This window comes from Pleurodeles waltl, chromosome 4_2 (genome assembly GCF_031143425.1).
Source record: "Pleurodeles waltl isolate 20211129_DDA chromosome 4_2, aPleWal1.hap1.20221129, whole genome shotgun sequence".
Taxonomy (NCBI): domain Eukaryota; kingdom Metazoa; phylum Chordata; class Amphibia; order Caudata; family Salamandridae; genus Pleurodeles; species Pleurodeles waltl.
This window is the reverse complement of record NC_090443.1, coordinates 632,273,155-632,345,243: the sequence shown is the minus strand read 5'-3', so window position 1 is coordinate 632,345,243 and position 72,089 is coordinate 632,273,155.

Genomic DNA, 72,089 nt, shown 5'->3' with positions numbered 1-72,089 from the left:
GGTGAGGTAAAAACAGCCAAATTCGTTTTTCCCTCATTGAAGTAAATGGCCTTCATAGGCTAGAATGGGCAGACTTTATTCTAAATTTTAAAGTCTCCTTAAATGTTACATGCCAAGAATTTGGTATCAAATTGATTGTTATAATAAATCCCACAACTTCCAGTTGTTGGATTTAATATAACTAGTGCAGGTAAAAAGTTTAGACTTTACCTAAAAAGTTGCCAATTTCAGCTCTGCATTGTTTTTGCTGCTGTGCTCTGATTGGCCAGCCTGCAGCAGCTTCTGCCAGGCTACTTTAATGAGGTGTGAAGTGGCCTGACTTCACACAAAGGAATGTGCTTGGGGGAGAGAATCTCCCCTCAGCAGATGGGGAAGCAGGAAGGGGGAGGGCTGCCAAACTGGTCTTCAAAGGCAGAGAAGGACATCTGGAGCACCCAGCAACACCCCCACATCCTGCAACCCCAGACAGCTAGGTGCCCCCTTGATTAGATTAGGAGAGGGCAGGAGAGGGGTGTGTTTATGATTTTTAGCCACACCAGTGGGTGGGTTCAGCCAGATCTCTCCTCCAAAAATCAGATTCATCCATTTTGGATTTTTAGAGACTATTGCCTTCTGGGATGGATTTTTGCCACACTTCCCAGGAAGTGGTCATCACAGGGGGACGACCCTGTCCCTGATGGAGGACCAGGGCCCCCCTGCTTTTCACCCAGGAGCAAGGATAAAACTGGCAGACCTGCACCCACGCCTCAGATCCCCTCCAGAATTCAACAAGAAAGGAACTAAAGAAGAAGAAGGACTGCCCTGCTGGACCCCTGGCCTGCACCTGGACCCTGCACTCAGAAAGACTGCACCAGCTGCACACTTGGGCTTCACCACAAGAAGGACTTTGCCTGGCTTCCACTGGTTCAAGGAGGGACTCCCTGTTTGCTACAGGTGAAAAATTGCTATCCAGAGTCCCCTGCACCAACTCCTGAAAAAGTGACCAGCTGACCACTGTCCAGTGGCCAAAAAGGAGTTTGCGCCAGGTGTATTCTGGGAGTTGAAGTCCGCACTTCCCAAGGACCATCACAGAACTTCTGGACCCTTGGGGTGAGCTGTGGACCCCAAAAGAACCTTAAAAGAACATCTGGGTGAAGCCCCAGAAGTTTGGAAAAGATTGGAGAAATTTTAGAAAAAAGCTCCATAAAGTGACCGACTCGACGCGGAAATTCTAGCCGGCTTGCCTCAACCGCGACCCGGCCTGACTTCGTGGTTCGTCCCGGTCAAGAAAAACATCAGAAAAAAAGACTAAGTCCGAACGTAAAAAGTTGACCGGGACCTTCCAGCCATCGTATCCGAGAAGGGCTCCACGGACGTCGGATCAAGATCCAGGTTTACCCCGGTCGAAGGATTTTCATCTCGAAAAAACGACTAAGTCCGAAGGTAGAAATCACCACCGAGGAAACCGACTTCGCGTATCCGGACAAGGGCTCCAGGAGGTCGGATCCAACTGGCAGGTTCGTCCCGGTGAAGAAAAACTTCAAAATAAAGACTAAGTCAGAAGGTAACTTTTTAACCGAGGCTTCCCGCGACCTGTATCCGAGCAGGGCTCCATCGCGGTCGGCCTGAAAGTTTGACTTTGTCCCGGTCCTGGTGCAACCAGATGACCCGATTGGCGCTTTTTGTTTCTATGCGCTAGAAAATAATAATACTTTAAAAATTCATATCTCCGGTTCCCCTGAACCGATTTTAATCGTTTTTGTGTCATTTTAAAGATAAAAATATAAGCTATTTTTATAAATTGGTTTTGGATTTTTAAACTGTTTCCTGTGTTTTATTTATTTACTGTTTTGTGATATTTGAATGCTTTACACTTTGTCTCCTAAGTTAAGCCTTGACGCTCGATGCTAAGCTACCAAGGGTAGAGCTGGGACTAATTTACTGAGACCTAACTGTACTTTTGTGGAGGTTTGTGGCTTGTTGCTAGGTGTAGGTACCTACCTGCCCTATCAATAACCCATTTTCCAACATAATTGGAAGCAGCGACGGGATCCTGTACTTGTGTTCAATATCACGTTACAGTTTTAGATAAAACAAATTAAAAATCCTTTAAATTGTCCTAGTGCAAAAATTGTTTTTAATTTTTAATTTTAATTTTTTTTTTGTAATTAATTTGGATTAATTTCAATTATTGAATTTTTGTAATTTTTCTAAATTCTTGTTTCCAATTTTTGCAAAAAGTTTTTGTTGACACAAAACTAGGGAACCATGGAGCTTGATCTGGCTAGCCTACCCACACTGACAGTAGTCCAGCTTAGGGGGTTGTGTATTGAGAGGGGGTTGCCTGCAACCACTAATCTCAGGAAGGAAATCCTGATTAAATCCCTGACAGCATGGGCTGAGGCCCAAGAGGTAGAGACAGAGGAAGCTCCAGAGGAGGAACCAAAAGAGGATGATGCTAACTCTAACCACTCAGGGGAGGAAAGGCATCAGACCCCAAGTGAGGAAGAGGAGGAACGGTCCTCACTGGACACAGTCACTAGGGGCAGACCCAAAGCTAGTGGTAGGAAGAGGGTCCTTTCAGGAGGAGAGAACCCATCCATCAGGGAAAGAGAGCTGGAAGCCCAGCTAGCCTACATAGCTTTGGAAGCAGAGAAGCTGGCCCTAGAGAAGAAAAAGTGGGCATACAAAGAAAAAGGAGATGGAAGCAGCGATAAAGAAGCTGAGGTGTCCATGGGTGGGGGAGTTTGCCCCAGATTACCCAAGGGGGTGGTTCCTGCTTATGTAGAGGGGGATGACATAGATAAGTGGCTAGGGGCCTTTGAGAGGGCACTCCAAATGAGAAGGGTTAAGCCTCAATACTGGGGTTCCCTTTTGTGGGAGTTGGTCCCCAAATCAGGGAGGGATAGGCTTCTGACCTTAAGGGGGGAGGAGGCAGATTCATACCCTAGTATGAAGAGGTGCTTAGTCAAGAAGTTTGGTCTGACCCCAGAGCAATATAGAATGAAGTTCAGGGACACCCAGAAGGTCAGTACCCAGTCTTGGGTTGACTTTGTGGACACCTCACTAAAGGCACTAGAGGGCTGGATTATTGGCAACAAAGTAAATACTTATGAGGGGTTATACAATCTGATCATGAGAGAGCACATCTTGACCAATTGTATCCAAGAAAGGTTACGCCAGCATCTAGTGGACTCTAAGCAGACCAACCCTAGAGAGCTAGGGGAGGCAGCTGATGAGTGGTTGAGAACCAGGGTGGTTGTCAAGTCCCAGGGGGGAGACTCCAAGAAGGGGGGGACAGGTCCCCAAAAACCTAAGGAGGGAGGTGGTAAGCCCACCACAGAGACTCCCTCTGTACCCCACAACCCTAAGAAGGAGGAGAGTAAATCCCACTCCCACTCTGACAAGCAGAGACAGGGAGACCCAGGGTTAAAAAAGCTCTTGGACAGTAGGGCTTGCTTTGACTGTCAGCAGACAGGTCACTTCAGAGGAGATGCAGCCTGTCCAAGGAAGGTGGTTAGCACTGGGCTGTCCAGTGTAGCCATAGAGGAGGATTCCTCAGATGATGAAGTCCTCCTAGCATTGTGCTGGGAGACAGGACCAGATGGTAAGCTGGTGATCCCTGAGGGTGGGAGTAGGCACTTCCACCACATTCAAGTGAATGGGATCCCTACCACTGGCCTGAGAGACACCTGTGCCAGTCACACTGTAGTGAGTGACCGGTTAGTGACCCCAGACATGTATGTCCCAGGAAAGACAAAGAAAGTCAGGATAGCCACAGGGGAGGTCACCTCCAAACCTGTAGCCATAGTGCCCCTAGAGAGGGAGGGTATCCTTGACTGGATTAGGGTGGTAGTCAGTGCTGACCTTCCCCTAGATTGTATCCTGGGCAATGACCTCCCAGAGGTGAGTCTGGTCACAGATGGGGTGGCCGCCCAGGGCGCCCCCCCTACCCAAAGTCCTGGGGAGTCAGTCCCTACAGTTAGGAGACAGGGGTCCCCAAGAAAAGGAAAGAAGAAAAGGAAGGGTAGGCCACTCTTAAAGAGAGTTCCAGGGAGCCAAGGGCCCTCTGCCCCAGTAAGGGGGGAGCCCAGAGTTGGCACTGGTGAGGCCTCACCTGACCCCAAGGAAGTCCTGAGTAGTGAGGCAGCTGTCCAGATGCAAGGTGTTGCCCCTGCACTGACAGAAGGGAGAGTGGAAGGAGGGTGTCTGCCACAGGAGGTGGTAGCCCCCCACTCTAGACAGCAAGAGGGGTGCCAGGACCCCAAAGATGCCCCTAAAGCAGCTCAGCCACCTGTCAGTGGAGAGCTTAGGGTGTGGTTCTGGGTACTGACAGCTGTCAGTAGCCTCTGCTGGGTGCTAGCCTTCCAGGCAGCACTGTACTTGGCCTGGGAGGCAGACCCCAAGGCCAATAGCAAAGTAGGCCCCCTGACCCTGTTGGTCATGGTGGGGTTGCTCAAGTGTTGGGTGACCTCTTTGGGTAAGCTAGGTCTTGCCCTAGCAAAGTTAGGAGTAGGGGAGGTGGGCACCTCACTACCCAAGTTGACAGAGAGAGAGGAGGAAGACCCCCCTAGAGGGAAGTTTCAGTTTGAGTTGGGTCCTTTTACTGTTGGGATGGCTTCACTACCCAGAGGGAGTGACCCTGACAGGAGGATATAAGGCAGAGTAGGCCCTGCAAAGGGACAGCCAGTTTTCTTCACTGTCTTCCTCGCCTAACAAGCCAGGAAGACTCTCCCAGGGTTGGGCTGAGTCTCCTGGGCATGTGGGCTGGGGGGGGGTTGTGTGAGAAACTGGGGCTGATTGCAGAGGCCCCATAACTTTTTGCCCCCATTTTCCACTTTATGCTGGTGTTTTCCTAACTCTGGTGGTGCCCTGGGTACTGCTAACCAGTCCCAGGGCCTGTGCTCTGTGTAAAATGGATATGCAAATTAGGCTAATTATAATTGGCTAAGTTAACCTACCTATAAGTCCCTAGTATATGGTAGAGCATGTAGGTTTAGGGACCACAGCATAGGTGGTGCACACCTAGGTGCATTGCTGAGGTGCCCAGTGTCATTTTAAAAGCAAGCCTGCCTTGCTGGCTGCTTTTAAATTAAAGTTATATGCAAATTCGACTTTGGAATTAAAGGTACTTCCAAAGTCTTAAACTACCTTATTTTTACATATAAGTCACCCCTAAGGTGTGCCCTATGTGCCCCTAGGGCTGGGTGCCATGTAACTATAAGCAGGGACTTTATAAAAATAGATTTATAAGCCCTGGTGAGGTAAAAACAGCCAAATTCGTTTTTCCCTCATTGAAGTAAATGGCCTTCATAGGCTAGAATGGGCAGACTTTATTCTAAATTTTAAAGTCTCCTTAAATGTTACATGCCAAGAATTTGGTATCAAATTGATTGTTATAATAAATCCCACAACTTCCAGTTGTTGGATTTAATATAACTAGTGCAGGTAAAAAGTTTAGACTTTACCTAAAAAGTTGCCAATTTCAGCTCTGCATTGTTTTTGCTGCTGTGCTCTGATTGGCCAGCCTGCAGCAGCTTCTGCCAGGCTACTTTAATGAGGTGTGAAGTGGCCTGACTTCACACAAAGGAATGTGCTTGGGGGAGAGAATCTCCCCTCAGCAGATGGGGAAGCAGGAAGGGGGAGGGCTGCCAAACTGGTCTTCAAAGGCAGAGAAGGACATCTGGAGCACCCAGCAACACCCCCACATCCTGCAACCCCAGACAGCTAGGTGCCCCCTTGATTAGATTAGGAGAGGGCAGGAGAGGGGTGTGTTTATGATTTTTAGCCACACCAGTGGGTGGGTTCAGCCAGATCTCTCCTCCAAAAATCAGATTCATCCATTTTGGATTTTTAGAGACTATTGCCTTCTGGGATGGATTTTTGCCACACTTCCCAGGAAGTGGTCATCACAGGGGGACGACCCTGTCCCTGATTGGAGGACCAGGGCCCCCCTGCTTTTCACCCAGGAGCAAGGATAAAACTGGCAGACCTGCACCCACGCCTCAGATCCCCTCCAGAATTCAACAAGAAAGGAACTAAAGAAGAAGAAGGACTGCCCTGCTGGACCCCTGGCCTGCACCTGGACCCTGCACTCAGAAAGACTGCACCAGCTGCACACTTGGGCTTCACCACAAGAAGGACTTTGCCTGGCTTCCACTGGTTCAAGGAGGGACTCCCTGTTTGCTACAGGTGAAAAATTGCTATCCAGAGTCCCCTGCACCAACTCCTGAAAAAGTGACCAGCTGACCACTGTCCAGTGGCCAAAAAGGAGTTTGCGCCAGGTGTATTCTGGGAGTTGAAGTCCGCACTTCCCAAGGACCATCACAGAACTTCTGGACCCTTGGGGTGAGCTGTGGACCCCAAAAGAACCTTAAAAGAACATCTGGGTGAAGCCCCAGAAGTTTGGAAAAGATTGGAGAAATTTTAGAAAAAAGCTCCATAAAGTGACCGACTCGACGCGGAAATTCTAGCCGGCTTGCCTCAACCGCGACCCGGCCTGACTTCGTGGTTCGTCCCGGTCAAGAAAAACATCAGAAAAAAAGACTAAGTCCGAACGTAAAAAGTTGACCGGGACCTTCCAGCCATCGTATCCGAGAAGGGCTCCACGGACGTCGGATCAAGATCCAGGTTTACCCCGGTCGAAGGATTTTCATCTCGAAAAAACGACTAAGTCCGAAGGTAGAAATCACCACCGAGGAAACCGACTTCGCGTATCCGGACAAGGGCTCCAGGAGGTCGGATCCAACTGGCAGGTTCGTCCCGGTGAAGAAAAACTTCAAAATAAAGACTAAGTCAGAAGGTAACTTTTTAACCGAGGCTTCCCGCGACCTGTATCCGAGCAGGGCTCCATCGCGGTCGGCCTGAAAGTTTGACTTTGTCCCGGTCCTGGTGCAACCAGATGACCCGATTGGCGCTTTTTGTTTCTATGCGCTAGAAAATAATAATACTTTAAAAATTCATATCTCCGGTTCCCCTGAACCGATTTTAATCGTTTTTGTGTCATTTTAAAGATAAAAATATAAGCTATTTTTATAAATTGGTTTTGGATTTTTAAACTGTTTCCTGTGTTTTATTTATTTACTGTTTTGTGATATTTGAATGCTTTACACTTTGTCTCCTAAGTTAAGCCTTGACGCTCGATGCTAAGCTACCAAGGGTAGAGCTGGGACTAATTTACTGAGACCTAACTGTACGTTTGTGGAGGTTTGTGGCTTGTTGCTAGGTGTAGGTACCTACCTGCCCTATCAATAACCCATTTTCCAACACATAGCACTTCCGTGAACACTTTCCTTACACACTCATCAGACACACATGAGACATATGTCTGGGCCACATTGATATCATCAATTGACGTGAAGGCAGCACTCATTTTCTGCATCATGTAGGGTTTCCAATGTCAGTCTAGCTATAGCGTCAACATATGTAGGTATGATGTTAGTACAGCCATACTTCACTGGCAATTGTGACCTGTGGAGTCCTGATTGCCTCATTAATGTTTCGCTTGTCTGACACAAAGGCGGCACTAAATTTCATTCAGCAACAAGCAACCTGTAAGTGTGCAAAACATGAGCTGCCTGACTGCTAGCATTTGTCATCCTTCACATAGCGCAACAATTACCCTGTAAGTTTCCTCAGCATTACACACAGTCAGATACTTATCTGGCAGATTGTGTACCAATCATCTCATGTCACTACACAGCTTTTAATTGTGCACATTTACATGATCTGTACTCACCAACATGGCCACCAATCATGATTCCCAGGTGGTCCAGCAGATCTTGCTCCGTGGAGATCAGGTCAGCCCAGCGGTGCTTCAGTTGATGCTCATTGCGTTGGCTCCCATACAAACGCACCAAGTGATGGCGCACCTTCCCCCACCTGACTTTTCGGGCCTCAGTGTGATACCCCTGTATCACCCTACCCCCAGCCTCCAGCATCAGTGGGAGTAAATGGCACACCAGCCATATGAACCCCCCCAATTCCTCCTCACCCATCCTGGAAAGACGAGGCTTACCCGACATTTATGCACAGAAAAGGTGAAAATGTAGTGGTAACAAAAGAAGGAAGGGGAAAACGGGGAAAGTTGGAGTAAGGAAATACAAAGTAAACTTAACAAGTAGAAGAGCCCAACTATCCCCTATATAACAGTACCCACAACAGACTCCCACAGACAATAAATACAACACTGGACTGGACAAATGTAAACAACACACACTCAGACAGTATTCTACAACAATATATTAATGACAAAACAACAAGTAAGATGACACTCTGGACACAAAAGCACAAAATCACAGGACAACACTCTGCACACAGCCACACAGTCTAGAATAATCATAGACTGCAAAGTGAAAGTGAGGGAAGCGCATCAGAGGTGCCGGGGAGGAGTGTCCAGGGCAGGAGCCCTTCAAATTGAAAACCGCGCTTCCGCCGCCACAGGAAGCGCATCAGAGGTGCCGGGGAGGAGAGTCCAGGGCAGGAGCCCTTTAAATTGTAAACCGCTCTCCCGCCGCCGTGGGAAGCGCATCAGAGGTGCCGGGGAGGAGTGTCCAGGGCAGGAGCCCTTTAAATTGAAAACCGTGCTCCTGCCGCCGCGGGAAGTGCATCAGAGGTGCCGGGGAGGAGTGTCCAGGGCAGGAGCCCTTTAAATTGTAAACCGCGCTCCCGCCGCCGCGGGAAGCGCATCAGAGGTGCCGGGGAGGAGTGTCCAGGGCAGGAGCCCTTTAAATTGTAAACCGCGCTCCCGCCGCGCAGGACGCGCGCGTGCGGCGCCCGGGTGAAGCCGGGGCCAAGGGCGGGCCCGTCCTTGCCCGTCATTGCCAGGAAGAGGCAGGGCAGGGCCACCCCCCTGACATCCATTTAAAGACGTCTAGATTAGGCAACTCATATGGATATGGCTGCCTGAAGGTACTGTGCCGGCGATTATTCGTAAAAAAAGGTTTCTTTTATAGACGATTCTAGCCACACTGACGGGGCGGAAGTCCCCCTTTACTAGTGTAGCGTTCTCAATAGTATCCACTAGATTCCGGAGAGGGTCGGGCTGGGCCCCCACCTCTTTATTTTTCAGCAAGAGGTTTGCTTGTATGTATGAGAGTAAAGCTTAAATCTTAACATCTGTTATATGAGAAGCTAATACTCGTTACATGGTCTTACCCTCACTAGACCTTCTTCTAAACTCTTTTATCACAAATTCTTATTGTGGAACTGGTTCCATCAGAGCCGAAGCATTATATAGGTGGCTCAAGATATGGGAAAACGCAAGGCATCAGAACCCCCAAGGGGGAAGGAGAAATCTACAAAAAAACTTAGGAACGCAGGCGAGAACTGTACTATAGCTGAAATTGATGATCTTATTGAGGAGATAGAGTCACTACTATGCAATAGGGCCACCTCCCGGGAAGGTCCTGATAAAAAGATTACCTCTTATTACACAAAGAAAGTCGAAATAGAGGAAGACAAACTGATAGAGAGTGCTAGCCAGCAAGGGGGGGAGGTACCGCCCGATATTAGGACAGGTAGCCCTAAAAATGCTACAACTCGAACCATACACCCACGCACCATAGATAGTATTAGGAAGAAGGGCTACACGCAGAAGAGTGAAGTTGTGTGCTCCAATAAGTACGCAGTCTTGGCAGGTCTCGTTAGTAATAAAGCACAGGATGCAAAAGAGGGGGAATCCGTGGATGAGCCAGTCCTAACCATCCCAATAGTACAGTCAGCTAGAGTGAGGACATCTTTACCCAATCAAGAACCAGTGAATTATTTAAAACATAAAACAAGAACTCTAGTAGATCTTTATGATCTACTCTTTGGATTAATCCAGGAAGTTAGCGAATTGAAACTTGAAGTAAGAACCTTATCAGATATTGTGGAAAAGGAGGGGGGTAGGGGAACCCATAGAGCTCAGAGCGAAAAGGAGACCCCCCTTTCACCACTTCATCCACAAGGTAGACCTACACATCCTCAAAGTTTGAATACCGACCCCAACCCTATCCCAGTTATAGCTAAGATTTTACATCAATCACTGGGATGTATGAGAGGGGTAAATGAGGGAAATATCGGACTACGTAACTATCCTAGAAGCAACGCTGGTGTTCTACACCAAGAAACAGGGAACCTTCGAAGAGAACCCTGCCTGGAAACAGGGCTACAAAAAGGAAATGTGGCACCTACTCTGAACCCCTATTCCCAAACACACAATGATCGTATCCTTCGCACTACATGGAGCCGTCATTTTGAGGGTGAAAAGTGTCCTACTAGGACCAATGTTGTTTATCTGTTAAATGCTCTGAAACGGGCCCAAAATAGCATAGAAGACGAGGATTCCTTAACGAATAAGCTTATACACTGGATTAGGACCAAAAGACACTGCCTATCTATAATTCGTTCAGATATTATGGGGGCAGAAAGAATGCCAGGAGAGACGGGGAAACAGGACGTTATTGTATTGATACTCAAGGATGGAAGATTAATTGAAGGCTTGCTTGATATGGAACAGAGAACCACCGCCCCCAAAATTAATGCCATGAGATTTAGCCCGGACCCATTCATTACCAAACCTTTAGTCCAGAGGGCCAAGTATAATAATGGGGGATTGCAAAAGAGAAATGGAGATTCTAATCTTGAAATAGTAGACTGACTAACCCAGATAGATCAGGCACAAGTGGGCCCAAATGGGGACTCAACAGTAGCTGAGCCCCATGAAGGGAATGATCTTCATGTTAGAGGGGTAGGGAGTACAGTGGAGTATATGCCCCGTAGGAAAGAACTGACAGCATACCTGAGTCCTGCTTCTAATGTCACGACCTTAAATGGAAGGGGAACAGTCACTATGATCTCCTGGAATGTAGCAGGCTTAAAAAGTAAGCTTATAGATCCTGAATGGCAGGACTACATCGATCATTATCATGTTTGTCTCTTCCAAGAGACTTTGCTTAAGGACCCACCGTATAAATTGGGATATAAAACCTTTTTTATTAGTGCAACTTCAGTAGCCAGAGGGAGGCCGTCCGGGGGGTTGGTTGCATGGGTGAAAATGTCATTAAATGCCAAGATACGTATGCAAGTCACAGAGTCAGAGGATATTTTGTGGTTGGTATTGGGGGAAAAAAATAAGGTGACATCCCACTTGTTCAATGTGTATATAAGGCCTAGAAGGACAAATTTGGAGTCGCCTGAAATAGATTTATTAGATGACTTGCTTAAAAAGATCCCAGTAGGAGAGACAATTATGATAGGGGGCGACTTTAACTGTAACTATGAACCTATAATTGGATTAGAACATCTAGCAGAAGATGAAGATCGAATTAGAGCAATCCCTCATCTAACAATAGAAAAAACTGTCCCTGGTACAGTGGCCGCCCTGCAACTCATGGGCCTCACTTTAAAGCACGGACTGAGGGCGTGTAATGGCAGAGTGGGTGAAGGAGGCCTTAATATGGATACCTTCCAGAGAGGCAACTCAACCTCGAAAATAGATTACATTATGCATAGCATAAGCACATGGGGAAGATTAGTGACTTTTTAAATAGATAAAAGGAGGGAAAGCGATCACTTCCCGTTAATAATTGAACCCAGGAGACACCTCCTGGATTTGGAACATATAGAACATGTTAAGGTGGAGTTACAACCCATCCTCAGCAATAATAGAAGGGTTGTAAAATGGCCAGCAATATTAGGCAACTTGGATACTATGACAAATATCTATAAAACATTTGCTGATCTTTTGGAGCCTTATGCTCATAAAAAATTTATTGATATCCCTATTACGGCCATTCATCAGTCAATGAGCACAGCACTAAGACCCTTCCTGACCAAACAGATACAGCATAAGCATAAAAAGGAGAAGGTGCAAACCACCCCAACCAGTCCATGGTACTCCATCAAATGCAGGGTGGGGAAAACAGTACTGATAGAGGCTCTAAAGCAAAAAAATCAACTAGCTGTACAACAGGCAAGGGCCAGCTACAAAAAAATACTGGCAACAGCCCAAAGTAATTGAGAGGATCAAAAATAGCAAGATCTGCTGGAAGCAGTCAAAAGTAATTACGCTATGACCTTCTGGAAAAAAGTTACTCACGGCAGTAAAGTGGGGATATTTAATACAGAACATCATATAGACCCCAAAGTATGGGTTAACCATTTTACATACCTTTACTCTGATCCCCCCAACCTTGACTTTTATCCCTCCAAGCATAAAATCCTAGCTACTTGGGGCATTTTACCTGAGATACAATTCAGTCTGGAGGAGACGGTGAATGCCATTAAAGCGATCAAACCAGGAAAAGCCCCCGGTTTGGATAAGATCCAGGGGGACATGTTTAAACATAGTATAGAAATTTGGGCACCCTATATAAATCTTTTAAGTAACGCTATAGCAAGGGAAGGTCCAGTGCCTGAGACATGGAAAGGGGAAGAAATAATCCCAGTCTACAAAACAGGATCTAGGGAAGATCCTGGGAATTACAGACCAATCAGCCTCATAGATGTTACTCAAAAAATCTATGCTAGGCAGTTGCTGAATAAAATTACCAGCTGTATAGAAGAAAATAGCATATTGACTATATATCAAGCAGGATTTAGACAGCAGACGAGTACAATCGATCAGGCCTTTAGGTTACTGGCAATAATGTGGATATATACTAAATTAATGAAGGGTCACCTCTATATCGCTTTTGTGGATTTGCGCGCGGCCTTTGATTTGGTGCCAAGAGACTCCTTATGGGCCGCATTAGAGAAACAGGGCATGCCGGGGAACTTTCTGTGCCACCTAGAGAGGTTACACGAAAATACATTTGCAAAGGTTCGGTGGGGTCCAAAGGGAGAGTTGACAGACCCAATACCCATCAAGAGGGGGGTGAGACAGGGTTGTGTGCTTGCCCCAACTCTTTTCTCATTATATATTAATGACCTGGTTGAATACTTAAAACAAAGTAACCATGACTCGCCAAGACTGAATGGTGACCCAGTCCCTGCCCTCCTTTTTGCAGATGACACTATCTTATTATCTCAAACTCCCATGGGCTTGCAAACCCTACTAGGGAAATTCAGCGAGTACTGCAGTTTGAAGGGACAAGAAATAAACACAATCAAGACCAAATATCTGACTGTTAACCCCCATAAAGCACTCAAGAGAAACATTCGATTAGAGGGCAGGAATTGGAACGAGTAAAAAACTTCAACTATCTAGGGATATTGCTTGATGCTAAGTTGTCATGGGCGCCGCACGTTAATAAAATTACTACCTCCTTAGTCCACAGTTCCATGGCGATTAGCAAAAATTACAAATGTTCAAGATTCAGGATAGTTTCACCAGTATTTGAGATCTATAGGTACAAAGCACAGGCTGCGGCCTTATATGGTGCAGAGCTCTGGGGAATTACAAATCTAACCCCGCTGGTAACCCAGGAAAACAATTTTATGAGGGGGGTATTGGGACTCCCTCCATCTACTCCACTGATTCCTTTAACCTATGATATTAATATGAAACAAATAGGTAAACTGGCAGCCCTGAGGCCCTTGCTTTACTGGTGCAGACTTTGGACAACTCCTGAACTGATCCAATATAGGCAAGCACTAATCGAGATCATGGACCTGGACAAGACCATCTCCCTTCCGTGGCTCCATTACATAAGGCATTGCTTCTACAATCTAGGGCTGAAATCCTATTGGGAAGAACCGCATACACTCACAACACAATCTAAGATTTGTCTAAAACAAGTATATTGGGACTTCTCTCTAATCAGCCCTCTCCACAGCAAGGACCTAGGTAGACTGACCTCAAGTTTCCTGAACATCAAACCAATACCGAGAGCTGAGGAATGGATAGATACTATCCAACCCAGGCGAGCAAAAGTTCTATTTATGAAGTTTCGATATGGGATTCTCCAGGTCAGGGCTTTTACTTCTAAATGGGGCCCCCAGAGTGGGAGAAGACACGAGGCGACATGTGGGTTGTGCAATATGGAGACCTCTGAAACGACGGATCATGTTCTTTTAACCTGCAAAGCTTATGATAATCCAAGGAGGAAATGGATTCGACCTATTTGCAGGAACGTAGGAATCAGAAACTATAATGAAGCAGCTAGATTCTTGAGATCTAGTACTATTCCATTTGTTGTTTTTGGTATAAGCCGGTTTCTATTAGCAATTTCATTGATCAGAGACAAGACGGGCCTGAGGCTCTAGGTGTTTTAACTCAGATAAAACCCCTACAGTTAATTTATGGTGCCCGAAATGACAAATGGGAGCCTTTTCCTGCAACTCAATGGACTCTGGATATACATTTTGCCAAGGATATATCATGAACTATAGAAATATTCTGCTTCTTAGTACAAGGACTGTAGTTATCGGAAGTATTTTAAGGTTTTTAGAAATACTATTTAATACTCATGAAACTATCTTTTTCTTCTTTTTTTAAAATTTTCTATAATAGTTGTATATTTATTTAATATTTTATGATGATGATTATTTAAATGTTTTATCCTTTTATGGCTGATAGCCGAATAAAGGTGTGTGTGAAAAAAATAAAAAAAATAAAAGAAAGTGAAAATACACCCACTGTACAGAATCTGTAAACAGGATATCCTATTACATCACATCCTGCATAACATGGCCGCCGTTTATTTCCATTATGCGTCATATTTTCACGCATACAGCTTGTGCGTCATATTTTTTGACGCACAGGAGTGCAAATAATTCTGAATCCAATTTTTTTAAATAATTGGTAAATAATATTTGGTTGCGGCATAATTTACACTTCCAGAGGTGAAAATTAAGCCGCATCCAAATATTATTTACCAATTATTAAAAATATTTTGATTCAGCATTATTTGCACTCCTGTGCATCAAAAAATATGACACACAAGCTGTATGCGTGAAAATATGACGCATAATGACAAATATGTATTTTATATGTCCAAATGAGACATGAAATTTTCCTTTACCAAGCGGTGCTAAATGATAAATACTGGGGTTAGCGAAAGCAAATGTGCCTTACAGGATGTATGGAAGGTATTCACAGTGCAATAGTAATGATTGGCCAAAATGGAGATTACTCATAATTGCGCACACATGTAGATAATTGCTGATTGCGACTTTCCAAATATGAAAGAGCTAACAGGATGTCTTTATTAGCTAATTTGTGAGCACATGTATCAAGCTATTCCAAATTGCAAAATGGCCATTCAGGTAATGCAATTGACGCCTAAACATATGTTTCACTATAGACATGTAGCGCACACATGCCCCTTAAGCATGTGTGTGCTACATGTGTCCGTAAAAAGTGTTTAATTGGGGTGCAGCAGAGGGGGACTTAGGCCCCTGGGATTTGCTGTTCCTGACTTTGCGAATTAATCAACGGTTTTCCTAATTTCAGTAATGCTAAACCATTGGCAGCCGGCCCATAGATGCAAATTGAGTATGATTCTCTTTTTGCACATCTGTAATACCATTTGCCCATTTGAAGTTTGCCCTATTACTTCTTTAGAGAATTCTGACATACCATTGAGCATGATTTAATAGCAAATTCTCAAAGTTCCTTATGTCATAATTGCAAACAGGTTTTTGATGTATGTGGCCCTTTATGCATTACCTGGTTTAGTGGCATGTTTCAATCTTCATGCTAGGTTACAATTGGGACACTACTGTGATAGGCTGCTTGCAACCACTTTGCAACCACTTTGGTGATTGGATGGTACATGTACATGTGTGTGGTCCAATGTTGATCCTGTATCAACTGTTAAGGTGCATGTTGTCACTGTTACGTCCAGGTCTCATCATGAGTTAGTGGCAGCTAATCGTGTATCTAATGAGTATCCTTTGAAGATAAATGTGAGTAAAGTAATTGAGGACATGGTAACCTACACGTGGATGGTCCCACCCTGTCATTGAAGACGTGTAATGAGACTTTCAACTGGGCAATCTTGGTGTGCTGAGTGAGAGAATGTCTCAGGTGTCAGGATCCGGCATGTGTCATTGCAATACTCAAGTTGGCCTCTGTGGATGGAAATGCATCTGGGAACATCATAGACTCTGTGCAGAATAATATGGCTGGTATTCACCACACACGAGCCATCTCTATTATTTGGACAATGTTACTCAGTGTGTGAACTGTCAGGGTCCTAAAATGTGTCGACTTTTCATGGACATTATCTGAGTTTGCTGGTTCTGCTGGAGGCCACGTACACCATCAAAGGCTATGGCCCAGGTACACTGTCACACTTTGTAGTTTAGGCATTAATGAGGCCCAGACAACGGATGGGCCATGATGTAGCTATTCAAGGGCACTGTAACAAATATGATACCAATAAAAGTCAGATGATGCAACACAATGTATTTGAGTATACATTGATAAGGCAAATGACAAATTAGCCTCTGAGGAAAGAGAGGTTTTGAACAGCAAGTGTGGTCCATATGTGGCCACCGGGTATCTTTAGGGTGACCCACGGACAGGTGCCAGTCAGGCTGACAGGATGCAGGGTCAATCAGGATCCAGCTCTTTCACAATTGACATGATCAGTGGTCTGACTAAGACTGGTCAGAGGGAGCAGTAGACAGTTGACATGGCAAACTGTGTATGTCCTGTGTTGTTCTGAAGGTGACACATGAACCCAGATACAGTGTTACTCGGCAACATTAGTAGCAATGCTTAGTGGTGTAATTGTCAAAATGACTACATCTATGCTGTAGGAGGCATCAGCAGGGACAGTGCATGTAAATTTGGGTGGTGTGCATGGAGGTGATCACTGGTGTGGCCTCCATCAGTGTCTCACAAGTCCTGTCGGATGAGAATTGCTTTCAAATGGCCTACAGTACCTTTCACATGGGAAGCAATCTACAGGTGATACCAGGCCTTAAAAACTATAAGCCAGTGTATTATTTGAGCTGACTTCCATACAGTCAGATAGTACTATGACAATGGTATACCATAGGAAAGGGTGTGGCACACTGGATGACTCTTGTTAGTGTGTGTGTGTACATGAGGGAATATCCGGGTACACATATTTGAATTCCAGGGACCTCTTCAGACAGGTGGGGTGTGACCAGGCGCTTGGGTGTGTCATGTTTTTAGAAAAGGGCTGACATGTAGATGTGATGTGAGGTGCTGGATGCTTGTCATATGTGTGGCACTTGTGCTGTGTATGTTCTGCTTATGTGTAACTCTAGTGACAGATAGTCTTTGCAAAGATTGTATGTAGTTGGAATTACTGCTGCCAAGAGTCTAGTCATACATTCCTGTTGCTGATACAAAAGCATGTCAACTGCCTGATGTATGAGGCCTGTTTTCCCCTAGTTGAGTGATGGTGTTTTAGTTGTGTGCCATATGCTGCGATGAACCATGTTTCCAACATGTATGTGTGTAATAGGTGTGGTCCTCAGCTATTGCCCTTCAAAGGTGAACTGTACAGGATGTCAGTCATTTACATTGTGTGTGTATGTGACCGTTGTATGATAGGCATCACATTTGTAGTGGTATTTTCTGTGTCCTGATTGTTCTATCATCAATGCTCCATGAGGCGACACTCTTCTTCTGATATTTAGAGCTCAAGGTGTGCTGAAATGATTAGGCAGACCATGATGTGGTGTTTCTTATCAGTGTTTATTTACAATAGTTCATTAAGTGGTGATGGTGATAATATTTAAAAGAAATTGTTCACAATGTGTTGGCGCCTACGCACTCCAGCAGCCGTGTTTGGTTGTTCCCCCTCAAGTTTGCAGGGCAGCATCCTCCTCTTCCTCGTCTTCAGGCATGTATGGGTCTGGTTCCAGGAGGGGAATGTTCCTTTTGATGCAAATGTTGTGCAGGATGGAACATGTTAGTATGATCTTACAGAACATCTCGGGGGAATATAGTAGGCTACCACCAGTGATGTCGAGGCAGCGGAACCTTGACTTGAGGATGCCAAAGGTCCGCTCGACAATGCTGCGTGTCCTCTTATGGGAGTCGTTGTATGCACGCTCTGCAGCTGTACTCAGGTTGCCAAATGGTGTCATTATCCATGGCTGGATGCCATACCCCTGATCAGCTGCAAAAGAAAATGAATGGGATCATGTTGATGTAGCTGCCACTATTGAAAAGACCTTTAATGGCAGTAGTTGTCTTGTGTTGTCTGTGACTCTTTTGTGTACTGATGTGACATCCTATACTTGTAGGCTATACAATCTGCATTGTGTTGTTTCCTTGGCTGAGCAAGTGTTTGTCTGCTAACCGTTTGTCATCAGTATGTTTTGGGATTTTCAGTACAGTGTGCCCTCCCTAGCATTGTGACTTGTAATACAGGTGTCCGTGTGTCTTCACTTGGGGTGAGATTATAGTTCCATGTACAGTTAAAATTGAAAGTGTTGCTAACACGTTCATATGAAAGTACCCTGGACATCCCATACCTTTAGACTTATGCAATGTATTAAGGTAAAGGTCATTGGGACACTTACAATTTTCAAGGTGACATTTCGGCAACCACCCTCATTAATGTCTTAACATTAGGCTGTACAGTAAATTCCAATGTGTGACAGGTTCAATGGTGACTTAAGAAACATGGCTAGTGATGTCAGGACCTCAGTGTGTTCCTGTTGACATGTTGCTGTTGTGGTCTATGTGTTGTGTGTCCTAGAGGGTTGCTGTGCAGTGTGTATATATGTAGGTTTTTGTACTTACCAACAAGTAGTCCATTACCATACCGTCCATCCTGGAAGTGTTGGTTGATGGTGCAGTGACGGAAGATGTATGAGTAATGTACACTCCCAGGATATTTAGCCACGATGTTGGTGAACATTCCTTGATGATCGACTATGGCCTGCACGTTGATGGAATGTGTGTGCTTCCTGTTGCGGTAGAGGTGTTCAGTTGCAGCAGGTGGCACAAGGCGTACATGTGTGCAGTCGATTGCACCAAGGACGTGTGGGAATCCACTGATTGCGTAGAACCCCTGTTTAGTTTCCTGCTGCTTCTGCAGTGTGTTAGGGAAGTAGATGTGGCGGGGTGTCAGTCCAATGATGGCATCCAGTACTTTGGGCAGAAATGCAGAGAATGATGGTTGTGATATTCCGCCTATCAGGGCACCAGTTGTTTGAAATGAGCCACGTGCCAGCATGTGAAGTACGGCAAGCAGCTTTGTTTCTGTTTGGTATGGTGTGGGATGTCACCAAAGTGGTGGCCAACTGCTGTTCGATATTTCGCAGCAGCTGCTGAATGGCCTGCCAGTTCAACCGGTACCTCTGTATGATGTCGTGTTCCCTGAGGCCCTGAAGGGTTGTTTTTGGGCGGAATATCCTCTCCTGCCTTCTGCGCTGCCTTTGGGGTCCCTGCTGGTGTTGTTGTAGCTGCTGTTGTTGCTGCTGGGCTCTGCGTCTTCGTGCACGCTGGAGTAGACTGACCTCCATGGCTCCCTGTTGCTGCTCTGCTGCTCTGCTGTTTGTTCTGTGTGTTCTGATTAAATACAGGTGTGTTTGCCCTATTTTAACGCCTGCCCTGACCCAGGCGTTATTTTTTTACGCAAATCGGGCTGTGCGTCATTTTCTGGCTCCGCCACCCGGACGTGCGTCATTTTTGCCCGAAAGCATAAATACGACGCACGGCCGTTTAAGCCATTTTTTGGACGGGAACGCCTACCTTGCATAAGATTAACGCAGGGCGGGTTGCTGCATCCAAAAAATGACGCACACGGCGGAATTCTGTCATCCGCGGGCTCGGGCGTCAAAGTTTAAATATGGGGCAACGTTTGCGCTGATTGTGCGTCAAACTTTTTGACGCACAATCGGCGCAAACAGAGTATAAATATGCCCCTAAGTGTCAGAAAGCCAGTCTCAGGTAAATATTATCTTACCTTGATGGATAGAGGTTGGAGTCAGCAGGGTTGCATCTCAATCACAGATCACAGTGGCTCCATAATCATCTGGTGTGAAGTGCTCCTCTCAAAGACTGTAGCATGGACGCTGTTTATATAATAAAACACTCTTCTTATCACACTGTGACAGAGGTGCAAAACTGCTACTGTGGTTCATCTAGCACAAACAGGTTGTCTCTTAACAAGCACAGAAAAAGAAAACAATGCATTGCATTCTAATTGTACATCTCAAGACTAAGGGGGTCATTATGAACATTGCGGTAAACACCGCCGTGCTCATGCTGGCGGTCTTTCTATAGACCACCAGCCCCCTTTACCCCCACTGGCCGCATAAAGACAATCCTGCTGGGCCGGAACATTGCCAACAGCAATGCCTCAATGCGGCTGGTGCAGCAGCACCCGTCCCGCAGATCACTGCCCGTAATTAAGGCAATGACCTGCGCGATGAGGCACTGCACGGGGGCCCCGGCACTGCCTATGGCTAGTGCATGGGCAGGGGCCCCCATAGGGGTCCAGAGCACCCCTTCCCTCAACCCTCCCCGCAAGGGAAAGGCTGGGGGAAACAGGGTACATTATCCAGAGGGCAGCACTGCTTGCAGCGCTGCCCTATCGGATAATGTAATCCGCCATCGTAAGGCTGCCTGGCGGCGGTAGTCTGGCGGTGTCTGTGTTCATTATGTGGCTGTTCAGACCGCAAGGCGGGCGGGGTCTTTTCTGCTGCCGCCAGAATGGTGGTCTTAATCCCCATGTTCGTAATGAGCAACTAAATGTGCAGACTACAGTACGCCAATGTCTTCCAGAAATAAATACGTACACAGCACATTCTTGTGTTAGTGGAAAATTTGTTCAAATGTCACCATTTAGAAAAGATGTCAAGCTAAGACTGAATCTAAAATGGAAAACTTACATGGGCCATGCAACACCATGAGTAATACATTTATTAGCTAAATTATATATGTTAATCCACAAGAAGTACATACATTTGTACAAAGAAATGCACTTATCTAAATACATGCATACACTTAAACTATGCATTTTGAGATACACTTGCATATGCTGTACATTGTGTTTTGAGTATTGTGGTCATGTGGGAAACAACCAAATCCTGAGTAGTCTTCTGAATATAAGAGAGTCAGCCATTGATCTTATGGTTGAGGGTAATGAATTTCATGGTTTAGCTGTCTGAACAGAGATGTTGTTTTGTTATTGTATGCTTGGGTTTTGAGGCGGGTGCCAATATGGAGTAGAGCCTGCTTTGTTGTATGTAATTGGTGAGGTTATTCTTGATGAAAAGTGGTACTGCTGCTTTGTGTGTAATACAGTTTGAAGGTGTATCTTCTTACAACCTGTAACAAATGTAGGGCGTTCAAGGCAGGTGAGACATGGGCTTGTAGTTTTACATGTAGAAGTAGTCTGGCAGCATAATTCTGAGTTTGTTGTAGTCTTTTCATCGTTGATAAAGATGATCTGGGATAGAGACCATTGGTGTAATCACGTTTTGACAGAACAACAGAGATAGTGGCTTGGACTATGTGTGGCAATCCTAGGAGAGGGAAGATGTATTGCAGGGTTGTCTTAGTAGTGAGGCTTGATCTTGCTAGCCTATCCACTTGGGTATTCATTGAAAGCTTGGAGTGTACAGTAATTCCAAGGCTTCTAACTTCCTTGGATACTAAAGAGGATAGTCCCAGATCTTCATGCCAGGCACAGAGTAGATCATAATTTTTCGAATTGCCTCATGTGAGTATTTCATTTCAATTTTAGATGCATCTATTTTGAGCTGGCTCCAGGTCCTTCACTGATCAACAGCTCAGAGGCAACTGAAGATTTTTGAGTTTCTCATCTCTTTGGGGCTTTCCAGTTTAAGACGTATTTGGGTGTTGTCTGTGTAGTTATAGCATGTGAATTGAAATGTATTGATCATTGCTGAAAAGTATTGTTTGTATAAAAAAATGGGAGTATAGATGAACTTTCCTCTGTTTTGAATGTAGGATGTTATCAAGTCAAAGGAAGTCCCCTTTATGCAGGATTCGTGGAGTCTTTGGATTAGAGTGTCATGATCATCTATGTCAAAGGCATCTTAAAGGTCCACAAGAAGTAGGATGGCAACTTAATTCCGATCTACTGTGTTTTTAAGGTAATTTCAGATAGATATGAGAGCATATTCCGTGCCTTTTCCTGGACAGCATCCCGTTTGAAAGACAGAAAGTATTTTCAGTGAATTGTGGAATCTGGAGGAATGCTGATCTTTCCATCAGTTTGCCCAGGAACAGTCCATTTGTAATCAGTCTATAGTTGTTTGGGTAATACGGGTCCAGGTTTGCTTTCTTTAATGATGCCCACATGTATGCATTCTTTAAGTAGTCTGTTCTGAGGGCTTTTTACATTGGATTGAAAGTTTATTTCAATGGTAACCCAGGTAGGAGCTTCTAGACCGTGGCAGAATTGATATGCCAATTGTGATAGGTGTTGGGCAATGTTATAGTTTTTGTTTTCCGTAGGTGTAACATGTCTGGTGTGGTAGTAGCAAGTAGACAAGAAGAAGTGAATCTTGGAGGTTGCCTTTGCCAGAGAAAAGTTTTGATTATGTGGTCAATAGGTCTTAGTGTTAATTGTAGGATGGTGAGTAGATCGTACTAAGGACAAAGTTATATGCTGCAGTGTTTGCAATTCTGATCAAATTTAATCTTCCCAAAGTGTGATATAGTGCATATCCCATTTTTAGAAGTGTCTAAGCATTTAGGCCCTCATTACAACCCTGGCGATCAGTGTTAAAGTGGTGGACAGCCACTTTAACACTCTGACCGCCAGCGCGGTAGCAACAAACACCGCGGTGGTCACCTCCAACAGACAGGAGGAAGACAATGTACCGCCCACTGTATTATGAGAGGACCAATACGCCCGGTTTTCCGGGGTGGTACCAACGACATCAAAAGCACGGCGGAAACAGTACACTGAAGGGGAACCACTCTCCTTTTGACACTCAACGAAGAACCAGGACGCCATAGAGCCCGAACTGCAGGTCCTCCCCATGTTGGTATATCTTGTAATACACCAGGAATTTGAAAGAAGGCGGCTGCAACGACGACGGTGAGTACTGCACCTAGCGCACAGGGGAGGGGGGAGGAAAAAGAGAGTGACGCACACAAGCAACACGCAACACCACACCCCCCACCCTCACCCACAACACCATACACACCAACACATCCATCAACATTTCAGATACACCCCATTACCCCCTGGTAGAACGCAAGGACAAAAGGAATTGAGTTCAATCAGTGATATTTTGGAACATGCAGATATAGCTAACGAATATAAAAAAATAGGATATACAAATTTTTACAATATGTACAGAAGGCAGTACACTGGCCTTTGGAAATGTCCGTGGATCAGTGGCCCAAAAAATCATGCCTCAAAACGGAGAGAACACTGCAGGGGCATCAGTTTGAAAAAACACAGGCACCTCAGGGGGAAGGGGAGGTGGGGCACCTCAGCCGGAAGATGGTACAAAACCACTGCTCCTCGAGGGGACAACATGCCCACAGCGATGTCCTGGGGAGTGCAAAGCCACAGTATCTCAAGTGGGTGGTTTGCCCACTGCTTGGTCCTGGGGAATGCAAAGCCACAGTCTCTCAAGTCTCTCAAGTGGGTGGTTTGCCCACTTCTTTGTCCTGGGGAGTGCAAAGCCACGGTCTCTCAAGTGGGTGGTTTGGCCACTGCTTCGTCCTAAGGAGCTCAAAGGCACAGTATCTCAAGTGGGTGGTTTGCCCACTGCTTGCTCCTGGGGAGTGCAAAGCCACAGTTCCTCAAGTGGGTGGTTTGCCCACTGCTTGCTCCTGGGGAGTGCAAAGCCACAGTCTCTCAAGTCTCTCAAGTGGGCGGTTTGCCCAGTGCTTGCTCCTGGGGAGTGCAAAGCCACAGTTTCTCAAGTCTTTCAAGTGGGTAGTTTGCCCACTGCTTGGTCCTGGGGAGTGCAAAGCCACAGTCTCTCAAGTCTCTCAAGTGGGTGCTCTGCCTACTGCTTGGTCCTGGGGAGCGCAAAGCCACAGTCTCTCAAGTGGGTGGTTTGCCCACTGCTTGCTCCTGGGGAGTGCAAAGCCACAGTCTCTCAAGTGGGTGGTTTGCCCACTGCTTGCTCCTGGGGAGTGCATAGCCACAGTCTCTCTAGTCTCTCAAGTGGGTGGTTTGCCCAGTGCTTGCTCCTGGGGAGTGCAAAGCCACAGTCTCTCAAGTCTCTCAATTGGGTGGTTTGCCAACTGCTTGGTCCTGGGGAGCTCAAAGCCACAGTCTCTGAAGTCTCTCAAGTGGGTGGTTTGCCCACTGCTTGCTCCTGGGGAGTGCAAAGCCACAGTCTCTCAAGTGGGTGACATGTTCCACTGGTTCTGGAGGGGACCTTGTGCCCAGTCTGCTTCATCCTGCCAAGGAAAGTGATAGTGGATGCATATCTCCACTGGTTCTGGAGGGGGCCTTGTGCCCAGTATGCTTCATCCAGTCATGGATAGGGTGAGTACATGCCTTTCTCCACTGGTTCTGGATGGGGCTTTGTGCCCAGTGTGCTTCCTCCTGCCAAGGATTGGGTGAGTGGATGCATCTCTCCACTGGTTCTGGAGGGGGCTTTGTGCCCAGTCTGCTACATCCTGCCAAGGAAAGTTATAGTGGATGCATATCTCCACTGGCTCTGGAGGGGGCATTGTTCCCAGTGATGCTGCACCTGGAGTGTGGCAGTTCCCATTCCCTCACCTGGGTGTCTGAGGCACGAGATGTGCAGGCAACAGGTAGCATTATACTCCATGGAGGCAGAGCCACACTCCAACCTGCGGCGACTTAGGCTGCAAACAGCTGGTAGTGTCAGTGCTGGTGGTGGTGCCTAAAGTGGTGTGTGCAGGGTCCAGAATGTCTCCTGCAGCCTCGGACGGCTACCCACTGGGGATGCTGCTGATGTCCGATGTAGTGGCACCGGCTGAGCATGTGGCAGTGCATATGGAGGTGCAGGTGGCAGTGCCTGCGGCGGTGTCTGCAGCAGAGATGCTTCCGGTGCTGCCCGTCGTGCAGGTGTCTGTAGTAGTGGAGGGAGACACGAGGCCATCTCCAGCAGCCTCGGACGCCTGTCCACAGTGAATGATGCTGGTGACTGTTGTTGTGGCAGCGGTGGTGCAGGGGCTGTGCAGATGATGGGGCAGGTGGCAGTGCAGGTGGCGGTGCAAGTGGCGGTCATTGCAGCAGTGCTTACCGTGGTACAGGTTGCTGGCCTGCACAAATAGTGGTCACCAGTCCCTCACCAGGGGGCTCCAAGCCCTGAAGTGACTTTCCCTTGCTTTTGTGTCCCTTCCCCACCTTGGTAGACGCTGCTGGGACCTTGGCACTGTCCTCTTTTGTTTTGGATGAGGCCTTGCTGGGTGGGTGGTGCGTCTTGTCTGTGCTGCATGTCGGCCCCTTCTTAACCTTGGCAGGTGGCGGAATTGGGTGGTCTTTAGCATCGGTAGGTGGCACACTGCCAGCCCTGATGGGTGCCCCCTTCGATCCTCTCGGACTTGCAGGGACCACAGCGGACGCCGATTTGGTGGCTGTGGTGCTGGCCTGGGATCTAGACATCCTGGCCCCAGGGGAAGGTTGGGAGGAGAGAGGTGGAGGGAAGAGGTCAACGTTAGCCAGGAAAAGTTTTTTTGTCACACTGGGACGGGAAGATGGAGGAGGTTTGGGAGTGAAGTGAGAGGTAGTTGTTCTAGGAGGTGTACGTCTGCTGAGTTTGGGTGAAGGTGCATGGGCTGGAGGCTGTTGTGAGGTGGATGGCTGTTGAGTGAGTGTGTTCTTGCGTTTGTGTACTTTGGGAGGAGGGCTCACAGACACACTGGGAGAGGACACAGGGGATGTGTGCATGGTTGTGGGGGTGGTGATTGCTCATGAGGGGTGTGTTGTGATGGGCGCGCTGTGATGGAGGCAGTGGCTGATGTGTACGCAGGTGTGAGTGGAGACGCTACTGGGAGGGAGGTGGACAAAGAGGAGGAGGGGGACACAGTGGAGGAAGTGGATGTTGGTATGTGCCCATGGGTATGGTGCTTGTGTGAGTGCCTGTGTGATGATGTGTGGTGCTTATGTTTTCCTGAGTCTCTTTTGTTTGTTGATGTGTGCATGCTAGTCTGAAGGTGTGCTTGGGTTAGGGTGAGATAGAGGGGATTGGGTCTGGGTGGTGGAAGTTGGAGGGGGGAGGCTGGACACAGGGACAATGACTGCCATCAGTGCTGAGGCCAGAGCCTGAAATGCTCTCTGTTGGGCCGTCACACCAGAATGAATGCCCTCCAGGTATGCATTTGTTTGTTGCAAATGCCTCTCAACACCCTGGATGGCATTCAGAATGGTTGACTGCCCAACATTGAGGGATCACAGGAGGTCAATAGCCTTCTCACTGAGGGCAGCAGGGCTGACTGGGGCAAGGCCTGAGGTGTCTGGGGCAAGGGAGATGCCCACCCTCCTTGGTGAGCGGGCACGGGAAACACACCGAGGAGCTGCTGGGAGGGTAGTGGGGGTAGGGGGGTGGTGGCTGTACCTGTTGTTGGGGTGGGCACAGAGGTGTCCGCCACCGCCAGGGAGCTTCTATCAGAGGAGGAGTCGCTGTCACTGGAATCCCCTCCTGTCCCCATCGTGGAGCTCCCGTCGCCCTCCGTCCCACTGGTGCCTTCACCCACAGTGGATTCACCCTCATGGGCCATGTGGGATGCAGCGCCCTCCGTCGCCGGTGCCTCTGCTCCTCCACCAGATGATGCTAATGCACACAAGGACAGAGTAACAAAACAAGAACGGGGGATAGATAGAGGATACACATGGTCAATGACTGCAACACCACTACCGTTGGCATACACAACACACACTGAGCTGTCCTATGCACTAGGCCATGCCCAACCACTCACTAAGGTAGTCACCAGCCCATGAGGTACAATGCCTAACGCCAGCATCTGCACACATGACACCCACAGGACCCTGCCCAGTAGTAGCTGGCCACTTGTACCATTGGGATAGGGGTGCTTCAGGACCTGCAAACAAGGGACCTACTCTGTCATGATCGCCCTGGCCTAGGGGCACCCACAGTCTACATCCCCACCCAGCTAGTTCCTAAAGCGCGCAAAGTCAGCTTTCTGAAACTGTACTCACCTCTATGTGGCTGCTGTGATGCCCTCAAGCGCCCATCCAACTTCGGAAAGGCTACCGCCAGGATGCAGAACATCAGGAGGGTCATGGTGCGACGGGCAACCCTTCCACATTGGGAGGACAGCCCCAGCTGGGCTTCCGCCATCTTCTTGGTCCAGTGGCGCAGGTCCTCCCATCTATTGCAACAATGGGTGCTCCGCCTGTGATAGACCCATGGGGTCCACACCTCCTTGTCAATGACACGCCAAATACCCTTTTTCTGGTGTGCACTAACCTAGAGTGTGGAGACAGTGTAAAATGTAATTACTCACCCGTCCAGACCATCGTACTCATTGCCCCCCAGTTCCCACCCATGCCCTGACGCACATACACTGACCACCTCTCATGCAGCATTCAGGCCAGGACACCTTAGCACCCCACATGTGGCTTACATCCACACCACTCCAATCAGTCATTGCCCACGCATCATGCTCACATGGTACTCACCTGTTTGTCTGGAGGACCGTAGAGTAATGTGTACTGGGGGAGAACCCCATCCACCAGTTTCTCCAACTCCTCCGCAGTGAAAGCAGGGCCCCTTCCCCAGACACTCGATCCATTGTCGCTTCCAGACTCAGGTCACAGCAGCACTTGCAGTATAGGTCCTCTCCTGTTGATTGTCAAGTGAGGGAATAGGTAGAAATTAGTGGTGACGTCCGCAGTGGTGCGTACTGTCACCGCCGGTGTACATCACCATTGGCTACTGGGACCCATAGGGCCCAATGATAACCAATGCGGAATTGCGCGGCGGTCATCGACCGCCTACCGCGACGCAGCAGTGCCAGCGGAGTCACCTCATTTCCCCTTGTCCCTCCTCACTGGTCAGGCAGCCGCCATTTCAGGGGGGCACATGGTATGGCACCTAAATGCTTCACAGCACATATTGGCACATATACTGACTCTCGAATTCACACACTGCTTCTGTGACATTAATTCAAACACAGTTGTGCTATCTATGTGGTAAATTACCTTCTGCTCACCATTCTCCTCCATAGGCTACAACCGCTCAGGCAGCATATGAGATGGTGGCATCCTCCGGTGTACAGACCCCTGGTGGACCTGTCGACAATGGAGGACAGACACATTATCATCACATACAGATTTGATTGTGCTGCAATCCAAGAACTATGTGCCCAATTGGTGCCAGACCTGATGTCAGCTATCCGCCAGCCCACAGGAATTCCCCCTCTAGTGCAGGTCCTGTCAGTGCTCCATTTCCTGGCAAGTGGCTCCTTTCAAACAACAGTGGCCATGGCATCAGGGATGTCTCAGCCAATGTTCTCCAACGTGTTGACCAGAGTGTTGTCTGCCCTGCTGAAACACATGCACAGCTACATCGCCTTCCCCCAGGTGGAGGATTTGGCCACAGCAAAAGCTAACTTCTATGCCCTGGGACATATCCTCAACATCATTGGTACCATTGATGGTACACATGTGGCATTTGTCCCCCCCAAACAAATGAACAGGTGTACAGGAATAGAAAAAGCTATCATTCGATAAATGTGCAAATGGTGTGTTTGGCGGACCAGTACATCTCCCATGTGAATGCCAAATATCCTGGCTCTGTGCATGACGTCTATATCTTGAGGAATAGCAGCATCCTTTATGTGATGGTCCATCTCCAGAGGCACCGGGTGTGGCTAATAGTTGAGCCCAAGGTCCCCCCACAGTTTGAGTAGGTGGCTGGGAATGTGGTTGTTCCTAAGAATTAGTGGGTGTCTAACAGTTGACCCTCAATATTTACAGGTGACTCTGGTTACCCCAACCTCTCATGGCTACTGACCCCAGTGAGGAATACCAGGACAAGGGCAGAGGAACATTACAATGAGGCACAAGGGCGAACAAGGAGTATTATTGAGAGGACCTTCGGCCTCCTAAGGCAAGGTTCTGGTGCCTCCATCTGACAGGTGGATCCCTGTACTACTCACCCAAGAATGTGTGCCAGATCATCGTGGCATGCTGTTTGTTTTACAACCTGGCCTTGAGATGCCAGGTGCCTTTTCTGCTGGAGGATGAGCCTGGTGATGGTCTTGTTGCAGCGGTAGGGCCTGTGGACAGTGAGGAAGAGGAGGCAGATGAAGAAGATGTGGACAATAGAACAAACATTATACAGCAGTACTTCCAGTGACACACAGATTAGAGACTGTAACTCCTGTTCACATTTCAGTATACATTAGGACATTGTACATGGCAGGCTCTTACCCTCTGTCTATGGCCACTGACTGTTCCTTTGGGTTTTCTTTTTTCAGATCTGTGTACCCCATTCTGGCTTCTGCTATGTGTATTGCTGCCCACCAAATGTCATACATTGGTATTATTCAATGAACATAGATGTTGCAATGCTTTAAGAATGTAGTGAGAATACATCTTTCTAATCATTACACTGACTCCAGTGTGTTTATATTTCAATGGTGTTTATTTTTTGCGGTAAATAGTATGGGGGAACATGCAAGGGGCTGGGGTGATGGTGGATGAAGGTCAATTTTAGAGTCCAGTCTCTTGGTATCGCAGGTGCATTGTCCAATGGGGCATAGAAAGTGGAGCAATGTCAGTTCAATGGGGACAGGGTGACAGAGTGGGACACATGGGTGACAATCAGGAGAGTCTTATTTCCTTGCGAGGGTCTTGGCAATGTTCTCTGTCTTCTGCCTGGATCTCAGGGACCGTTTGCAGGGTGGTTCTCCTTCTGCAGGGGGTGGGGTGCTGGTGGCCTGTTGGTGCTGTGGCGGGGCCTCCTGTCTACTAGCACCGGCGGAGGTGGAAGGCTGTTCCTCGGTTTGGCTAGTGCCAAGGGCCCTTTGTTGTGCCACTATCTCCCTCATGGTCATGCCCATGTCAGCCAGCACCCCTGCTATGGTGACCAGGATGGTGTAGATTTTTGTGAGGTCCTCCCTGATCCCCAGGTACTGTCCCTCCTGCAGCCGCTGGGTCTCATGTAACTTGGCCAGTACTGTGCCCATGGTCTCCTGGAAATGGTGGTATGCTCCCATGTTGTTGGAGAGTACCTCATGGATAGTGGGTTCCCTGGGCCTGTCCTCCCCCTGTCGCACAGCAATCCTCACAGCTTTCCTGTTGTCCTGTGACTCTGTCCCCTGAACTCTGTGCTCACTGCCACTGACCCCAGGTCAGTCCTGTGTTAGTGGGGTTGCCTGGGGTCCCTGTAGTCGTTGACACACTGCTGATTGACGTGTCCTAGGGACAGTGGCATGGGCCCGCTGGGTGGGTGCTGTGCTGGTGTTTCCTGAGGTGGGAGGGTCTGTGGTGGGTTGGGACTGAGGCAGTGGAACCGACTGTCCACAGGTCCCTGATGGGCAGGTTGGTCCTCGTGATCCAGGTGTGCAGAGCTGCTGTCATCACTGGGGCCTTTTCTGTGGGCGGACTGGATGTTGGTGGCACCTCCTCTACGGTGATATTGGGTAGGGGTCCTATTGGGATGCAAATGCATTGTATTGTATCTGTGTGTGCCATCTTGTGCAGTGGGTGTGTTTCCCTTGTATAATTGTGCTTTCCCTGTTGCCTTGGCCTTGTGTGATTGCTGATTGTGTGGGCTGGATGAGTCTCTCTACTGGGGCATGCTTTGGTGTTGGGTATCCATGCATTGTTGTTGTATGCAGGGCTTGGTATTGAGGTGTGTGGGTTGTGATGGTGGGGTATATGTGAGGTGATGGAGTGATGGGAGTGAGGGTTCGGGTGAGGGTATATGATGGCATGCAGGTAGGGTGGGGGGATATAGTAGCAAAGATTTGACTTACCAGAGTCAAGTCCACCTGCTACTCCAGCGAGGCCCTCAGGATGCATTATTGCCAAGACTTGCTCCTCCCATGTTGTTGTGGGGGAGGAGGTGGGGGTCCACCGTCCAACCTCTGTACAGCAATCTGGTGTCTTGAAACCACAGAACGCAGCTTCCCCCATAGGTCGTTCCACCTCTTCCTGATGTCATCCCTCATTTTTGGATGCTGTCCCACGGCGTTGACCCTGTCAACGATTCTCCGCCATAGTTCCATCTTCCTTGCAATGGACGTCTGCTGCACCTCTGATCAGAATAGCTGTGGCTCTACCTAGATGATTTCCTCCACCATGAGCCTTAGCTCCTCCTCAGAAAACCTGGGGTTTCTATCGGGTGCCATGGATGCGGTGTGAGTGATATGTGTGAGGTGATGTGTGGGGTGATGGGTTGGGGTGTATACTGTGATGTGCGAGGATGGTGTATGAGTGATGGTGTTCTGTGCCTCTGTATGAGTGTGTGCTCTTAGCTTGTCTCTCTGTGCTTGGTCTCTTTTTTTTTGTTGTAAAGGGTTGTGGGTAGTGTGGGTGTGTGTTTTATAGTGGTGTGAGTGTGTGGGTATGGTGTGTGTATGTGTGTCTGGTGGGTGTATTTTGAATTGTCCAATGTGGTGTAGTTTTGTAAATGTGTGTGTATTTTGAGTGCGGCGGTGTGTACCGCCAATGGTTTACCATGGTTGAAAGACTGCTACATCGATTCATGGGGCGTGATACTGTGGGCGTATTCCTGTTGGCGTGATGGTGTGGGTTTTGCTATTGCCAGTTTATCACTGACTTTTGGTCTGGTGGAATTGTGTGGGTGTCTTGATTGTGGTGGTATTCTCTGTGTGGGTCATAATACCCATGGTGGATTACCGCCGCGGGCACGGTATCTTGGCGGCCGTCAGCACAGCAGTAAGCGGGATTTACCTCCAGGGTTGTAATGAGGGCCTATGCTCTGTGATTGTCTCTCACTAACTCATTGGCAATTCATGTTCCTCTGCACTGTATGACACTTCACCCCGGCATGTCCAATGACAAGTCCTTTTGCACTTGTGTAGTATCACAATAGGAGGCATCACACTAATGGACTCACAATCCTGGACTATGTAAATATTTCACTACAGCACTTTAAAATAAATAGCACTTACACAATCACTTTGTCTCTGTGTAATGTGACACATCAACCGTGGGGGAGATTAGTGATGTTTGCCTCATGTCAATGACCATGGAAAGTCAATTTAACTGCCTTGAAAATTGTAGGCTGATTACTAAGTACTGGGGTCTGGATTGTGCCATCATCTGTCCTTCCTGAGGGTTAATTCTGAAGTAAATAGAAAAATGACAGTATAATGCTGTGTTGGACAGAAAAAGTCTGCTTCAAGGGATCTAAGCAGAAAATCAATGTCTTCAAATGTTTTTTCCAGACACTCTTTAGGTATGTGACATTTGACTCAAAAATGTCATCACACACACACCATACAGCAGGAATGGATGTGTACGAGTATACAGACAAATAAGTAACCTGGCATTACAATGTAAGAAATTATAGGTGTGAGTTATGTATACTATACTACATAAGATTTACCATCTCTCACCTTATCAGGGTTCACATGAACATCAGGCTGCAGACAGATGCACCACAGTGTCCTCAATACAAAATATGGTCTCAAAGTAGGACAGATTGAAAACATACATCCAAACTTAACTACACATTGGGAACCATAGTAACCTTGAGTAGTGGTTGCAATGGATGGCAGATGCATAGAGAAGTAGCTTTGGTGTAACTGCCAATGTGTCAGCTCAGTTGGGATTTGGATGCAGGATGTAACACAAATGCAAATAGTAAATTGACACTCTTCACCCATGTCAAGGCCCTGATCCCCAAGCATATGACACATACTGTAAAGGAGTACCTACGTATTTATTTGACTGTAAAAAAAGGATGCTAAAACCAGGGGAAACACCTTAACTAACCTAACGTATCCTAACTACACATTACCCACAACTGGCCCTAACTACCATGAGCTAAACTTACTTATCACATTTAACTAAACATTCAAAACATCAACCCCACCTCCCCCCTTATATGACGGGACACATGGAGGACAACATATATGTGACAGATCGAACAATATACAAACGACGACGAGGTATGCGTTTAGTTTATGGTGGGATTTTTATTCTAAGTTTAAGGTGGAACAAAGAAAGAACATGAAGTTTATAACCAAGCTGGCGGGGTTTCCTTAGGGTTTGCGGTGATATTGTTCAGTTTCCTGTATTGTTGATTTAGTCTCAATGTCTCTTGTTTCTTTTCCAGGGTGACTTCTGGCGGGTCCCCTCATGTGGATTCCAGGATACCGGAAAACAAAGGAAAACAACACCCGGGTAAGTATGGGGTTTAACCAAGGTTATCTCACTCTTTCTCTGTAGTCTTGTCTGGGTATGGGTAGGAACGATAAGGAGGGGGTGTCTGTGCGGAGTTGGGGGATAAGTGCTCTCAATCTCTAGTCATAGATTTGTGGGGTGCTCATACGTGCTCGTTATTGTGCCCCTTTCTTTTCCCTCCCTTTCCTCCCTTTTGTTCCTCTATATCCCCTCCCCAGTCCCTAGTCTGATATGGCCTTTGTTTTGGTCCACAAGGACCGTACCTTGGTGAGCCACGACCCTCCAGGGTCGTGGCTGGCGTTGTGGCGTTCCTCTGCTTCGGTCTCCTCTCTTGGGCTCTCCTCTCCTGCTCCTCCGGTCTCCTCTCCTGGGCTCTCCTCTCCTCGGTCTCCTTCTCCTGGGCTCTCCTCTCCCCGGTCTCCTTCTCCTGCTCTCTCGGTCTCCTCTCCTGCGGTCTTTTCTGAGGTCTCCTTCTCCTGGGCTCTCCTCTCCTCGGTCTCCTTCGGTCTCCTCTCCTGGGCTCTCCTCTCCTCGGTCTCCTTTTTCTTTGTTCCGGGTCCGTTCCCTCTTTTAGCCACGCCGCGCCGGGAAACCCACCCGGTTTCCCCGGCAACGGCCCTCCTACTGCCTCGCTCGTATCGCGTCGCCCCGGCAACGGGGAGACGCGGACATGACGTATCGGCCTGGTTCGATACGTCATGTCGAGCCGCGGTTGCCGGGAACACCCGGTCACAATATACTAACCTAAACACATACTATCTTATCCTAAACAATTATATATATATATATATATATATATATATATATATATATTTATATATTTTTTGTATTTTTTAAAAATTATTTTTGAATACACGAAAACTCCACCATCATTCCCCACCAACCCACCCACAAAAAACACATGTAAAAATATCATACCCTCCACCCCCAACCCACTTATACTAACTAAACTAACAGCCTATTCTAACCTAACACTAAGCCCCCTAAACCCACTAAATATAAGAACCAGGAAAGAGGAGGGAGGGGAGGGAATCATGGCTGAGAGTCACAATGTCACAAGTTTCCCTCCGAAGGATCTTCTTTATCCCACGCACTCTCCTGTTGATCTGGGACACCCCCTGCTGCAGAATTAACTCCAGAATGACATTCTGTCCATGGTTTTCGTGATCTGTTCATTTTCATACCGATCAAAAGCTTGTTCACTAGGGGTTTCAGCTTTGAATCAAAATATGTACTGTACCCTGACATACATTTTGAACTTCTAATTTACTCAAACAAGGGGACAGATGTTGAGAGAACTACATGTAGTGACTGTATATATATGTCGCACTACATTCATGACTATTATTTTGCTTGACTATACACTTTATTACCATTTTTCTATATGTAGGCCCGTATTTATACTTTTTTTGCGCCGCATTTGCGTCGTTTTTTGACGCAAAAACGGCGCAAACTTGCAAAATACCATTGTATTTTGTAGGTTTGCGCCGTTTTGCGTCAAAAAGCGGCGCAAATGCGGCGCTAAAAAAAGTATAAATACGGGCCGTAGTGTTTTCTCCTCTGGTCTGAGGTTTATGCGTCCCTACGATGCCTTATCTCCACATGGGATGGTAAGCCTTTTTATGTCATGTTTAATGTGCTTGACTGGAGTCATGATGCTTACCACGTTGATTATGGTTTACATTTTTTCTACAGACACCAATGTATGCCTTGCTTTTTTATGTCTGTTTCTGTTCTTTTACAGGGCGACCTAATAGTTGACTGACTGTGACAAATAAGTCCATGTACTGTAAGTGACCTTCTAGCACTTATTTATGTGTGTTTTTTTAGGAGAAGTTACACTTTATGGTCCTGAAGAAGCGCCATTGGATCTATCCTAGACCGTACAGGAGCGAAACATGTCGACCTTTCAGTGTTAGGATTGAGTACATCTCCTCCTTTCCCTCTCTTTTTAGGAGTACAGGGGACATTATTCCCCCTTAGAACTCCTGCATTTATTTTTAATCTTGGCCTGACCCTCATCTAGAGCAATTAAATAGAGACATTTAGTGTTCAGAGCCAATTTTAACACACCCCTTACTCTCCTTTTCCGTTGTTCGTCAGCACACACTGCTGATTCCATTGGATCAGTAACACCATCTCCGGTCTAAGTGCCACCACCACTTGCGTGGTGGCCCGTCAGACATTGCAGTGCCGGTCTGACGAGGAGTGAGCCCGATGATGATGCCTAGTGTCGGACTTGATGCTTGAGGGCACTCTTATGACATGACCTACACTTGATCACCCTCATAGACAGACATTCTTGGAACAGTGTACCCTTTGTAGTATACACCTCCTGCTGCAGCCTGACCAGTCTACGCAACATCCGTTGCATGTCACGATGCATGATACGAAATTCTACATTGTCAGTGACTGCAGCAGAGGTGGTCTGTGTGCCAGTTGTGGAGGGTCGTGCAGTTGCCGGTGCCATGCTTGGAGGGGGAGATGCAAGGGCTGCTGTCAGTGGTCCAGGAGCGGATGATGTTGACGGACCTGCAGTGGTGGCTGTCACCCTTGGTGCCACTTGGGTCGGAGTGGTGGTGCTGGTGGTGGCAGTTGTTGTGGACACAGATGGACTAATGCCCTCCACACTCCTGTGGCTCTCTCATGGCAATAACACCGTGCCATGTGGTAAAACCCAGACTCAACATGCATAATGCGGCAGTAACGCATCACCCTCCTCTGGAATTCGTAGATCTGATTGGCATCCATCTTGGCTGCTGTTAAAAAAGATAAAGCCAAACGTTAGTTACATCACTGTGTGATACAGCTACTGATGATATTCAAAAAATTCAGCTAATTTAGCTTAAACAGGCCAAATCACAGTACAGATTACAGATTCTCCCTGAGGAAGTACATGCCAACGCAGCCTACACATGTCCTATCTAATAGCACAGCAATGCTCAAAACTATGTGTACCTACTTAAGTGATCTAAGTATCATTGTTCTGCCATTAGTCACATAACAAATGCTGCAAGTCCTCCACATGTGACAGGCCAACTAATGACTATCTTCAGGATGACAATCAGGGGCCACAAGATCTGTGATTTATAAATGAAATTGCCAGGATGGTATGCAGTTGCTAATCATGAGTGGGTATCCTAGGTTGGAACAAATTAATTTCAGAATTACATGTCGGTGTACTACACTTGGATCCTCACACCTAGGTACACATATTTCATAACCCTAAGCCTGTGCCTCAGGGGGGGATGGACAAGCAACACATACTTTCAAACATCAAGGACAGCCAGGAAGCTGTGGACAGCTGTGCATGGGTTTAGTCAATCCACCACAGATAAGGAGGGTGCCCAACTAGGATATACACAAACATTGCACAATCCCATCCACATTTATGTTGCTAATTGCTGACAATTATCATTTGATACCACCAATACCTGTCCTACAACAAGCACATAGATGCAAGCACTCATCTAGGCATGAGCTGCATTCACACCTATTACATTGTACTCAAGTGCCACATAACTGTAGCCAACATGTGGAGCTAGATGCTGCTAGGAAGTCAAACATACAGTCTAACATGTTCATTAGTGAACAGGGAGTCTCAAGTCTGTGGGTAATACTTCGGCATTCCTACTTTGTGTGATTCAGGGTATGACTTGCTGACTAAATCATGAAAATGGCTCTCTCCAAATTTTTCATTACAAGAAATGTAACAACAAATGTCACCCTATTCACATGGCCATGCCTGCGGGGATGCACTACAATCCCAAAGTTGACTCTATGCCACTGATTATCCAACTCAAATATGGAAAAACAAGACAAACTCCAGTCAAGTCACATATCAGATCATGTGCCAGCACATCATACCTTGCTATGTGTCCAACACACATGAGTAAATCACACAACAGCTGCAAACACAACACAGAACTGAAATATCAACACTTACTGGACATGTCTGGGTCCACAAATCGAGCAACTTCTCCAATTGTGTAGGGAGCAGGTCCACCTGTAAATCATGGAAGGGCTCAATGTGCTCAATGTCCAGCCCCTCAGGCACGATGACACTCCAATAGAAATACCACTGCAAACGTGTATAGACCCTGTCACTCCAGTGAGTGACACACACACATATGCACACGTGCAGTGGCCCTAATTATCATGTGGTGACAAAAAAATATTCCTCAATTGATTGCAGATTCATTTATAGAGTGTATTCCATTTATTCTTTTGTTGTTATGAGAGACATGCAAAGCCACATTCCTAGTGCACTGCAATACCAGCCATTCAGGTATTGTGGCTAGTGCATCAAGGGACAATCAGTTACTGTGTGATGCTGATGTGGGTTGAATTTAGCTCATGAATTATTATGCTTTCTATGGTTCATTACATGTGGGCCTGTGTTGTGTGTAGGTTATATGCTATATTGACAGTGTACCCTGAGCCAGATATGCCCCCTATGACACCATAATGGCAGGGATCCTGTGTGTTAGTTGATGACAATCTGACGCTAAATATGGATTGGCCATTTATAAAAAAAAAATACAACAAAGAAATATATGCTGACAGATTTGGTCATCTGTGACAGAATACGTGGGCACAAGTGTAGTCATTGCACCTGAAATGTGTCACTCATTGCCCTTTGTACCCATATTGGATATTGGAATTCACAGATAGCCAAATTTTTCATCTTACATCAGCCAAGTTGGGTGATCTGTGGGTATACAGCAAACTGACACTGTCCCGTTATTGAAACATGGTTTAGCAAATGTCCTACTGTGGCAATCTTGATGATGTAGGTTTCAATTTGTATGTACCTAGGGAATGGCAGCAGTCACAGGTCTGCTGGTCTTCTGATCTTAGCATACATCCATGTCTGCGATAGCCTTCATACTGGGAAGTTAGCTATTGTACATATGCTGCACTAGATCAGCAGGGGTGTACCAAACGTAAAGTAGCAGGGTATTTGGGTACTTTATATGTATGATGGAATCGGTCAGGGGTCCCTTGCACAACATAAAGCAAGTTATAAATTGTGACCATGCAATCACCAACTTGTATCCCACGATGACCCAATAACTTATGAAAATTGCATGGCTATAAAGTAACACAGATGGCAAATACATCAGCTCTGTTCCAGCTATTGTGCCCAAGGCAATTTAAAACACACAGAAACAATGAACAGAGGACCTTATATATTTTTAATTCCTCAATTTGTAGCATTATCTTTATGTTTTATGCTACAGCTATGGAAAGTAGCACCAAGCATGTCAATATGAACCCGTGTGCATTACTTTGGTGTCCATTTCTAATTTAATTGCGGCACAAACCAAGTCAAAGTATCAGCCTAAGATATTATCTAAGGTTAGAAATAACTTTGCACGTATGGCCAGGAATACAGTTCAGACATGTATTCCAAATAACTGGGGACCACATTTATTCTTTGCATTAGCTTGTGAAATACATCTCTTTCCTGGTACACTCACAGACCATGAATGAAACATATGTTTGAGCCACATTACCATCATCTATTGATGTCAAAGCTGCACTAATTTACAAGATCAGGTTGTGTTTTGTAAGTTTGTGCAGCTGTTGTGTCAGCAAATGACGGTAATGTGTAGCAAATATTGTATAACTCAGGGCCACTGTATGTTTAACTTGCATTCCACATGTCCAAAAACATTGCATGCAGCATATCAACACATCTGCTAATGTCACTACAGAGCATTTAAATGTGCACATTACTCTGAATTGTACTCACCAACAGGGCCACCAATCACCACACCCAGGTGGTCCAGCTGGTCTTGCTCTCTGGCAACAAGGTCAGCCCAGCGATGCTCGAGTTAGTGTTCCTTGCACGGTGTGTTGAAAATTCACCTCAGATGATACAGCACCTTGGACCACCTGAGCCTCCTCACCTCCGTGTGATACCCCTGTATCACTCTGCCACCAGCATCAATCATCAGGGGAGGAAGTGGCACCACAGCCAAATGAATGCCCCCAGCTCCTCCTTACCCATCCTCCCCAGACGTGGCCTACCCAACATGACTGAAATAATAGTAATAGGAAAGGGTACAGAGGAAAATACAGGGAAAGGAGTGAGGAAAATGAAAGTAAAGTAACCCACAAACAGCCCAACTATCCCCAAACTAACAATACCTACTACACACTCCCAATAGTACAAAGACAAAATTAGACACCAAATACGACCAAAACACACTTACACTGAACAACTGAGACAATTACTAAAACAACAGATGACAGAAAGGATGGCACACAGGGGACAAAAGCATAATTTGGACAGACAAAACTCTCAGCACAGCCACACAGTCTAGAAAAATCACAGACTGCAAAGTGAAAGTGAAAGTACACCCACTGTATCATTTCTGTAAACAGGATATCCTATTACATCACTTCCTGTCTCAATTGCGGTGCGTTTTTATTATGATGCGTGAAAATTTTATGAGGCTTACAGGCTGTGCATCCAAATTTTTTATGCAAATGCTTCTAAAATCGCCCGCATTCATACTTCCATATATTTTTAATTGGTCACCAATTTCATGGGGTAGAGTGTAGGAATTACCACTCTGGCTCAATGGATGTAAAATGGCTGTGAGCATCATTTTTTTAATGAGTTTGAGTCAACAAATCTGTCTTTACCTGTGTTTGTGTCATTTCTATAATCTTTAACATACATGAAAGCTGGAACTGTATAGAGATAGGCTGTCTGCGCCTGCATTGTGTGTTCCAGTGTTTGGCCACATGTGGCAGGCCATACTATTGTGGACCATAATACTCATGTTGTTGTACCGGATGAGCAGTCTTAACTGACACAACAGCTACCCAAACATTTTGGATGAAAATTGGTATTACCGAGTTTGAGCAGGTGGTGTGTCAATAGAGGATATCAAGGCTACGAAACTTAACCCCTTCGCTGCCAGGCCTTTTCCCCCTCAGGTGGCGAGCCTTTTTTTGGCTATTTGGGGCAGTTTGCGCTTAGGCCATCATAACTTTTTGTCCACATAAGATACCCATGCCAAATGTGCGTCCTTTTTTTCCAACATCCTAGGGATTCTAGAGGTACCCAGACTTTGTGGGTTCCCCAGAAGGAGGCCAAGAAATTTGCCAAAATACAGTGAAAATTTCATTTTTTTCAAGAAAATGGGAAGAAGGGGCTGCAGAAGTAGACTTGTGGTTTTTTCCCTGAAAATGGTATCACCAAAGGGTTTGCAGTGCTAAAATCACCGGCTTCCCAGCTTTCAGGAACAGGCAGACTTGAATCAGAAAACCCAATTTTTCAACACAATTTTGGCATTTTACTGGGACATACCCCATTTTTACGATGTTTTGTGCTTTCAGCCTTCTTTCCAGTCAGTGACAGAAATGGGCATGAAACCAATGCTGGATCTCAGAAACCGAAACATTTTTGAAAAGTAGACAAAATTCTGAATTCAGCAAGGGGTAATTTGTGTAGATCCTACAAGGGTTTCCTACAGAAAATAACAACTGAAAAAAGAAAATATTGAAATTGAGGTGAAAAAATCTGCAATATTTCCCTACGTTTTACTCTGTGCCTTTTTCCTGCAATGTCAGATTTTTTAAAGCAATATACCGTTACGTCTGCTGGACTCTTCTGGTTGCAAAGATATATAGAGCTTGTAGGTTCAACAAGAACTCTAGGTACCCAGAGCCAATAAATGACCTGCACCCTGCAGTGGGTTTTCATTCTATACCGGGTATACAGCAATTCTTTTGCTGAAATATAAAGAGTAAAAAACAGCTATCAAGAAAACCTTTGTATTTCCAAAATGGGCACAAGATAAGGTGTTGAGGAGCAGTGGTTATTTGCACATCTCTGAATTCCGGGGTGCCCATACTAGCATGTGAATTACAGGGCATTTCTCAAATAGATGTATTTTTTACACACTCTCTTACATTTGGAACGAAAACATTTAGAGAAAGACAAGGGGCAATAACACTTGTTTTGCTACTTTATGTTCCCCCAAATCTCCCAATAAAAATTATACCTCACTTGTGTGGGTAGTCCTAGTGCCCGCAACAGGAAATGCCTCAAAACACAACGAGGACACATCCCATTTTTTAACAGAAAACAGAGCTGTTTTTTGCAAAGTGCCTACCTGTAGATTTTGGCCTCTAGCTCAGCCGGCACCTAGGGAAACCTAGCAAACCTGTGCATTTTTTAAAACTAGAGACCTAGGGGAATCCAAGATGGGGTGACTTGTGGGGCTCTGACCAGGTTCTGTTACCCAGAATCCTTTGCAAGCCTCAAAATTTGGCAAAAAAAAAACATTTTCCTCACATTTCGGTGACAGAAAGTTCTGGAATCTGAGAAGAGCCACAAATTTCCTTCCACCCAGCGTTTCCCCAGGTCTCCTGATTATAAAGGTATCTCACTTGTGTGGGTAGGCCTAGCGCCCACGAAAGGAAATGGGCCAAAATACAATGTGGACACATCCCATTTTTTTACAGAAAACAGAGGTGTTTTTTGCAAAGTGCCTACCTGTAGATTTTGGCCTCTAGCTCAGCCGGCACCTAGGGAAACCTAGCAAACCTGTGCATTTTTTAAAACTAGAGACCTAGGGGAATCCAAGATGGGGTGACTTGTGGGGCTCTGACCAGGTTCTGTTACCCAGAATCCTTTGCAAGCCTCAAAATTTGGCTAAAAAAAAACATTTTCCTCACATTTCAGTGACAGAAAGTTCTGGAATCTGAGAAGAGCCACAAATTTCCTTCCACCCAGCGTTTACCCAGGTCTCCCGATAAAAATGGTGCCTCACTTTTGTGGGTAGGCCTAGCGCCCACGAAAGGAAATGGCCCAAAACACAACGTGGACACATCCCTTTTTTTTTTTTTTACAGAAAACAGACGTGTTTTTTGCAAAGTGCCTACCTGTAGGTTTTGGCCCCTAGCTCAGCCGGCACCTAGGGAAACCTACCAAACCTGTGCATTTTTTAAAACTAGAGACCGAGGGAAATCCAAGATGGGGTGACTTGTGGGGCTCTGACCAGGTTCTGTTACCCAGAATCCTTTGCAAACCTCAAAATTTGGCTAAAAAAACTAATTTTTATCACATTTCGGTGACAGAAAGTTCTGGAATCTGAGAGGAGCCACAAATTTCCTTCCACCCAGCGTTTCCCCAAGTCTCCGATAAAAATGTTACCTCACTTGTGTGGGTAGGCCTGGCGCCCACAAAAGAAAATGGCCCAAAACACAACATGGACACATCACATTTTTTCACAGAAAACAGTGCCTACCTGTGGATTTTGGCCTCTAGCTCAGCCGGCCCCGGGGGGGCAGAAATGACCTAAAATAAATTTCCCCCCCCCCGGAGCGACCCTTGCCTACGTGGTCACTCCCCTTGCGTGACGGCGCAAAAAAAAAGATCCCCGGTGCCTAGTGGTTTCTGCCCCCCTTGGTTGCAAATTCACCTAAAATCGGCCGATTTGCCCCCAAGGGGGGCAGAAATGGTGTAAATACAATTTGCCCCTCCAGTGGAGTGACCCTTGCCTAAGGGGTCGCTCCACATCTCCCCAAAATAAAAAAAAAAAATAAAAAAATTGCACTGGCGCATAGAGGTTTCTGCCCCCCGGGGGCAGATCAGAAATGAATGGGTGTTTTTTGCAAAGTGCCTACCTGTGGATTTTGGCCTCTAGCTCAGCCGGCCCCAGGGGGGGCAGAAATGACCTAAAATAAATTCCCCCCCCCCCCCGGGAGCGACCCTTGCCTACGGTGTCGCTCCCCTTACGTGAGGGCGCAAAAAAAAGATCCCTGGTGCCTAGTGGTTTCTGGGGGCAGATTGACCTAAAATCGGCCGATCTGCACCCAAAGCTGGCAGAAATGACCTAAATACAATTTGCCCCTCCAGGGGAGCGACCCTTGTCTAAGGGGACGCTCCCCATCTGTAAAACAACAACAACAACAAAAAATCTCTGGTGCCTAGTGGTTTCTGTCCCCCTTGGGGACAGATTGGCCTCATAAAAATAGGCCAATCTGCCACCAAGGGGGGCAGAAATGGCCTAAATATAATTTGTTCCTATGGGAGCGACCCTTGCCTAAGGGGTCGCTCCCCACCTCTAAAACAAAAAACATAAAAAACAAAAAATTATCCCTGGTGCCTAGAGGTTCCTGCCCCCCCTGGGGGCAGATCGGCCTAATAAGAGGCTGATTTGTCCCCAGGGGGGCAGAAAACGCCGTGAAAAAAAATGCCCCCCCTGGGAGCGACCCTTGCCCAAGGGGTCGCTCCCTTATGTCAATTTCATTTTTGAAATAAAATCCCTGGTGTCTAGTGGGCGTTTTGACAGCCAGATTGCTTTCAATCCGGCTGCCAAAACACAGAGAGAGACTTCAAAGGGAAGGAAATAACTTTCCTTCCCTTTGAAGCCTCTCTCGGCCTCCCCCACGTGATCGGAAGAGAAATGCAAACCATTTGCGCGATGGGAGGAGGCCCTGTGACAAACAGCGCGCGATCGGGCCCTGACGTCACAGGGTGGGTGGGGGGGTCAGGGGTGGAAGGATATGGGATTCACCTTTCAGCCCTGGCCTGGGGGGGTGGGGGTGCAGCCATCGGGAGAGCGCTAGCGCTTCCCCCGAGGGCCGGTCGCCAGGCGTAATGGTTACGTCCATTGCGCCACACGGGCGCAGCCTTGGACGTAACCATTATGTCCGTGGCGACAAATGGGTTAATACATCCACTCATGGCCTATGTGTTTATGTGCGTGAATTGGTTATTTCAATTGTTGGTGGGCCTCTGTGTGAATGTCACAAGACGTGCTTTTATTAATGTGCTTGTATGCATGTGTTGTAAATGTAGATAACCCTCAGATGCTATTCAGTGTGGAAATGAGTCAGGATATGTGTTTGTCATACACGTAGCATCTAATGCTGTGTGAACTTCCCTGACTTTTGGGACAAAACATCTCCCATGACAAACTATGCACAGGAGAGATAGAGGACGGTTGATAATGACAATGTTACAAGAGTAAGCCATCACATGTACTTGAATGTTGGATACCACTTCCTGGTCACTTGTTTGTATACTACCCATGAGTCAGGCATTTTATGTAGGTACAGTGTTTGTTACGCAGTGTCCCAAAACCAATCTAGAAATGTAATGTCACTCCACAGTTTGAGTCATATAAATGACCTATATTTCTCTTGTGGCAGTGGAGGACCAGCAGACCAAGCTGCATGTTCTTACATTTTTCCAGTGGTTAAATGCACAAAGGTGTCCAGTTCAAGTGTGTGGCCATGTGTACCCTGTGCCATTATTGTCCTCCATGTTGTCACAGTTACGTGCAGGTCTAGTCATGAGTCTGTGGAGCCATTCTGTGCATTAACAGAGTATCCTTCAAAGCAGAATTGACCGAAAGCCAAAGAGGAATTGACAACACACATGGGGATAGTCCAGCCTTGGCACTGCAGATGTTTTATGAGGCTGACAACAGGGCAACCTTAGTGTGCTCACAAACTTAATGGATCAGTAATTAGAAATCGGCAGGTTTCATCACAGCATTGGTACACAGGGTGGCCTCTAAAATTCCCACTGCAACAGGAAACATCAGTGCCTCTGTGCTGATTAATCTCGCAGCTAGTCACCACACAAGAACCATCGTTGGTTTGCAGCCATTGTGAATCTGTGTGTAGACCGTCAGGGCACAAACATGTTTTGTCCTTTCATGCACATTAGCAAACGTTGTTTGTTGTGCTGGGGGTATCATACCCATTCCATGGATACAGCCATGGTACACTGTCACTGTTTGTCACTCATGTATAGGGATAGGGCCGGGATTAGGCTATTAGAATACATGTCCCAGACCATGATACGATAAATAAACTGATTACATTATACAATCTATTTGAGGATTCATCGTAGACCTACCAGGCACAATACCCCAGGAGGAAAGAGAGGGCATGGAAAGCAACTATGAGAAAAACATAGCCACACAGAACCTCTATGGTAACACAAAAACAGGAACCAATCAGGCTAACAGGATGCAGGCTCTATCAGGAACTTAAATGAACAAGGCAAATGCACAGTGAGCAGACTCTGACTTGAAAAAACTGGAAAAACACTGTGGAAACTAAAAACTGTATTTGTGCTATGGGCTGCAACGTTACACAATAACCCAAGGCCTGTGTTAGACAAGTGATTTTTATGGCAACGCACATCAAGGATATACATAAAATGGCAGCTTCTAAGCCATTCCAGGCAACAGCAATGGCAGTGCAGGTTCAAATGGCTGGTCTGCATGGAAGTGCTCATGGGTGTGTGCAGCCTCAGTCTCTCACAAGTCCTGAAGGTGAGAATCCAGTTCAAAGGGCCAACAGTACCTTTCACATGAGAAGCAATGGACAGGTGATTACAGGTCCTACAGACTACCAGGCAGTGCATTATCAGACCTGAAGTCCATGCAGACAGATGATCTAGGACTATGGCATGCCATACTAAAGAGGGAAGCACACTGGAGTCAGAATGTGAGTCTGGGTGTGTGTAGATGAAGGATTATCAGGGCAAAAGTAGTCCATTTACAGGGCCCCCTAGAGAAGGGTGGGGGGAGACTGAATACATGCCTGTGGCAGGACTTATAACCTGGGATGGCATGTGCAGGAAATGTCTTTTGAGCAATGCTTGTCATACCTGGGGCACTCGTGCTATCCATTTTCAGCTTAGATGGACTTCTTGTCACGCATGCTCCTTGCAGAGATAGATGATGTCACACTTACTGCTGTCAAGGGTCTGGTCATACATTCCTGTTACCAATGCAATAGCACATCCACTGCCTCATGTATGAAGCAGTTTTTTAACTTATTATTGATGGTGCCTTAGTTGTGTGCCATATGGTTCAATGAACCATTTTGCCAACATGGATGTGTGTCATAGCTGTGCTACACTGATATTGCCCTTCAAATGTGAAATGGACAGGATATAGGTCATTTCCATTGTGTGTGAATTTGGGTGTACATTCATAACCATCCAATGTGATGTGGCTTTTTCAGTATCCTAAACTGTAGATCTGTAATGCTCAATGAGGCTAAACTCTGATTATGATTCCTAGGGATCATGTGATGCACAAATAATTACTCAGACCATGATTTAGTGAAGAAGTGATGTGTTTAATGACATATGGTAAGACAGTGGTGATGGTGAGTAGAGTTAAAAGAAGTTTTGTACAATGTGTTGTCTTTGACGAAATCCTGCTTCAGTGTTTGGATGGTCCTCCTCATGTTGCTAGACAACATCCTCCTCTTCCTCCTCTTCAGGCATATGTGGCTCTGGTTCATGGAGGGGAATGTTCCTTCGTACACTTATGTTGTGCAGGATGGCACAGGTCAAAATGATCTTGCAGACCATTTCAGGTGAATATAGGAGGCTGCCTCCGGTGATGTCGAGGCACCTGAATTGTGACCTCAGAATGCCAAAAGTCCTCTCTACTATAGTGCGTGTCTTCCAATATGCCTCATTATAGGCACGCTCTGATGCTGTGCTTGGGTTGGCAGATGGGGTCATGATCCATGGCTGGATTCCATACCCCTGATCAGCTGAAAGAGAAAATGAGTGAAAAATATTTTGATGTAGCTTGCACCATGATTATCACTTTACATTGCAGTTGTTATCTTGTGTCGTCTGTGACTCATCTGTGTTTGTGTTATTCTGTTGAATGCTAGGCTTCTACGATGTACTATTAGCATTGGGTTGTTTAATTATCTAAACTGGTGTTTGGCTGATTGACCGGATATTATCGGTATATTTGTACACTTGCAGTACATTGTGTACTCCCATGCATTTTGTCATGTGAAAGAAGTGTCCATGTGTCCTCACTGGGAGTGACATGATACTTCCGCACACAGAATTGATTCCACTGTGATGGTAACATGGTTGCAATATATGGCCTGAACAGCCAATCCAATTCAACATATGCAATAGCATGTGAAAAACAACAGTGAGGCCCTTTGATTTGGCTAGGTGACAATGTATAACACATCTCCATAAGTTGGCAGCACTGAAGTGTTGACAATTGACAATGCACAAATATCCCATGTGTGACAAGTGCTAGGCAAACCTATTTTTGTGCCCTCACCGAGTTGGCTCATGTGTAAACGTGTACCTACACTACTGAACCTACTCCAGGTAAGCTGGCTAACTTGGTTGTGGGGGTGAAGGTTTTAGTGTAAGAAGGTCCATGTGCCTGTACATCTGTTATGTATATGTGTCATTGTCTCAATCCGTATGTGTAGCAGTGTGCATTTTACATTAGTGTCACATCAATATGTGTTCTTAGCACAGTCCACTTGCTTATTGGTAGCGTGCAATGTCACCCCAGGAGTGATGTGAGATGTTGGTACTGCCTCAATGCTTCCATGTCCCCTTCATTAGAGTCATCATCAATATGCTATGTGTCTCATGGTGTTTGACCTGCAGTGAAACACATTACCCACCCCTTACACAGTACGTATTGCTTTAAAGGGTGTGTGATTGAGTGCTATTGATGTGATATTGTTAGATTCATCTTCCTAGTTGTACTGCTAGCTAAGGCCATGTCATTATCACTGTGTGGTTTTAAATTGGTCCCTTGTGGCTCTGGTGTGGCATCTGTTGTTATTTGCATCAGTCATTTGTCCATAGGTGTGTATCCCATTGGTTCAGGATATCAAACATGACTAGCAGTGTCACAGCCTCAGTGTCTTCATGGCCACGTGTCAATGTAGTGATGTATGTGTTGGGTGTCCTACAGGGCTGCTGTGCAGTGTGTATATATATATATATATATTTTTTAATCTCTTTTATTGCTTTATAACTGCATGGTAATGCATATATGACGAAATAACTCCACAATGTTGTGATCCCCCCTCCCTTCTCCCTTCCGCACATTCTATCAATTGCATAAATGTGTTAGACCAATTCACAAATAAACAACAGATTTATCCTCTTGTACAATCTCCTGTATGAGTATCTTGGTTAGTTATGGAGGGTCCGGTTCTGAGAGATTAGACTCAGCATCAGAATTAGAAGTGTCGGGTGCTCTAAAATTGTCCAGTATCGAATTCCAATGCTGAACATTGTCTCTAGTTCTTAGGCCTCTGAGGGCTTCCCTCAATAGCACTGTTCCTTTGGCTTCCGCCCATTTAATTAACACATTTCTCCAACGGTTTATCTGTGGGCCCTTCGGATCTTTCCAGTGTGAGGTTATTTCTCTCCTTGCTAATATCAGGGCCAGGTCTATGAACTGGTTTGTAATTTTATGCTTGCTGGGGCGTGGGAAATCCCCCAAGGCCACTACCATGGCTGATCGGGGTAATGTTCTGCCTGTGCAGGAGGAGAGTGCCCCAAATATCTCTGCCCAGTAATCCCCAACTAGTGGGCAACTCCAGAGCATGTGTAACAGTTCCGTTGCCAGTTCTGCACAGCAAGGGCAACTGGCATTTTCTACACCATAAATCTTTGATATCATATAGGGGGTTAAGTAGGCCCTATGAAAGACATATTAATTAATTAATTTAAACCTGGCATTCCTGGAAACTGTGTATATGTGTGATGTTATTCTGGACCACTGTGCATTGTCTATTGTAACGCCCAACTCCCCCTGCCATTTGGTCTTAAGTTTACTTAAGGGAAGACATGTGCTGGTTAGCAAAGAGGTATATATCCCTGATATCATCCTCCCCTGGTCCCCTATAGTGCATAGTTGGTCACAAGTAAGATGTCTGGGGGGGTTCCTCCAGCCCTGTGCCCCATTGCTTACGAAGAGTTTTAGCAATCGCGTTATAGGTTAGGAACAACCGTGGTGGGAGCTGGAACTTCTCTTGTAGTTCTGCATAGGTACATAGTCTCCCATTATTATATAGAGCCCCTATGGTGTTGATCTGAAATTATATGAATCGGGCGATGCCCCCTATCACATGATTTCTCGCGATGGGCTTCAAGAAAGTCAGGGGGGCTTCTGGTGAGTATGGATCTCTGGTGTGCGTTCTCTTTAGGTATTGTTCCCAGCAGTAACGTGATGCTTCCCATTCTACCGGCAGTGGCCTATTCTGTTTTTTGGGGTTTAGTAGTATGCCCAAAATTCTATCTTGGGAGCAGTGGAGAGGGGCTCTCAGGGCCTCCCCCACTGGAGGTGCTCTGAGAAACTGCGCCAGCCACTGGAGTTGGCTCGCCCAGTAATATAATTCGAAGTCGGGAACGGCTATACCACCCTCCGCTGTTGATCTCTGGAGGGTGCGCAACGCAATCCTATGTCTGCTGGGTCCCCCTGTAAATCCTGCAATCAAGGACGTGATTGCTTTAAATACTACCCTCGGTATTATGAGTGGAATGGTTGCGAAGTAGTATAACACTCTAGGCAGCACTATCATCTTAATTAGCGCAACTCTCCCAGTGACCGCCAACGGAAGCGTCTGCCAGAATGTCTTGCTGTTTTTTATATTCCTAATCGTGCTCTGTATGTTCCCCTCCAGTAGTTCTTCAGTGGAGCGGTAGATATTAACCCCTAGGTATCTGAATGTGGACGGGGACCACGGGAGGCCTCGACTGTCCGTTGGCTCCCTGATTCCCCTGGTAGCCGGAAAAATGGATGACTTCCCCCAATTAGTCCGGAGCCCAGATGCAGCACCAAAGTTGTCCAACATTGTCATTGCTCCCGGCAGGCCGGCCTCCACATTCTGGAGAAAAAGTAACATGTCATCTGCATATAGGGCAATATGATGTGTCCAGGCATTGATTGTAATGCCTTCATAAAACCTCTGGGATCTAGCCGACTGGGCGAGAGGTTCAACCGCCAAGGCAAAGAGTAAAGGTGACAGCGGGCAGCCCTGTCTAGTGCCCCTATCTATGGCAAAAGAAGGGGATATTGTACGTCCTGTGCGCACTCGCGCCGTGGGGTTTGTGTAAAGAAGCCTCGTCCATTCAACAAAACCTTCCCCCAGTCCCAGCTGTAGCATGACTCGCTCCAGGTAGTGCCATCGCAGGCTATCAAAAGCCTTCTCAACATCTATCGAGATGATCACTGCTCTAAATCATCAGAAGGCAGGGCATGAAGGAGTGAAATCAGTTGTTGAATATTTTGGGCAGTGCTACGCTGTGGGATAAATCCCGATTGGTCCTGATGGATCAACGAGGACATGTGCGGTAGAAGTCTGTTAGCCAGCACACTGCTTAGTATTTATTAATCTAAGTTCAACATTGATAGTGGGCGGTATGATCGAACGTCGGTTGGGGATTTGGTGGGTTTCAAAAGAGGAATCATTATAGCTTCCGTAGTGGAAGGAGGCAAGCTATTATTATTCCATGCCTCCGCATATAATATACTGAGTTGGGGAGCTAGTAAATCCTGGTACATAAGGTAAAACTCCAGGGGGAGACCATTCGCTCCCGGGACCTTGCCCCTGGCCATACTCTGAATTTCAGTCTTTATTTCTGCAAGTGATATGGAAGTCGCCAGGGCCATTCTATCCTCCACTCCCAGTGTAGGGAGGTTGAGGTTTCCCAGTTCTAGTAATTGAGCGTCGCTCAGTAATGTGGTGGGAGGGGCATATATATACGAGTAATATTCGAGAAAGGTAGCATTGATCTCCTTTTGTCCATACACTTTGGTATCTGGGGTAACCTCCAGCTCTACTACTATGGTTTGTTGCTGTGGTGGTTTAACCAGCCAGGCCAGGAGGGCACCCGCCTTATCACCCTCTGCGTGCTGTCTCTGTAAAAATTGCTTATAATCGAAACGAGACAGTCTAAAGTTAGCTTCCGCTAATCCAGCCCTTGTCTCTTCCAGTTGTGCTGAGAGGTCGGGCTGTGCCGGTTGTTTGCGTTCGAGATCTCTAAGGGAATCCTCGAGACCGTCTAGTTCAGTCTCCAATACCTTACGTACTCCTACAGTCGCGCCAATACAATATCCCCTGATCACTGTTTTAAAGGATTCCCATTTGATGGATCTAGACGAAGCAGTTTCAGCATTGTTCCTAAAGAAATCAGTGATATGCGTACTCAGTAGAGCCTTAAAAGCTTTGTCCTCAAGGGATTCTGCTCTTAGGCGCCAAGTGGGAATCAAAGGTCTCTCACCGCACCAGGTCAAAGAAATTAGTAAGGGATTATGATCCGAGATGGTGCGGCCAAGATACTCAGCCTTCGTCACCGCAGATTGCACATCCGGAGAGGCCAAAAAGGTGTCCAGTCGCACGTGCAGGTCGTGGACTGCTGAGTAAAAAGAATACTCTCTGTTGAGGGGGTTAAGTTTACGCCAACAATCCGTTAGTTGCCAGTGTCTCTGCCACTGCAGAAAGTACAATGCTGTTTTATGGATTGCAACAATGGTGGGTGCGATCTGTCCATTGTGGCATCCATTACACAATTAAAGTCCCCTCCTATTAGTGTGGTGCTGGTGAGGAGCGTACTCATGACCAGCGATAATCGATCTAGATATTTCCCCTGGTCGTGATTTGGGGCGTAGAGTCCCGCAAAGGGTTACCTCCCTCCCTTCCAATCTACCAGATATCACTACATATCACCCTTCTGTGTCAGTCAAGGTATGGAGAACCTGCAATGGGACGCCCGGGCGGATCCATATCAACACTCCCCTCGCAAACGCTGAGTGGGCAATGGCGAAGATTTGTCCCCTCCAGCGCTTTTTCAGGGCTTTAACCTCCTGCTCTAACAAATGGGTTTCTTGCAAGATAGCCATGTGCACTCCCCTTCGTTTAAGAAAATTGTGGACCTTGTATCTTTTGGACATGTTATTTAGGCCTCTAACATTCCATGTGATTATCTTGTATTCTGTGGCCATAGTTTAAGGAGGCATGTGGAGTCGGCCTGCAAACGCCGCTCTATTACAACTAATGCATGTACCTTTCGAGATCAGTAATCTGAGGTGTGAACTGTCTGAGCCGTGAAGTAGATGTGCGTGATATACCCTTATAACAACAAGAACAAAATCAAAACCCTTTGCAACTCTCCCTCCCCAGGACCAGTACCTACAACTCTCCCCGTCCAAACCATTACAACCATTGTAATCTTAATTATCAACCTATTGGAAGGAGGTGCGCCAGAGACCAAGAGGTAGTGCTCCGGGCCATTCCCCGGGCCCAACCACATGGAATGTGCCAGTTAGGAAGTGATATCCAGGGTCATACCGCCATGGGTGGGACCGAGCAGGGCCCCCGAACAAAGCAAAGGTCACCCACAGACGCTAGCTCATTTGCCAGCCTATTACTTCAGCGAGGTCGTATAAGCTCATCCGCTGTTCTCGGGGTGATTGGCTGAAAGCTGAGAGTGTCTCGGGAGGACACAGAGGAGTGTTCGCAGCTTGAATCGACATCCGATGCAGCATCCGGGGTCCGACGCGTGTGGAAGTCTCCTCCACTCAGCGCTGCTGCTGTTTCCACCGCATCACGCATCTCCTGAAGTGACTGATGTTTCGATGGGGCCGCCTCTGTGGTCTTCTTCCGAGATCTACTACGTTTCTTCCCGGGGGTTCGAGAACGTCGATCGCGGACTGTTCTACAGGGGATGTTCAGTGATTCTTGCCAATCCATCGTCAATTGAGGGGTGAGGAAAAAGTGGGTCCTATTATCGTATTCCACTCGGAGTTTAGCCGGAAAGAGCATAGCATACTTTATACTATGCTCACGCATGGTGCGCTTTACTGCAATGTACGATGCCCTCTGTGATTGTGTCTCTCTTGTAAAATCAGGGAATATCATGACTTTTTGACCATCCAACTGAATCTCTCCTTGTTGGCAGGATTGCAACAGTATGTAGTCCCTATCTTTATGGTGGAGTAATCTGGCGATTATCGGCCGCTGTCTGGCTCCCAGTGGAGGGGGCCCGCCGGGGACCCTGTGGGCTCGTTCCACTGCGAAAAACGCAGAGAAGCCCTCTGGGGCCACCGTGTCTCTAAGCCATTGCTCCAAGAACGTTTCCATATTAGGTGCAATGGACTCTGCCCCCTCTGGAACCCAAACCAGTCTGATGTCATTCCGTCGGGCTCGGTTCTCGGCATCTTCTGCCCTTGCCTCCAATGTTTTCAGCCGGGTGACCAGGTCTTTAATTTCTGAGGACGAGGTTTTTTGTGCCGCTGAAACCTCTGTCAGCGTACTCTCGTGTGAACCCACTATTTCCTTTAGTTTACGGTGGTCATCTTGTAAAATGGAAAGGTCTGTGGTAAGGTTGTCAATCTTGCCTTCTAGTGCTTCACGGGATTCTTTAATGGCCAGCAGCACAGTGTCCAGAGTTGTTTCTTGTTGCTCATGTCCAGCTTTTGAACCCCTGGCGGGTGTTGGGGGTGGGTTCTCAGTGGGGGAGGTATCCCCCGCTGACGTCCTGTCATGTTTTTTGGGTTTTACCATTGTAATAGGCGAGCAACTCACCTCAGGTAGGCGATGGTCGCTCAAATTAGTAGAAGGTGGTACTGTTCGCCAGTGTCGTCCAACCTGGGTGTCGCCTTTCCCCAGTCCCAGCACTCTCACATGGAAAGCACTGCGAGTTATCCTCGGTTTTGGGCAGCTCGTCCAGAAAGGCGTTCTCCCGCAGTTATGTATGTGCTAGTTGCCGGTTAGAGTAACCGGAGAATGCAGAAAGACAGAGTTAAGATCTCACCTCCGGTAGGGCATCGGTCAGCGAGATCCGCTTAATGTTCTGGTAAACAAGGGAGGGTGAAACTCCGGTATCCCCGATTCCCCTCTCCAACCAGGCAGCCGTTGTACAGGATATCATGGATCTCCGGGGCGTATGAGAACGAGGTCCCCGATTCCCCTCAATGTGCCGGTATCAGCTCCCGCCTCAGCAGGCGGGCTTCACAGTCTCAGGGGCCTCATGGCAGCCGGGGATACGACCCGTCGGAGCCGTCCCTCTCTTACCCGAAGCTCCAGGGACTCTGCACCTCATCTACTCCTCACTACGTTCCCCAAGGTCCGCCGGTGTTCCGCTTCATATCATTACTCTTGCTGTCATGGGCAAAGGGCCTTGTACCTCTGGGGCACTTTGATGGGTGGCGTGGGGGGTCCTCACCACTGCGGGTCCGCTGCTCTCTCCCAGCCGAGGGCCGCAGCCGCGATGGGTTCGATGCTCCGCCGCGGCCGCCATTTTGGGTTGCGGCAGCCACGGAGCTGTCCGGGCAGATTTCGGGCAAAATCCACTTCAAAGTAGGGGCGCCGCGGTTCCTACCCGTGCCGGATGCCCTCCAACCACCTCTCTTCAATTTTCAAGACCTCCGGTCGTTATTATGGCAAGATTCATGCGTCGGGCCCGGTTCGTGGCCCAGGAGCATCGCACTATGCGTGCAGCTCCATCGGCCCCAGGCCACGCCCCCCCTGTGCAGTGTGTATATTACTATGTTACTGTACTTACCAACAAGTAGGCCATTTCCATATTGTCCATCCTGGAAGTGTTGATTGATGGTGCAGTGACGGAAGATGAATGAATCATGTACACTCCCAGGATAGTTTGCTACGATGTTGGTGATCAATCCCCGGTGATCCACAATGGCCTGCACATTGATGGAGTGTGTGTGCTTCCTGTTGTGGGATAGATGCTCAGTTGCAGCTGGTGGCACAATCCTGACATGTGTGCAGTCAATGGCACCCAAGCATGTGTGGAAGCCGTTGATTTGGTAGAACCCCTCTTTGGTCTCCAGCTGCTTCTGCTGTGTGTTGGGGAAGCTGATGTGGCAGGGTGTGAGGGAGACGACGGCATCCAGTACCTTGGGTAGGAAAGCAGAGAATGAGGACTGTGAGATCCCGGCAACCAGGGCATCAGTGGTTTGAAAAGAGCCACTTGCCAACATGTGGAGGACAGCTAGCAGCTTGGTCTCTGGTGGAATGGTGTGGGATGTCTGCAAGCTGGGTGCCAACTGTGGCTCAATGTTGCGCAGCAGCTGCTGTATGGCTTGCCAGTTTAGTCTGTAGCTCTGGATGATGTCATGTTCCCGAGGCCCAGAAGGGTTGTCCAGGTCCGGAATATCCTCTCCTGCCTTTGGCGTTGCCTTTGGGGTCCCTGTTGGTGTGGTGGAAGCTGCCGCTGTTGGTCCTGTGCTCTACGCCTTCGTGCATGCTGGATGAATAGCACTTCATGTCTTCCTTTTGGAGCTCTGATGTTGCTTCTGTGTGTTTTCCTTAAGTACTGGTGTGTTTGCCCCATTTTAGGGACTGCCCTGACCCAGGCGTTAATTTTTGACGCAAATAGGGCTGTGCGCCATTTTCCGACTCCACCTCCCAGCCGTGCGCATTTTTGCACGGTTGGATAAATATGGCGCACGGGTGTTTAAGTCATTTTTTGGACGGGAATGCCTACCTTGCATGTCATTAACGCAAGGCGGTTTCCCGCATCCAAAAAATAACGAAGACAGCGGAAATCTGACGTTCGTGCGGTTGGGCGTCAAAGTATAAATATGCCCCATTGTGCACTCTACTGGGGACTTATGAGTAAACTAAATAGTCCAATTGGGTATGATCCAATGTTACCATGTTTAAAGGGAGAGAGCATATGCACTTTAGCAGTGGTAAAGTGTGCAGAGTCTTAAAACCAGCAAAAACAGTATCTAAAAAGTGGGGGGAGGCAGGCAAAAAGTTAAGGGTGACCACCCTAAGGCTGTCAGGTCTAACACTTAACAATCATAAAGCTTTTAGAATCAAGCAACTACATATCTATTTGTCCACGTCAACTGATGCTCCTTAGAAGCACATTAGTTTCTGTCCAACTCCCCCAAATTTTGGCTATCATGCTCTCCATTCTCTTATGGTTGCACAGTACTGAAACCCTACTTTTCTTCTCATTTCACCCACATTATTCAATAGTTCAGTAGTCCTATTTGTTATGATAATCTACTATAGAAATGGGGTGGGACTTTAAGTTGGACGACTTCAACAAATATATTCTTCTTATCTCACAACTGTACAATTCAGTTTACCTTATTCATTTTCTGAGTTATCCTCCACTTATAAACATTCCTCTTCATACCTGCTTCCAGTATCACAAAATATGTACCCTGGTTCAAAGTACTTCCCCGCTATCTCACGTCCCAGCTCATCTCCTCACCCAACTGCAAAATCCATTCACTCTAGGGTGGCCTGCAGATACAAATGTTTGATTATGTCTGATACTATTAGGGTCAAAATACTTGCAGAAATATTGTGTGAATCAAATTTCAGTCTTGTTTGGCCAACCTCTGTGCGAGATAGACTTTGGAGCAAAGTACATTCCACTACTGGAACAGCTAATCTCAATCAAGCACTATATTTTTTCACAACAGACTCACTCTTCTTTTCAGACTCAAACAACAAGATACTTGTGCATGCTGCAAGACCCACCTGTGTATGGATTTGCACTTCTTCTTTTACTGTCCAGTTCTGTCCATCTTCAGGGTTTGATATGGAACTGCATCAGAACTATTACCCAGATTAATATACCTTTACAACATGATCTTCTCTTTCTGGACAGTTTACAAAAACTCTGGAGTTCACATTGGATGCTAGGGAAACTGGTTGATTTCATTATTGCAAAAGCTATTTCTGTTATTATTTCCAATTGGAAATCTAAAGATAATGTTACTCTTCTTTTTTGATGGAACTTAGGCCCTCATTACAACACTGGCGGTAAATGGCACCTACTGCTGTGCTGACGGCCAACAACATTCCGTGACCACAGCGGTATACCGCTATGGGTACTATGACCCACAGAGGGAAATTCACCACTATACAGACACCCACACAAGTCCCCCACACCAAAGGTCAGTGATAAACTGGCGGTACCACACTGTTACGACAACAGAAATACGCCCACAGTATCAGGACCCACAAATCACTGCAGTGGTCTTTCAACCGCAGTAAACCATTGGTGGTACACTCTGCCGCACTCAAAATACACACACACTTACAAAACTACACCACATTGGACAATTCAAACTACACACATCTGACACACATATGCGTACACCACACCCACACACCCACACCACTATAAAACACACACCTACATTACCCACAACCCTTTCAACAACAAAAAAAGATTGCTAACAGAGAGAGAGAGACAAGCCAGGAGCACCCACTCAATCTCAAACCACAGAAAACCATCACCCATACACCATCCACGTACCTCACAGCACACACTACAACACATCACCCCACACATCCTCACACATACTACTCACACCACATTCATGGCACCCCAGAGACACACCAGGTTTTCAGAGGAGGAGCTAAGGGTCATGGTGGAGGAAGTCATCTGGGTAGAACCACAGCTATTCGGATCACAGGTACAGCAGATGTCCATTGCAAGGAAGATGGAGCTATGGCGGAGAGTCGTGGACAGGCTCAATGCCGTGGGACAGCACCCCAGAACAAGGGATGACATTAGGAAGTGGTGGAACGACCTACGGGGGGAAGGTGCATTCCGTGGTTGCAAGACACTGTCAACACCAGAGCAGTACGCGCTCTATTGACGACAAAAATGCAAAAACCCAGCACTCTCAAAACAAAGTAATTTATGCATTGTGCTGATATGTTGTGGTTTATTTTTTTGCATTGCAGAGTTCAATTCTGAAAACGTATTTTTGATATGCTTACAAATACTGTTCCTTTGCAATGTATTGCTGCAGGTTTTCATAGTGTGTTAGGGTGTGGCCCCTTTCCAGGGCCTTCCAGAGACTTTCCCTGCAACATGCCTGGGCGTGGTTCTGGGCTGGGCCAAGACTCTATAAAAGAGAGCCAGCCAAACTCTCAGTGCTCACTATTCAGAGGTCCCGGTGCAGAGCAGCAGCTTTTTCCTGAGCTCCTGTCTCGGCGGCCTATTTGGATCTTCCAGTCTTCTGCCCTAATCCTTCATTGGTGATCATTGTTCCAGGTGGTAAGACAGTGGTTGGACTGTCTCGACACCGTTATTTAGAATTTTCATATTCTTGGTTTAAATTCTTAAATGAGTAAGAGATTACTTGCGCGCTACCATTTCTTGGCATTTATATGGTAGTTTACAAATAGGCAAGACGCGCAATTTATTTCATAAAGGTTTGACTTTGTTATTCATTGCACGCTACCATTTCTTGACATTTACATGGTGGCTTAAGAATCGTCAAGACGCCCGATTTGTTTTATGGTGTTTAAACATTGTTGTCCATTGCGTGCTACTATTTCTTGACATTTATATGATGTTTTACGAATTGGCAAGACTCACAACTTGTTTTATGAGCATGTAACTTTGTTGCTTATTGCATGCTACCATTTCTTGACATTTTACATGGTGGCTTAAGAATCGACAAAAGAAGCGCGATTCGTTTCATTGTACTTTGATCTTGTTATTTATTGTGAGCTGTTATTCCTCGACATTTACATCGTGTTTTATGAATCGGCAAGACGCTTGATTCAATTAATGATGATTTGACTATGATATTCATTGCGTGCTACCATTTCTTGGCATTTTACATGGTATCACTCGAATTGGCAAGACGAAGGATTCTCTCCTCGAGTTTAATTCATGTTGTTTATTGTATGCTACTGTTCTAAGATAGTTATTATGTAATATTCGAGTTGACAAGTTATGTGATTTGTTTCCTGAATCCATATTGTGTTATTTATGTTGCACAATCCTTTTATGGTGTTTAATATATATATATATATATATATATATATATATATCTGCAATATGCGCAATTTGTGTTGAAACATTTTAAGAGTACACAGAAGGCCAGAGTTTCGAGATGCAATATTGTATGGTCCTAGTATACATTCTCAAAACAGGATTTATATGACTGGTTTAAAATTTAGTCAGAATGTTTTTTCTGATTCTCATGTAAAGGAAAGTACTTGAATAAGAAAGTTTTCATTTAATTCATCTTGATTCCCCTACAGGTATCCGGCCATCTTAAAACTTAGTCATTTTAAACTTAACTCTAAGATTGTTCATGTTTTCAGAGTGACTAGGCTTAGAATCATAGTCTAGTATTGATTTCAGGAGATATCATTTTCATATTGTGTGTTCTAACCTTTTTCTTACTACAGGTCTCCTTCCCAACTGTTCCCTTCCTAATCCCCTCTTCCCCTCTTGTACTCTCTCAGTCTCTGTGATTTATCTATCAGAGTCTTGGGGGGGTCATTACAACATTGGCGGTAAAAGGCGCTTACCGCCGTGCAGAAGACCGCCAATACACCGCCGCGGCGGCGGTAGTCCGCCACAGCTATTATGACACACATCTCGGAATCCGCCGAAATACAGACACCCACACAACTCCGCCACACCAAAGGTCAGAGTTAAAATGGCGAAAACAAAACCTCCACCTCCACGCCAACAGAAACACGCCCATGCTATTACGACCCACAAATCCACACAGCGGTCTTTCAACCGCGGTATTCCATTGGTGGTACACACCGCCGCGCTCAAAATACACACACATCTCCAAAACAACGCCATATTGGGCAATTCAAAATACACACACCTGATACACATACAAACAACACTCCCACACACTCAACTCAATATAAAACACACACCCATATCACCCACACACCCCTATGACCAAAATTCACGGACGAAGGCCAGAGAGAGAGCACAGCCAAGACAACACCACCATACAGAGGCACACAACACCATCACCCACACCACATCCACGCACAAAACACCACACACCACTACACATCACCACACACATCAACACTCACACTGCCCCACACATCACACACACCACCCCATGTCACGCCAAAGACACCCCCGCTTCTCTGAGGAGGAGCTCAGGGTCATGGTGAAGGAAATCATCCGGGTAGAGCCACAGCTATTTGGCTCACAGGTACAGCACACCTCCATAGCCAGGAAGATGGAGCTATGGCGAAGAATCGTGGACAGGGTCAACGCTGTGGGACAGCACCCAAGAAATAGGGAGGACATCAGGAAGAGGTGGAACGACCTACGGGGGAAGGTGCGTTCAACAGTCTCCAGGCACAACATAGCGGTTCAGCAGACTGGCGGCGGACCCCCACCTCCTCCCCCACAACTAACAACATGAGAGGAGCAAGTCTTGACCATCATGCATCCAGAGGGCCTCGGAGGAGTCGGTGGAGGATGGGACACTGGTAAGTCAAATCTTAACTATCATATCCCCCACCCTACCTGCATGCCATCACACGCCCCCAACCTCATCCCCTCCCCTATCACCCAAAATCCTCACTAATGTACTAAGAACACAAACCACCCATCCCAACATCAAGCCCTGCATGACACAACTAAGCATGGACACCCAGCACTAAAGCATGCCCACTGCACATAGCCAGAACAACCCCCTAACCATCATCACACAAGCCCCCACACAGGAATGCCTGCACTGGGGTACAGAGAAACCCACCCATTGCACACCATCACACACACAAATGCATTAATCATGCTCTTCTGCCCCTGCAGGAACCCGAAGGACTGTCACCACACCAGAGGGTCCAGACAACACCACTCCACCCCCAGAAGAGGCCCACAGTGACCATAGCAGCTCTGCCCTACTGGATCCTGATGACCAGCCCGGACCATCGCGGGACTCTGGACAGTTGGTTCCCCTTGCACAGGCACAGCCCAACACTGACCTTCAACCCTCTGGTAACACCAGCACAGCACCCACCCAGCGGGCCCAAACCTCCCTACTCAGGACAGGTCAATCAGCGGTGTGTCCACCACTACAGGGAACCCAGGATAACCCACCACCACCACAACAACAGGGACCTGGGGGCAGTGGTAGTGGGCACACGGTCCAGGGGACGGAGGCACAGGAACACAGGGGAACTGGGAGGGCTGCTGTGCGACAGGGGGCGGACAGGCCAAGGGAACCCACTCTCCACGAGGCCCTATCCTCCATCATGGGAGCATACCACCACTCCCAGGAGACGATGACGACGGTCCTGGACAAGTTTCAGGAGACCCAGCGCCTGCAGGAGGACCAGTATCTGGGGTTCAGGGAGGAGCTCAGGACCATCAGCTCCAACCTGGGCACCATCGTAGGGGTGCTGAAGGACATACAGCAGACCCTGAGGGACACCGTGGCACTCCAAGGGGCCCCTGACACTAGCATGGACGATGAACTGCCCACCACCTCCGCCGGCGCTAATGGACAGGACGCCCCGCCACAGGACCACCACACCAGCACCCCACCCCCTGCAGACGGACAACCACCACGCAAGCGGTCCCTGAGATCCAGGAACAGGACAGAGCAAGATGGCAAGACCCCCGCCAGGAAATGAGACCACCCTGATTGTCCTCCCACTGACCCACTTTGTTACCCTGTCCATAATTGAACTGCCCCAGCTCCACTTCCTATGCCCAGATGGGCAGTGCACCTGTGAGACTAATAGACTGGACTCTGCCATGGACATTCCTCCACCATCACCCATCACCATTTTACAACCCCCTCCCATTTCTGAGCACTTCAATAAACACCCTTGAAACACAAAACAATCTGGAGTCAGTCTGTGATATTGTAAATATGTATTATCAATGACAGAGACATAATGTGTTTCCCATTGTAAAGCCAACATACCTATATCACACATCACAAGTCCTTGAAGGATGCAAGCAGATGACACACGTTGGTAACCACACCTGTGAAACCGTAATGGAAAGGTACAACTCAGTAACCAAATACTGGTTGAAATCGACAGACAGGATAGAGGTAGACGTGTGAAAGTTAATGTAATGGGAAAAATTAAAATGTTCTCACCTGTGTCTCACTGGAAATATTGCTGTATGACTGACTCCCTGTTGTCGTTGTCTTCTTCCTCAGCTTCCCCCCATCACTGTCTACAGCTCCACAGGCTCCACAGTTGCCACAACACCGTCATCTGGACTATCCTCCTACAGAAAAGGCACCTGGCGTCGCAAAGCCAAATTATGAAGCATCGAGCAGGCGATGATGATCTCGCACACCTTCTTTGGTGAGTAGAATAGGGAACCACCTGTCATATGGAGGCACCTGAACCTGGCCTTCAGGAGGCCGAAGGTGCGTTCGATCACCCTCCTAGTCCTCCCATGGGCATCATTGTACAGTTCCTCTGCCCTGGTCCTGGGATTCCTCACTGGGGTCAATAGCCATGACAGGTTGGGGTAACCAGAGTCCCCCAATAGCCATACACGGTGCCTCTGGAGTTGAGCCATCATATCAGGGATGCTGCTATTCCGCAGGATGTAGGCGTCATGCACTGAGCCAGGGAATATAGCATTTACCTGGGAGATGTACTGGTCTGCCAAACAGACCATCTGAACATTCATGGAATGATAACTCTTCCTGTTTCAGTACACCTGTTCACTCCTGTGGGGGGGGGACCAGAGCTACATGGGTCCCATCAATGGCACCTATGACGTTTGGGATATGTCCAAGGGCATAGAAGTCACCTTTAACTGTAGGCAAATCTTCTACCTCAGGAAAATGATGTATCTCCTTACGTGTTTCAGCAGGGCAGACAACACTCTGGACAAAACGTTGGAAAACATAGGCTGGGACATCCCTGATGCCATGGCCACTGTTGTCTGGAATGACCCACTTGCAAGGAAATGGAGCACTGACAGCACCTGCACGTCAGGGGGGATTCCAGTGGGATGGCGGATTGGTGACATCAGGTCAGGCTCCAACTGGGTACATAGTTCCTGGATTGTGGCACGGTCAAACCGGTAGGTGACGATGACATGTCGCTCTTCCATTGTCAACAGGTCCACCAGCGGTCGGTACACCAGAGGATTCCGCCATCTTCTCACATGTCCCAGCTGACGGTGCCTACGAAGGACAACAGCGACGAATCAGTCATTTTTCCTCCAGGTATGTACCCACAGTTACACACAAGACTACGCCAATCACAAAACCCTTCCTGTATGTGTGTTGAGTGTAGGCCTAGCTATGTGTGACGCAGAGGAAAAGGAAGCCATGTGGGCCCCTGAAATGGCAGCTGCCTGACCTCTAAACTGGGACAATGGGATTGTGGGGTAACAGCGCTGGCATTGCACACCGTGGCGGTAGGCTGTCGTAGACCGCGGGGCAATGCTGCATTGGTTAACATTGGACCCTATGGGTCCCAGGAGCCAATGAACAGGTGCGCCGGCAGTGATGATGCGCACCGCCGCGGATGTCACCGCCGCGGCGTCACCGCCATTTTGTATCTGTTCAATCACTAGATACCTGACCTTCGACAGGAGAGGACCTACACTGCAAGTGCTGCTGTGACCTTGGTCTGGAAGCGACGATGGCTGCTGCGTCTGGGGAAAGGGCCCCTGCCTTCACTGCTCAGGAGTTGGAGAAACTGGTAGACGGGGTCTCCCCCAGTACACGCTACTCTACGGTCATCCAGACCAACATGTTAGTACACAGGGAGCACGTTGTGTGGGCTAGGCCTGGGTGGAGAGGGCTGGTTGGAAGAGGGAAGGGGGCAGAGTTCATAGAACATTAATGCATGTGAATGAATGGGCCACATGGCCAGAGTAGGGAGGGGGCCACTCACATCGACGGTGCAGTTGGTAATGACTGTTCCTCTTCCCTTGTGCATGTCATGTAGGTCAGCATCCACCAGAAGAGGGACATTTGGCGTGCCATGACCAAGGAGGTCCGGAACCTGGGGGCACACCAGAGACAGGGCACCCACTGCCGTAAAAGATGGGAGGACATTCGCCGCTGCAGCAAGAAGACGGCGGAGGCTCAGCTGGGGATGGCCTCCCAACATGGAAGGGGTGCCCGTCGCACCATGACCCCCCCTGATGTTCCGGATCCTGGCAGTGGCCTACCCGGAGTTGGATGGGCGCTTGAGGGTATCACAGCAGACACAAGGGGGTGAGTACAATCTCATTCTGCGGACTTTGCGCTCAGTAGAGGGGTCTGGGTGGGGGAGGAGGCCTGTGGGTGTACCTAGGCCAGGCAGAAACACGAAGACTAGGCCCCTCTGTAATGCAGCCCATGTGGCACTCTACCACCCCTCAGTATAGTGCCAAGTCGAGGTATAGTTGCCCCTGTGGCATCCATGTGTGCAGATGACCACCATTGCCATGTAGGCCATATCCCAGAAATTGCATATGCAGAGGGCAGGAGCACGGCGTAATGCAGGGGGCTGCTGTGTCTGTCTTGTCCGCCAACGGTAGCGGTATGCCATGCACTCAACCTGTCTTTCTTCTGACCCCCCCCTTTTTCTGCTCTCCCTGTTCTTTTGTACATCAGCATCATCAGGCGGAGGTACAGTGGCACCGGAGCACGAGGAAGCTGCATCCCACATGGCCATGGAGCGCCACACCACGGACTCAGAATGCACCAGTGAGACGGAGGGCGAGGGGAGCTTCACGTCAGCCACCGGATCACCAACCAGCGACACGGACTCGTCCGCCGATGGGGGCTCCCTGGTGGTGGCGGCACCATCTGTGCGCCCCACTTCTACAGGTACAGCCACCACCTCCCCTACCAGCACCGCCCTCCCAGCAGCCCCTCAGCGTTCGCCCGTGCCCGCTCACCCAGGAGGGTGGGCATCACCTTCGCCCCAGGCACCTCAGGCCCTGCCCCAGTAACCCCTGCTGCCCTCAGTGAGGAGGCCATTGACCTCCTCAGGTCACTCACTGTTGGGCAGTCTTCCATTGTGAATGCCATCCAGGGTGTAGAATGAGAGTTGCAACACGGTACTGCATTCCTGGAGGGCATTCATTCTGGTCAGGCTGTCCTTCAGCGAACCCTGCAATCTCTGGCCTCAGCAATGATGGCAGCCATTGTCCCTGTCTCTAGCCTCCCCCTCCAACTTCCTCCACCCAGACCCAATCCCCTGTACCCCAGCCCATCCCAAGCACACCTACAGACCAGCATGCACACAAGTCAGCACACACAAGTAGCTCAAGCAAATATAGGCACCACACAACCCACAAGCACTCACGCAAGCCTCACCCACATACAGTCACAGCAACATCCACTGCCTCCTCTTCTCCCTCCTCCCTCACAGTCTCGTCTACACACACACCTGCATGCACCACATCTACAGGCACCATGAATCGAACAAGGACACCCAGCACCACAAGCCGCTCACCTGCACTCACCACCTCTACTCCCATTTACACGTCCCCTGTGTCCTCTCCCAGTGTGTCTGTGACGCCCCCTCCCAAAGTACACAAACGCCAGCAACCACACACCCAACATCCATCCACCTCACGACAGCCTCCAGTACCTGCACCTGCACCCAAAACACCTAAAGTGACACCTCCTACAACCACCTCCTCTTCCTCCACTCCCAGACCCCCTCCAACTACCCATCCCAGTGTTCGTCAGAAACTGTCCCTCTGTAAAGTTGACCTTTTTGCCCCACCCCCACTCCAATTCATCAGTCCTGTCGTAGCGCCTCAGCCAAAAAGCCTCCAATACCAGTTGTGCCTGTACAAGGTATGTGTAGTGCACCGGCCACCAGGGCAGGCAGTGTGACCCGGAGCCAAGGCACTGGCAGCCCACCCCCTGTAAAGGCTCTGAAATTGAAGAGTGGACGACGGGACCGTGTGAAGACTTCTGGTGGGAAAACAACTCACATGGGTTCCAAGGGGATTGGAGAGCCAGCTGTGACTCCACCAAAGGTGGGGAAGGGCCAGAGGAAGTCTGCCCAGCCTGTTGTGAGTATCACGGCGGAGAAGGGCAGCATCATTCCCGGCGGTCAGGGCGCCACCGCCAGCACCGTCGTCACTGGTCAGGAGAACACCGCCGGAGTCATAGCCCAGGAGGGCCCAAGTATCGTCACGCCGGAGTCATAGCCCAGGAGGACCCAAGTATCGTCACTGGTCAGGAGACCACTGCCGGAGTCATAGCCCAGGAGGGCCCAAGTATCGTCACTGGTCAGGAGACCACCGCCGGAGTCATAGCCCAGGAGGGCCCAAGTATCGTCACTGGTCAGGAGACCACCGCCACCGCCGGAGTCATAGCCCAGGAGGGCCAAGGTATCGTCACTGGTCAGGAGACCACCGCCGGAGTCATAGCCCAGGAGGGCACAAGTATCGTCACTGGTCAGGAGACCACCGCCGGAGTCATAGCCCAGGAGGGCCCAAGTATCGTCACTGGTCAGGAGACCACCGCCACCGCCGGAGTCAGTGCCCATGAGGGCCCCGGCTGCCACAGCCCAGGTGGGCTATGAGGGAACGTCATGCCACACACCAATGCCCAGTCTAGGGAACGTTATGCCACACACCAATGTCCGTACCAGAACCGCAATGGCAAAGCACCGCTGAACAGGGCAAAGACCGCCATGGCAAAGCACCGCAGAACAGGGCAAAGACCGCCATGGCAAAGCACCGCTGAACAGTCCAGAACCGCCATGGCAAAGCACTGCTGAACAGGCCAAAGACAGCGATGGCAAAGCACCGCTGAACAGGGCAAAGACCGCCATGGCAAAGCACCGCTGAACAGGGCAAAGACCGCCGTGGCAAAGCACCGCTGAACAGGGCAAAGACCGCCATGGCAACCCACCCACTGTAGAGACTTGAGAGACTGTGGCTTTGCACTCCCCAGGATGGTCCAGTGGGCAAGCCACCCACTGTATAGACTTGAGAGACTGTGGCTTTGCACTCCCCAGGATGGTCCAGTGGGCAACCCACCCACGTAGAGACTTGAGAGACTGTGGCTTTGCACTCCCTAGGGTGGTACAGTGGGCAACTCACCCACTGTATAGGCTTGAGAGACTGTGGCTTTGCACTCCCCAGGATGGTCCAGTGGGCAAGCCACCCACTGTAGAGACTTGAGAGACTGTGGCTTTGCACTCCCCAGGATGGTCCAGTGGGCAACCCACCCACTGTATAGACTTGAGACACTGTGGCTTTGCACTCCCCAGGATGGTACAGTGGGCATGGAGCCCCGTCGTGGATCTGGCTTTGCAGTCATCCGGCTGAGGTGCCCCCCCTTCCCTTCCCCCTGAGGTGCCTGTAGTATTTCTATCTGATGCCCCGGCAGTGTTCTCTCCGATTGTGGTCAGGTATCTTTTGTGGGCCTCGCCCATGCATTTTCGGACTAGTGGTGCACGGACATTGATATGTACATATCTGCACTACTTCTCGTAATGTATATATTTCTGCCTGATTTTCATATATATCTGTATATTTTTGCAAGACATGTATATTGATACATTACAATGTTTGAACCGATTTCGCTTTGTCTTTGCATTCTTCTGGGGGGATTGTGGGTTGTTACTGTGATTTTTGTGGATGCATTGGTGTGTATGTTGTAATATGCGAGGGTGGGGGTGTTTTGTGGGTGTCCCCCTAACTTTTGCCTCCCCCCTCCATGTCATAGGTGCAGTACTCACCGTTGTCTTCGGCGCCTACGTAGATGGTGGTCGTAGAGGAGCAGAAAGACAAGAGCAGGGAGTATTTGGAGTTCTGGCTCCATGGAGTCCTCGTTCCTCGTGGGATGTGTTCAGGTGAGCGTTTTCCCATTGCAAAAGCTGTTTCTGCCGTGTTTTTATCCACAGTGAATCCGCACCGGAAAAGGTGGCGGATTGGCGGGTTGTGATACTGTGGGCGGTACATTGTCTTCCGCCTGTCTGTTGGCGGTGACCGCCATGCTGCTTGTCTGTACCGCTGTGGCGGGCGGTGTGTTAAAGTGGCTGTCTTTGTTGGTGGTTTCCACCAGGGTCATAATTCCCTTTTTTTTTCGCCGGCCTGTTGGCGGTATTACTGCTGCTTTACCACCGTCCGCCAGGGTTCTAATGACCCCGATGGAGCTGTTCAGTGGTGGACGTGTTGGGAACGTGCACAGACCCCGAGGATCTGGTGACTCTGACAGAATAGTGAGCCCACAAATTATTATCCTCCTGGCTTGTGTATGTTCTCAGCATGGCCACGCTAGACGAGTTAGTGAAGGCTATCACCCAGCTCCAAGCAGAGGTGGTATCATCCAAAGAATTGACAACTAGCTTAGCAGAGAGAGTGAGTCAGTTGCAAGATAAGGTAGAGAAGAAGGAACAAAGTCCCACAGGTGTGTCTTGGCCAGGTACTTCTTCTCAGGCTTCTGGAAGTAATCCGATTTCCCTAAATGTTCCTTCTGCAATTCCTTTAGCTCCCCCAGAACGTTTCTCATGTGACCCTTTGAAAGCGCAATCTTTCCTGGTTCAAGTGGAACTACACTTCACCTGCAGACCAAATACTTTTCCAGATGCCCAGTCCAAAGTAGCTTTCTTGTTATCATATCTGTCTGGGGATGCAGCTACTTGGGCAATTCCTCTTGTGCGTAAAAATAGTCCCTTGTTGTTTAACTGGAGAAATTTTGGGCCGTATTTATACTTTTTGGAGCACAACTGCGCCAACGCAGTTGTGCGTCAAAAAATTTAACGCCATTCCAAAGCGCCATGCGGGCGCCGTATTTATGGAATGACGTTAGCCGGTGGAGCTGCCTGGTGTGCGTAAAAAAAAATTACTTACACCAGGCAGCGCCGGCGTAGGGGAAAATGGAGCTTGGGTGCCAAAAAATGGGGCACGTCAGGCTGAGGCAAAATTTTCGCCTCAACCCGATTAGCGCCATTTGTTTTTACTCCCAACCCCCATTGAAATGACTCCTGTCTTAGCAAAGACAGGAGTCATGCCCCCTTGCCCAATGGCCATGCCCGTGGGACTTCTGTCCCCTGGGCATGGTCATTGGGCATAGTGGCATGTAGGGGGGCACAAATCAGGCCCCCCATGCCACAAAAAAATTATTAAAAAAATACTTACCTGAACTTACCTTACCCTCCATCCTTGGGTGTCCTCCTGGGTTGGGCAAGGGTGGCAGGGGTGTCCCTGGGGGCATGGGAGGGCACCTCTGGGCTCCTTCCGAGCCCACAGGTCCCTTAACGCCTGCCCTGACCAGGCGTTAAAAAATGACGCTAAAACGGCTGGACGTCATTTTTTGGGACCCACCCACTCCCGGGCATCATTTTTGCCCGGGAGTGTAAATACGGCACACAAGCCTCGGAGTAATTTTTTAGACGGGAACGCCTACCTTGCATATCATTAACGCAAGGTAGGTGTCCACACTAAAAAATTACGTAAACTCCAAGATCTTTGGCACTAGACGGTCTAACGCCAAAGTATAAATATGGAGTTAGTTTTGCGTCGGATTTGCGTAAAAAAAAACGACGCAATTCCGGCGCAAACAGAGTATAAATATGCCCCTTTGTTCGTGAATTTTAGAGAGTTTTTGATCGTAGAACTGTAACACAGTCAGCAGATCATGAATTATTAGATTAACGCCGAGGAAATCAAGACCTAGTGTTGTATTTAGCCAACTTTAACCGGCTGGTTGCCGAGACATCCTGGCCTGAAGAAAAACAAGCGGTCTTGTTTTACAAGGGACTCAAAGAGGAATTAAAAGATATCTTAGCACAAATCGATCCACAACCTACAGACTGTCAAGAATTAATAAATCTTGTCTTGAGACTTGATCATCGTTTAGCAGAACGTAAAGGAACGCGCAAAAAGATTGAAAAATATTCATGGCGCGTTCATGATAACAGAGACTCAAGAACTCCGAAAGAAAGAACGCCGGAACAGATGCAAATTGGAACCATCAGAAGACCTTTGACCAAAGATGAAAAGGACCTCCACAGAAAAAATGGACAATGTCTTTATTGTGGGCGAAAAGGTCATTTTGCCAAATATTGTCCAATCAAACCAAAGAACAAGCAAGATCCAGTTCAGAAGGTCGCAGCCAATGCACCAGTCGAGTTGGAAAACTAAAACACCCGAGATGCAGAGAAGGGTTGCTCTTGGGTGTCACTGTGGACCCTTCACAATCTAGACATATTAAACTGGAAATAAGAGTTCAAGTCAAGAAAAAGATCTATTTCAGAAAAGCTCTAGTCGATTCTGGGGCTACTGGGAATTTTGTTGATGTCCAATTGGTTCGTGCATAGGGTATCCCATGTATTGAAAAGAAGACCACAGAAATCATCCAGGCAGTTGATGGAAAACTCTTGACTGGAGGTCCGGTAACTCTTCAGACTATCCCCTTGTCGATGATTTGTGAAGGTAAGATTCAAAGAAAGAAACATAAAGAGAAAATCATCTTTGACGTGATCCATGCTCACCAATATGGGATTATCCTCGGCTTGCCATGGTTAACTCATCACAATCCGGAGATCAATTGGGCAGAACGAAAAATCGTGTTCTCATCTGTGCTATGTAACGAACAATGTCTCCAAAAGATTAAAGTACCAAAAGTCTGTAACTCTTACATAGCTACTGCCGAGGAGAAAGAAATTCAGCTGCCCAAACAGTATTCCTCTTACAAAGATGTATTTGATGAGAAAGGATCAGAGACTCTACCTCCTCATAGATCTTATGACTGTCAAATTGGTCTAGCCCCAGGTGCGATACTTCCCAACTGTCGTGTATATGCCCTGTCAGAACATGAAAATCAACATTTACGAAAATACCTAGACCAATTTTTGGAGAATGGCTTCATTCGCCCCTCTAAGTCTCCTGCAGCTTCGCCTTTGTTTTTTGTTTCAAAAGCTAATGGAGAACTTCGAACTTGCATCAACTATAGGGGTTTGAACAAAATCACCATCAAGAATAAATAGCCTTTGCCCCTAATTCCGGTCTTATTGGAACAAGTAAAGAAAGCAAAAATCTACACGAAGCTTGACCTTCGAGGTGCTTATCATTTGGTAAGAATAAGAGAGGGTGACGAATGGAAAACAGCGTTCAAGACAAGATATGGCCTTTTTGAATACACCGTCATGCCTTTTGGTCTGTGTAATGCTCCAACAGCATTTCAATTTTTCTTGACTGATGTTCGTAGAGAGTACCTCGACATATTTGCCATAGTCTACATAGATGGCATTTTGATCTACTCTGACAATGAAAACGAACATGTCCAACACGTCAAGAAAATTCTTGCAGCCCTTCGAAAACACCATTTATATTGCAAACTAACCAAGTGTGAGTTTCATGATACCACAGTTGAGTTTTCAGGGGTTATTCTTACCCCTCAAGGTATGGTGATGGCAGAAAAGAAAGTAAAAGCCGTATCTGATTGGCCCACCCCAAAGACTGTTCGTGATGTACAATGTTTCCTTGGGTTTGCAAATTTTTACCGGAGGTTCATAAATCATTTCTCCCAGACAGTGGCTCCAATCACTAAGCTGCTAAGAAAGAAAGAAAAGTTTGTATGGTCCCCAGAAGCTGATCAAGCCTTTTCGACTTTGAAGGAAGCTTTCTCCACTGCACCAGTCTTGACTCATCCTGATGCGAATCAACCTTTCATAGTGGAAGCTGACACTTCAGATGTAGCAATAGGAGCCGTCTTATCACAACAAAATAAAGACACTGGTCAACTTCATCCTGTAGCTTATATGTCTGGGAAGTTGAACGAAGCCGAACAGAACTATGCCATTGCTGAAAAAGAGCTTCTGGTTATTCGTGACCCCTTTAAAGAATGGAGACATAATTTGTTGGGTGCCAAATACACTGTTACAGTATATACTGATCATCGTAATCTTCAATTCATGAGTTCCGCCAGACTTTTGACCCCACAGCAATTACGCTGGATGCTTTTTTTGCCAAATTTGATTTTGTAGTAACCTTCCGGCCTGGTAAAGATAATCGCAAGGCTGACGCCTTGTCCCGTCAAGAGTCTACCACGTTGCTAGCATTTCACACCTCCAGAGCTATCATTGCTCCTGACAAGGTTCTATGTATCATAAAAACTGAAGATCTCTTTGAAGAAATTCGCAACTCTTTCACTGTTGAAAAATGGCAAACATGGGCCCAAGCAGATCCCAAAAGATCAATCAAGCAAGGTTTACCCTTTCATGACGCTCGTTTGTTCGTACCCATTACCAAACTTCGCAAGATAGTGTTTCGTTGGTTGCATGTTATACCTACGGCAGGTCACCCAGGTACTCCTAAAACTCTTGAACTGATCCAACGCTATTTTTGGTGGCCTACCCTAACAAAAGATGTAAAAACAATGGTAAACAACTGTGAAGTTTGTGCTCGCATTA